Source organism: Pipistrellus kuhlii, unplaced genomic scaffold (genome assembly GCF_014108245.1).
Source record: "Pipistrellus kuhlii isolate mPipKuh1 unplaced genomic scaffold, mPipKuh1.p scaffold_m20_p_6, whole genome shotgun sequence".
NCBI lineage: Eukaryota > Metazoa > Chordata > Mammalia > Chiroptera > Vespertilionidae > Pipistrellus > Pipistrellus kuhlii.
The window spans coordinates 73704366-73759101 of record NW_023425562.1 but is presented as its reverse complement, the minus strand read 5'-3'; the positions used below and the strand labels follow the sequence as shown (position 1 = coordinate 73759101).

At 47.3% G+C, this 54736-nt stretch overlaps 1 protein-coding gene across 3 annotated transcripts; it reads right to left on the bottom strand.

The window, feature by feature from the left end:
* Positions 1–12404: 12404 nt before the first annotated feature.
* On the bottom strand, positions 12405–44613 carry ENTPD6 (ectonucleoside triphosphate diphosphohydrolase 6). Of its 3 annotated transcripts, XM_036418804.2 has the most exons (15): positions 44471–44613; positions 43740–43741; positions 31076–31389; positions 29369–29445; positions 26443–26586; positions 25271–25346; positions 24658–24693; positions 23475–23563; positions 22841–22920; positions 22184–22248; positions 19645–19746; positions 16804–16944; positions 15023–15079; positions 13645–13757; positions 12405–13512 (listed from the first exon to the last, which is right to left on the bottom strand). In XM_036418804.2, the coding sequence occupies exons 3-15, from the start codon at positions 31365–31367 to the stop codon at positions 13414–13416; spliced, it is 1371 nt and encodes a 456-aa protein (XP_036274697.1). In that variant the 5' UTR covers positions 31368–31389; positions 43740–43741; positions 44471–44613; the 3' UTR covers positions 12405–13413. The 3 variants fall into 3 exon arrangements, with proteins under 3 accessions (XP_036274697.1, XP_036274699.1, XP_045430361.1); XM_036418806.2 differs by lacking the exons at positions 43740–43741; positions 44471–44613 and having other exon boundaries at positions 16804–16941; XM_045574405.1 differs by lacking the exons at positions 16804–16944; positions 43740–43741; positions 44471–44613.
* Between the last annotated feature and the right edge of the window lie 10123 nt (positions 44614–54736).

Sequence of the window (54736 nt, the reverse complement as noted above, 5' to 3'; positions counted from 1 at the left end):
ATGCCGGGGTGCCAGGTCCTCCCTGCTGTCCCATGGAGCCTTGGGGGCCTGGCTCTCCATGCAGTCCTCTCTCACCCTTTACCCTTGGGTAGCCAGAGATTCCTTTGGGCCGAAGCCGGTCTGCGGACTGAAAGGTCCCAGGTTTGATTCCGACCAAGGGCATGTACCTTGATTGTGGGCACATCCCCAGTAGGGGGTGTGCAGAAGGCAGCTGATCAATTTTTTCTAACTCTCTTATATATGGTGTCAGATGGGTAATCATTTCAGAAGGTGTATAAATGTCTAATCACTATGTTGAACACCTGAAACATAATACGTATGTCAACTGTAATTTTGTTGTTGTTGCTAATCTTCACCCGAGGATATTTTTCCATGGATTTTCAGGGAGAGGGGAAGAGAGAGGGAAAGACAGAGAGAAGCATCCGTGTGAGAGAGACACATTGATCGATTGCCTCCTGCATGAGCTCTAACCAGGGCCTGGGCAGGGGAGGAGCCTGCAACCAAGATACATGCCCTTGACCAGAATTGAACCTGGGGCCCTTGGTCTGCAGTCTGACGCTCTACCTATTGAGCCAAACCAGCTGGGGCTCATTTAAAATAAAATTAAAAAATTAAAATAAACTTATTAAACAACCTTTGTTTACCATACTTTTCCTGGTCACTTTCCCGTAACTTACCTCCTCTGCCCAGAAGACCCCAATCACTTTCCCTTTGTTTCAGCCTCACATGATCTATGGACCCGAATTCTCACCACCCCTTTGAGTTCTAATCTCTGGGTGCTCCGGTGTGCATGTGCGATGACATGCTAATAAGCCTGTGTTTGTTTCCCTCTTGTTAATCTCTTTGCTCAGTCACATTTACAAGGCCCCAAATGGAGACTTTGAGATGGGTAGAAGAAAAAGGTTATTCCTCCCCTGCACAACTGTGGGCTTCAGAACTGGAAAGACGGAAAACATGGGCTCCGATTTAATTCTCCAAGAAAAAGAACTGCTCTTCTTCTTCTTCTTTTTTTAAAAAAAATATATTTTATTGATTTTTTACAGAGAGGAAGGGAGAGAGATAGAGAGCCAGAAACGTCGATGAGAGAGAAACATAGACCAGCCGCCTCCTGCACACCCCCCACCGGGGATGTGCCCGAAACCAACGTACATGCCCTTGACCGGAATCAAACCCAGGACCCTTCAGTCCGCAGACCGACGCTCTACCACTGAGCCAAACCGGTTTCGGCAAGAACTGCTTTTCTGACAGGCTGGCCAGCTGTGACCAAGTCAGGGGTACCTGCTTGCCTGTCGGGAATAGGGTGTGAGTCCACCAAGCTGCCTTGTTACAGACTGACTGGTTCTCTATAATCTCTTCTTTCTGGAGGAGCCCGTTTTAAAAACTCTATTTAGTACTAAAAAGTGGCAGATATTGGCTCGGTTTCTGTCACTGTTGTAGTGGGCTTTTCTGTGCTGTTAGAGATAAATTACCCTTAAAGTTCTTTTAAATGGGTCTTAAGGCCGCCTCAGAAATAGAGAAGAAAGATGTCTTTATGAAATGCTATGGAAATTTAAAGAAACTGAGTGTGGGAAACAGGACATTTTTCTGGTGGGCTAGGCTTAAGCTTGAGGGCTTGATGAGAATCTCATTGAACGTATAGATATTGGCCATACGTGACTCAGAAGTCACTCAGTAAGTGACTCGGAAGCACCACCAGTTCTCGATGAGACGGCACGGGCCAAGCATAAAGACTCTCTGGGATCCCAGCAACACTGCTGGCTGATCTGTGCGGGTCAATGAAGTGTTTACAAATGAACTCAGAGCTGGCCTTTTAGGAACTGGATGGCAAATAACAAAAGGGTTACGTTTGAGTGGTTGGTAATTATAAAGCTCAATAGAATGAAGATCATGAGCTAACATGACATTGTGGAATTGGGGCTCTCCCATCACTGGGGAAGGTAAACAGATATCCTTAGTGACACTAATGTATTTTAACATGTTGATGTTAAGGGGGGAAAAAAATCCATGAGACCAGAGTCATATTAAAAGGAAAAATAGCCGAAAGCGGTTTGGCTCAGTGGATAGAGCGTCGGCCTGCTGACTGAAGGGTCCCAGGTTTGATTCCGGTCAAGGGCATGTACCTTGATTGTGGGCACATCCCCTGTGCGGGGTGTGTGTGTGTGTGTGTGTGTGTGTGTGTGTGTGTGTATGTGCAGGAGGCAGCTGGTTGATGTTTCTCTCTCATTGATATTTCTAGCTCTCTATCCCTCTCCCTTCCTGTCTGTGAAAAATCAAAAAAGTATATTTAAAAATAAAATTAAAAAAAAAGAAAGGGAAAGACAAAAGCAGGGTGGAAAGGAAGAATGAAAGCCCTTCTCTATGGAAGGATGCCAAGCAAATGTAGGAGTGGGTACTAGAACTATTGGGCAAAGGCTTTGGGGAACACGGGATAGTCAGTCATATTCTCAAGTACCACCCTTACTAGCTATAATGATAAAAGCCTAATATGCTACTTGTCCCTTTGGGAGTTCGACTGGAGTTTGACAGCTTGCTATGATGTGCGCTGACTAGCAGTGGGCAGCGTGGAACATGGCAGGCATCGGCCACGGGGTGCTGGCAGCAGGCAGCAGTGGTGGTGCTGCTGGACCTGATGGGAACGAGGTAGGATGGTGGAGCAGGTGAGTGTGTGGTGCCAGGCCAAGGCGGGTGCGAGCAGGGACCCTATCGCCCCAGCAATCACCCTGTAGACTGTGACCAGTGGCAGTGGTGGGGGGCAGGGCCACTGCCTGGCTCCCAGGCACTGAGAGGACAGGGCAGGGCTGCCCCGGTCTATCGCCCCACAGGCGGGATGGTGGAGCAAGTGAGGGGGCGGTGCCAGGTCAAGGCTGGGTGCTAGGCAGGGCTGTGAGGCTGGGGGCACAAGCTGGGGCCTGATCCTTGCAGGTCATTCTGAGGAACTCCACCTGTGCACGAATTCATGCATCAGGCCTCTAGTGAGTTATAAAGGGGAAAAGGCATTTTACAATGGAGAGATAATCCAGCCTCATGAAGTGATCCAACCTAGTAACACCAATAAGGGGACAAACATACTTTGTGCCGCCTGATTCAATGCACTAAGAAGGACTCAGCATCAATTAAAGAAATATAATGTAGTATACTATATGCATATTAAATAGTAACATAGGAAAGATCCCTAGGACTCAGCATACAGAGGTGCAGGTAACAGCTAAAGCAGTTCCCAAATCCCAAAGCCCCAAATCCAGAATTCCAATTGCCTGACTTCCAGGGCATTCTTTTCATTATGCAAATGTGGGATCGTCAGCCCAGGCAGCCCTTCTACCCCAGCACCAGGTTCCTGTTCTAGGAGGAATGATGCCAAAAGCAACAAGGACTTCCCCAATGTGGCTGGGCTTTTTTTTTTTTTTTTTTTTTTTTTTTTTTTTTTTTGTCTGGGGCTTTGAGTGTGTTCAACTAGGACACTGTCTCATGCTTAGGTAGGCCTGATGTCCCCAAGATGGGTTCTAAAGCCAAGTGCCAAGAGTCAGCTAAAGGTGTCCACCGCATGACCACCTTACGCAGGCCCTCTGCCCTTCCAGAAGGGAGGGAGGCACAAATAGGAGCTGGTGAGGGACAGGGCAGTAGACATGCTAGAGTAGGGGTGTCGAACTCAATCAGAGAAGGGGCCAAAATATAAAATCCAGCCTAAATCGCGGGCTGAATGGTTTACTGAACAGTCATAAACTGTCATTGTGATGGAAACGCAGCGGAGTGCAGTGATGACAGCGCGGTGCGGGCCACATTGCAAGGCCTGGTGGGACGGATTTGGCCCGCGGGCCTTGTGTTTGACACATGTGTGCTAGAGAGAGAGGAAGCTGGTTACACTCCATGACCACCATGCAGACATCCTCCAAACCAAAACCCGTCCCCCGTTTTGGCAGGGATTGACTGTTTTTGTGGCAGGATAGTAAGAAGCTAGGAAAATTCCTGGACAAGTGGAATAAGGGAAACAAGAAAATTAAGCAGTCTGGGCAGTTTGCAGCCAGCTTGTGAAATGCAAGATCTTATCTTCCTCAACCAAAGACACTTGAGAGTAAATAGTTAATACCTCTCTTCCCTAACCAGATAATACATAACTTAAATCACTCTAGCCTGGGGAAATAGAGAACAAAGATCCTGGCTAAACTCAAGGACAAATATCACTTGCAGGATGCTAAGGCAGGAGGAGGGGGAAGAGAAAAGAAGGGAAAGTTTTATCTCACCCACTAAACAAAGAAGCCCTTGTTAGAACTCACCAAACAAGATGACCAGATATATGTACAAACACTCCAAGATAAGCCACAACAATGTAGGAGGCAATTTTGAAACATAGTCTGCTACTCAAACTATCTGGCAGGGAAGCTTTGAGATCTATAGGGAGAAGGGTATAAAACCCCCTGAGCCCCTACTGGGCACATGCCTAGACTAGCTGAGTTGCCTGCTTGTGCTATCTGCCAAGTGTGTTCTTAATAAATTTGCTTGCTTTGCTTCAATGCTGCTTTCTGTCACTCATCTGAATTTCTTCTCATGAGATTGACAAGAGCCAAGGAGGGGACAGCCCCCCACTCCCTCTGGCTCAGGGTGCTCAGTCTGGTAACATTTTGATAATTACCTTGAGGTTGGTTATTAGACTGGACTTGATGCTGCACAAAAGTGACCTGGGGGACCATGGTTTCATCCATGGGGGAAGGTGAACTGTTATCCTGTAGGCCCAGAGGGCCAGGAGTGAAGGGAGCAAATCTGACATGCACCCCTGCACCCACCAACTCCTGCTCAGTCAAGGTCAGGCACCCTGAGGAAGGCAGCACTCAGAGAACCAGGGGTCTTCAGTACCACTCCTGTCACTCAGGATACTTCCTTGCATTCCATGCAGCTGAAGGTTCTAGGCAAGCCTATTTAGTGTGCTATGTAGGGGTGTCGAACTCAATCAGAGAAGGGGCCAAAATCTAAAATCCAGCCTAAATCGCGGGCCGAATGGTTTACTGAACAGTCATAAACTGTCATTGTGATGGAAACGCAGCGGAGTGCAGTGATGACAGCTCGGTGCGGGCCACATTGCAAGGCCTGGTGGGACGGATTTGGCCCGCGGGCCTTGTGTTTGACACATGTGCTCCAGGGGATACGTGAAACTCACAGTGAGACAGTTTCAGTTTCTATGGCCTGAATTAATGTAAAATGAAGAATAATGGCCACCTGAAAGACAAGTGTCTCCATGAGTCCAATGCTGCACCATCCAAGTGCCCACACCTCTTCTGGGAGGCTCGAAGCAGTAGGGACAGCAGCCCATGAGAAGGGGCTGGTGATACTGAGATAACCCTCAGGCTGCAAGAGGAGGCTTTTGGTCCTGGTATCTGCTCCCTGAGACAGAGCACCCAGAAGCCTCCGGCATTCATCAGACACCTGCTATGCACAACTCTGGGCCAGTTCCTGTTCTCCACATCCACAGATAATCAGAGACAGTGGGTGGGGAAGGTAGATGGGTTGTAAGGGGATGAAGAGACAGCCAAAGAGAAATTTTGGGAAGATTTCTGTGCTATGAGCTGTGTAAAAATCCCATAAGAAAACTGTAGAGGGCCGCCTGAGAAGGCACATGGACATCCTTTAAAATTTAAAGTTTAAATTGTCAGCTGAGCCTGAGGCACTGGCAGAGTCCATGTCCTGGTTACACCCCCCAAGAGGGCGGGGAGAATGGTGTTATTCAGTTTCTGACTTACCTTTGACCAGGTGTCAGCAGGGGCGGGTCTTGATATGTAAATCCAGTAATGCTAGGGCCTAGTTAAGAATGCAAATAAGGGGGGCAATGGTAAGATATGTACACAGATAATAATAATAAAAAAAAGAATACAAATAAGCTCCTTTGACCCTATAAAATAAACCTGCTGCGTGGCTTGGCGGCTCGCTGCCTCTCCATCAGAGAGGATGGCGCTCACCTAGCGCCCAGCTTGATGAGTCAGGTGGCCCTCTACAGAAAACCAGGGTAAAGAGTTCCATTATTCTTTATTATTATTATTATTATTATTATTATTATTATTATTTTAAATATATTTTATTGATTTTTTACAGAGACGAAGGGAGAGAGATAGAGAGTTAGAAACATCGATGAGAGAGAGTCATCGATCAGCTGCCTCTTGCACACCCCCTACTGGGGATGTGCCCACAACAAGGTACATGCCCTTGACCGGAATTGAACCTGGGACCTTTCAGTTCCCAAGCTGGCGCTCTATCCACTGAACCAAACTGGTTTTGGCTCCATTATTCTTTTTTAAAGATTTGTCTTTATTGTTGAAAGTATCACATATACCTCCAATCCCCCATTGACAGCCTGCACCCATTTCCCCCGATTGACAGCCTGCACCCATTTCCCCCTAACCCTAACCCTAACCCTAACCCTCTAACCCTAACCCTAACCCTAACCCTAACCCTCACCACACTATTATCTGTGTCCATGGGTTATGTATATGTGCATACAAGTTCTCTGATCAATCTCTTCCCGCCCACCCACCGTCTTCCCTCTGAGATTAATCAGTTTGTTCCATGCTTCTGTGTCTCTGGATCTATTGTATTTTGTTTATCAGTTTATTTTGTTCATTAGATTCCACATATGAGTGAGATCATGTGATGCTTGTCTTTCTCTGACTGGCTTATTTCTCTTAGGATAATACTCTCCATGTCCCTGCATGCTTTTTTTTTTTTTTTTTTTTTTTAAATATATTTTATTGATTTTTTACAGAGAGGAAGGGAGAGGGCTAGAAAATCAGAAACATATACGAGAGAGAAACATCGACCAGCCGCCTCTTGCACATCCCCTACTGGGGATGTGCCCGCAACCAGAGTACATGCCCTTGACCGGAATCGAACCCGGATCCCTTGAGTCCACAGGCCGATGCTCTATCCACTGAGCCGGTTTTGGCCCTGCATGCTGTCTTAAAGAGTAAGAGATCCTTCTTCTTCTTCTTTTTTTAACAGCTGCATGGTACTCCATTGTGTAGATGGACACTGTAGATGGACCACAGTATTTTTATCCATTCATCTACTGATGGGCACTTGGGCTGTTTCCCAATCTGAGCTACTATAAATTGAACAGAGGGGTGCATACATTCTTTCTGATTGGTGTTTTGCGTTCCTTAGAATATATTCCTAGAAGTGGGGTCATTGGGTCAAATGGCAGTTACATATTTAATTTTTTGAGGAAACTCCATACTGTTTTCCATAGTGGCTGCACCGATCTGCATCCCCACCAGCAATTTACTAAGGTTCCCTTTTCTCAACATTTAAAAACCTCACATACAGGAAAATGCTAAAATGATACGAAGTATATAAAAATACTGGACAATATTACTCAACATAAAAACGAATGAACTACTGATATGCACTTTGACCTGGGTGAATCTCAAATATTATGCTGAGCTGAAAGCCAGACACAAAAGAGCACATACTGTACGATTCCATTTATTTGAAATCCCAAAACTGGCAAAGCAATGTGTTGTGATGGAAATCAGAGCAGTGGTTGCCAGGGCCAAGGGAGGGGGGACTGTCCAGGGACTTTCTGGGGTGACAGAATAGGGTGTGGGCTGCATGGTGTATTTGTTTAAATTATTTGAACTATATACTTGAGTTGTGCATTGTATCCTATAAAAATCCATCAGTAAAAATATTCTTTAAAAAGTCACTATGTCAGAAGTAGAAGTCCATAGGTCAGACGGAAAACCATAAAGATGTAAAGTGGTCTGCATCACGCAGGCAGCTGTTGTTAACTTAGGCTTCTAGGAAGTAGCACCGAGGCCCTTCGGGGGCTCCTTTTGTGCGGAGGCATTCCAGCCCAAGTTCAGAGCCAAGTGTGAGCGTCCGTCCCAAAGGGACGTTCATGCGGGCTTCTTGCACAAAGCCTATTTGCTTTGCCCAACCCTTAACCTCCCTGTTTGTTTTGGGCAAAGTCTTGGCCTTGCGCTCTCACCAAGAAAATACGTGGAAATGCAGGGGGTGGGGAGGGGAGATCAGTGTCCCCGTCTCAGGGTTTTCAGTTCCCCTGCTTTCTTTAGACAATCTTCCCTATTCAATAGGCAGCTGAGGGCCCCTCCCCATGAGCCCAGCACCTGCAGGACCCAGGGGTTCACGTGGAAGGAGCAGAGGTGACTCCTCCCTCAGGAAGCAATCTTCTCTCAGCCCACAGGTCTATGGAGAGACAATGAAAAGAAGGAAAAAGTCTAAGGGTTGAGAAAAAGAAAAGGAGATCATATGCTTTCAGATTGGAACACAATGATAAGATGGAAACCCACTGTTTTAGGTTGTTGCTTCCCTGGAATTCCAGTCTTCAGTTTTCAGGTGCTTTTTTTTGTTTTCCTCCCATCACCCAATGATATGTTTTTATTGATTTTAGAGAGAGAGAAACATCAATGTGAGAAACATCTATCGGTTGCCTCCCGTTTGCTTATGTACAGTGACCAGGGATTGAACCCACAACCTAGGAACGTACCCTAACTGGGAATCGAACTGGCAACCGTTTTGGTGTATGGGGATGATGCTCCAACCAATCAAGCCACCCAGTCAGGGTTCGTCTTCATGTTAAAAACTGTCTTATTGAGATATATTTATATATCATACATTTACCTATTCAAAGTACATGGTTCAATGATTTTTCCATATATTTATAAAGTTACATAACCATTACTATAATTTGTTTAGACCCTTCTCATCACCCCCTAAAAACCCTGTATCCAGACTATTAGCACTCACTCTCCATTTTCTCTCTCACCCAGCTGCTGGCAACCACCGATATGCTTGCTGTCTCTAGGTCTGCCTCTTCTGGACACTGCATAAAGATGGAACCATGTAATATGAGATCTTGTGTGTCTGGGTTCTTTCATTTATGTTTTCAAGTTCCATCCATGTGTGAGTCTGTAACTCCTTTTTAATCCAAAATAACATTCCAACGTATGGAGAGTAATTTTTTAAAAATATATATTTTATTGATTTTTTACAGAGAGGAAGGGAGAGAGCTAGAAACATTGATGAGAGAGAAACATCAACCAGCTGCCTCTTGCACACCCCATACAGGGGATGTGCTGGCAACCAAGGCACATGCCCCTGACCGGAATTGAACCCGGGACCCTTCAGTCCGCAGACCGACGCTCTACCACTGAGCCAAACCGGTTTCGGCTGGAGAGTTATTTTTTAAAAAAAATTATATTTTATTGATTTTTCACAGAGAGGAAGAGAGAGGGATAGAGAATCAGAAACATCGATGAGAGAGAAACATTGATCAGTTGCCTCCTGCACATCCCCTCATTGGGGATGTGCCAGCAATCAAGGTACATGCCCTTGACCAGAATCAACCTGGGACCTTTCGGTCCGCAGGCCGACACTCTATCCACTGAGCCAAACCGGTTTCAGCTGGAGAGTCACTTTGAAAAATCCTTTGAAACCTCTTCATCCCCAGAAAGCTGAAAACCCTGGGTGATATTCCCATTTCTTCTTGTTGCATTAGAACAAGTCCTTGCAGGCTTCTGCGAGTGGCATATTCACTTTCAAAACCATGTGACCCTAAGCGACCTGCTGGGCGGCTCTGGAGGAACACGCAGCCGTGTCTGCTGAGCACCGCCGGCCTCTGAAGTTGTGTCCTCTGCTACAGAAATTCAGCTCAGGCCTCTCCTGACCTTTCAAGGGGCTTCTCGAGACAGGATGCCTTGTTGGGGAATGTCTGCTTCGGAACTACGTGAATCCTGAGGCAAACACGAAGACTGACAGGGCTGGACTCAACCTCTTACACCAAAACCTCTGTCCTCCAATCAGTTAACACTGAAAAGTGAGAATCAGAGGCTGTCCAAATGATAAAAGGACAATTAGGCCTGGAGCTAGTTTTTATTTCTCTTGACTGTATAACTATTTTGCTAAATATTACAACGTTCCTTATTACTGTGATGACTGAATCTTTAATGGAGAGACCTGCTTTTGATAAACAGCTGCATGTAAGGCCGGCTTTGACAAGGAAAAATATGTCTAGAGAGAATTTTAACTTTGGATGCAACTTTGGTAGCACGCAGTTTGGGGTTTGAAAACCTCCAAACCTGGGCCAAAGGGGGCCCTCTTCCTCACTCTCTGATGGTTAGCTCCTTTAGGCCCAGCTTCTTGGCTGTACAATGGCAAAGACTAATACCTGCCCCCTGGGCTGCTGTGATAATTAGATCATTGGCTACAAAAAGAGCAGTCAGTTCCAAGCCTGACATACAGTAAGCATGCTACAAACACGAGCCATTGTCTTATTTAAGCTCAAAAGTGAGAGATGATGCTACAGGTTAGGTATGTTTACCTGGCCATGGTGTTCAAGGTCATTTCCAAGGCAGATCCAAGGATGTGGAGCATGAAGAGGATGTGGTGGTGCCTGGCTCTGACCTCTCGTCTTGACAGAGCAGGACACACCCCACTGAAGAGCCCGTCTTCTTTCAGGACGCCTTTCTGGTTAGACAGAAAGCTGAAAACGGGGTTCCTATCACTTTTACCTGTGTCTGAACTTCTCTCTGGAGCAGCACAGGTAAGGCCACGGTCTGACGATCCTTAGAATATTGAAGACAGCTGTTGGACTCCCACCCACCGCAAAGCCTCTTTCCAGTTCAGCGATACTGACTTACAAGGATGAGCAGCCCCAGTTGCTTCAAACATTCTATAAATGGATCAAATCAATTTTCACTTTCACCTTCATGCATCTTTAATTCCTTGCCTCTGGCTCTTCAATTCAAATTGTCAGATTATTGTGGAAGGAAGGGGCTAGGGAGAGTCTACCAAGGCAGGCGTGGTGAGGTGCAGGGGGAGAGGCCATTTCCGTGTCCAAAGCTTTAGTCCTAATGTGGCTTTTCAGTAATGGAAGCGTCTCTCCTGCTTTGTCCTCTCCTCCACACCTTTGCCCCAGAGGTTACACCTTGGGAAACCACTGGGCAGAGAGCTGGCTCGTTTTGTCAAAGGTCTGTGTCCAGGAGGTCCCCTGGAGCTGGGGTAGTAATGATCACCCCACTGAGACCAGAGAGGATGCTCAGGAAAGATGGGCACCTCCCCGTCTGAGCATCCTGCAGGCCCAGTGCTCCTGACAGCCAAGGCTCGCCTCTGGACCCTCTCCTGTCTCTGCCCACTGGGAATTTAAGGTTCTGGGAGGCGAGGAGCAAAATTACCCAGTTTCCCGCAGAGGCCTCTGCCCCGTGGGACTACGCAGCGGGCGCACCTGCTCTGGCCCTGCTGCAGCCCTGGGAAGGCCAGGGGCCAGACCCCGTGCTTCCTGCTGTCAGGTCGGAGAGGTGAGAGGGCTCTGAGTGTGATGTCCCAGATCGCCTGGAAACCCGATGGGCTGAGCCCCTAAATGGCGCCAGCACCCAGAGATGGGGAGTCGGAGATTTTAAAAAACTCTAGGTGGGCTTTTTTGGCAGGGAATTCTCTGGGTGGGTCCAGACCCTGGGCAAGTCCAGAGGGAAAAGTTACTGGTCTTAGCAAGTGGAAAGTGGTCTAAGCGAAAGGGAATGTAGGTTGCGAAATGACCCCAGGGGAGGGGGTATCGATTCGATTATTTGATCAGAGCTAACAGTGAGCACCTACAATCAGGGTGGAGCCCACCCAGTCTTTGCCTGACATTGGCCTCCTTTCCAAATGACCCCCATTAAAGCCAGAGCCTCTCTCGACACACCGCCACCCGGAGTGCGTGGGCGGTGTGTGTGAGGACTGACCGTATTTTTCGGACCATAAGACGCACTTTTTTCCCCCGAGAAGTGGGGGAAAAAGTCCCTGCGTCTTATGGTCCAAATATAGCCTACACATATACTTTAAAAAAAATGTTTTTTTAATTGCCCGGCTCTGTGTGGTCTCTGTGTGCTTGCCCGGCTCTAAAATGGTTCTAAATGCTGCTGTTTACTTTACAGGGTTGATTACATGTGTTTATGACAGTGATGTTGGGTTTTAATGCACATAAAATATTTTAGGACACTATTTGTTTCAGAATCTTTTTTTCTTCATTTCCCTTCTCTAAAAACTGGTGTGTCTTATGGTTCGAAAAATACGGGGTACCTGGCACATGCTGCGGTGACAGTCCCAGGGTGGCACTCTGTTCTGACCGACCCCGGGGAGGAGAGGGGCTCCCCGGCCAGACCCTAGAACAGCCTGGGCCTCCCCCGGGCTGGTCACCAGCAGGGGATGGCAGAGGGCCCGGGGGGCGGGCTCTGCGTGTCCTTCTGCTGTGGTCTCCTCACAAGATAAACTGACAGCACTCGATTGTGCCCCCACCCACCACCCAACCTGGGCAGTGTTTTGTTTAAACTGGAGTAAACAGAGACTTCGGGTCCTTCCTGCCGGTGCTGGGTGGACGGACGTGGCTGATCCTCACTGCGAGGAAGCACAGAGGAGCAGGAACTTCCGGTAACTGGTAAACCTTTATTCTGAGTGGAACACATGAGGTCAGCTTCTGCTGTGTACTATACATTCACGAGGACGACTGTAAACCTGGGGCCGCACTGTGCCTCACGCTGCCCCTGTCTCCCCAGACCCTGGGGGGCGGAGCCAGTGGAGCCGGAGGGGGAGGAGCCACAAGAGGGCAGATTCCAGAGGGAGCTCCCGGGGCCTGACCCTGCTGGGCTCAGCGGTGTGTTCACTGGGGCTCAGAACACAGGGGCCACACAAGCACTCGGCACTGCTTGGCAGAGGCGTCACTCACTCAGCACAACCACACGTATTTCACAGCAGTTCACGCTCACATTCCGCCTTTCTTGAAGAGCCCGGGCACAGGGGGCCCACGAAGAGGTATTTCCCTCCCGGCCTCTCCTCTGATTCACAGTGTCAACTCCACCGGTTAACCCTGAGCCATCCAGAGAGTGAGGGACAGGCCTCTCTATGGCTTCACGCATCCACACCCAAGGAGGAACAAATACATTCAAGTCCAGAGTTCACAACGCCCTGCCCGGCCCACTGTCCCAGAGGGCACGGGGGTTCCCACCTGGCTCACCCCAAGCAGCAGGGCAGCCTGCAAAACCTCTCCCTGGTTCTGGGGAGAAGGTGGAGGTCTGCCTTGGGGAAGGGGGGGTAGACGGGGGCAGGGGCACAAAACAAGACTCCGGGCACAGGAATGGATGTCACAGCTGCCCCACCCTCCAGATGGGGAGCGTGGGGACGGACAGTGGGACTACATCACCGGGCCCGGCAGGTGCTCCTTCCCCATCTGGTTTGCTGTCCGCCTGGAGCTGAGGCAGGGAGGAGGAGTGCTGGGCCTGGGCTGAGCGCCAGTCCTCGGCCCGTCCAGGGGCAGGGCTGCGGGAGGAGGGTCTCGGCCCCGAGCTATGGCCTCCTCCCAACACGTCCAGAGTTTCCAAAGGGCTTCCTGTGCTTGCAGAGACGGAGCCACCACCTTGAGGACACCAGGCAGCTCAGCCACTACGAGGCCCTACTCTTCTGTCCATTCAGGGAGTCGATGTAATGAAAAATGGCCCCCAGGGCCCAGCTGGTCTCAACGTTGTTGATTTTCCGAGTCAGCTGGAGAAGACAAAAGGAGGGCAGAGGGGCCCATGCACACGGTTGGAGGGATGGCTTGAGTGAGAGGCAGGAGCCAGCGTCCCGGTCCCTCGGGCTGTGAGGGGCACAGGGCACCAGGAGGCAAGTCCTTACCTTCAGCACTTTGTTTCCCGGGAAGCCGAATTCTCGGAGCAGCAAGCTGATGTAGGTGAGATCCATGCAGAGGAACGGGTTGCTCTGTGGGCGGGTCTCCGCCGTCCGGCACACTGGGGACGAGAGAGAGAGAGCCGTTCCCGGTTAGGTTCCCGTGGGGGTGGGGGTAGGTGTATGCAAACCCCACTCCGCTCACGCCAGGTGCCCACTCTGCGCCAGGCTCTGTGTGGACCCCCGGTCCTCCTGCTGGTTTAAACAAGCCTGCAGCTCCGAGCAGGACAGCGACCCGCCAAGAGCGCCAAGAGGCTGGGCTGAGGCCAGCCCCTCGCCAGGGCTGGGCCGCCCGTCCCCGTGTCATGGGTGGGAGGCCACATCTCTGCCCCCACGACACGGACACCTCTCCCAGACGCAGACCTGGGCTGAGGAATGAAAACACCAGCAAAACTCGCTCCGAACAACCTACTCTTATTCTCCAGGGCGATGGACAAACCCACCCACAGCCTTCCCAGCATTCTGCTGGGCACCTTTTCCTCCTGAAGAGTCACGGACACTCCGTGTCCACAAGACAAACCCGGAAATGACAAGAAAGCGTAGGAGCCATTTTGGGGAGTGAGGAAGGACTCTCTATGGAGAAACAGACAAAGGTGAACGCTTCCGACATGCAATCGGGGATGGTGACCCTTCGAAGAGCAGAACGTTTACAAGCCTTCGCTTCACATCCTTTTCGGCGGGGGCGTGAGATGGCGGGGAAAGGGACGGCTCAGGACTGCAGGGCCAACACCTGTGACACCCCAAGGACACAGGACCAAGCGTCCACTTTGTGCCGGCACCACAGGAGCCTCAAGGCCACTGAGGCCCGAGGCTGGCACCTGGGTCCGGGGGAGGCAGGTGCAGTGCGTGCCAAAGGGCTGGGCCTGCTCTTCATCACTCACGTGCCAGGCTCTGCTGTGCTGGGGGCCCTGGCTTCTTTTTCAAGATTTGGGGACAATTCTGAATTTACTGGGACACTTTCAGGGGAAATCACTCTTAGGGTTAACCTGAGTCACAGCGAGAGGCGTGAGGAAAAGTAAAACCAAGAGAGTCCATTCCTCACAAGGACTTTTTACGGCTGGGGACACGGGTGGCCCCCTCCCCCACCGCCTGGGGCCACACGGGATGTGGTGAACCGCTGGTCTGGGCCCAGCACGGTGACCCAGGCATACTCTCAGCTCCGTACTCTCCCCTCTGAACACTCCTCTGGTTGCCAGCATCAGGAGCCCACCCCAGGAGTGCTGGTGCCACTGCCTGTCGCAAGCACCGCAGCCCGCGTCTCAGACGGGACCGTGTCCCTGCCTCCAGCTCCAGCCCTTCCCACCCGGGGAAGTGCAGCGCCACTCACCGTACTTGGCCGCAATCTCAAAGTCTCCGACCACGAGGCTGCCTCCCTTCTCCGCATCTGGGGGACAAGACCAAGCGTCCAGTTGGTGCCGGCACCACAGGAGTCCCGAGGCCACTGAGGCCTGAGGCTGGCGCCTGAGGGTCCTGGGGAGGCAGGCGCAGGGCGTGCCGAAGGGCTGGCTGCCAGCCTGGCTGTAAGCAGGGCAGTGGCCCCACGACACTGGCCATGGCTTCTGAGGTGCGTGCGGACAGGCCTGGGGTGGGCAGATGTTCCATGCAGGACCACATGGGGGCGGTCAGCACATCAGGGGTCTTTCAGGGGCCGCCCGAGGAAGCCCACTAGACCCCACTTTTGAACTTCAAGAAAAGTAAACTGGAAATGTTTCCCAAAGCTATGGCCCTGAGCTTGGCAATGGCACTCTGGCATCTGTTTCCTAGGTGTGAGAAAATTCCGTATAAAGCAAGTGAGGGGCGGGTTGTCAGGCCTTAGAACAAACGGGCAGCCCCAGGCCTCTGGCCACTGCCGGGGACAGAGGCACCTCACTCGTGTCTGGCATGAGGCAGCTACTCAGTGTGTGGAAAGGAAGTCTCCTGACTTCGTGGGCGTTGGCTAAGTCAGCCAACGTCAACATTGAGGGTGCGTCCCAAGGGTTCTTTCAGAGCCTCGTGTGAGCACAGGAGGAAGTCAGAGGAGCTTTTCCGAACACCCAGCAGCTCCTGGGTTACCGGGGCAGATGTCGGAACGCCAGGGAAAGGGCAGCCTTCGGTCACAGTGAGGATTCCCAGACTGACATGGGGATGCTGGTGTGTGTGTGGAATGCCCAGCAGGCTGCCAGGGTGGACCCCAGGCACTGCAATGCCCGCAGCTGGCAGCACAGTTAGGAAGTGGGCACCACGTGCCCTTGCTCCAGCTACACGGAGCCCACAGGGTCCCTAAGGCCCTGGCTGGCTATAGGGGGCAGCCCAGGGAGCCTTATTCTGTGCCAGAGAGAGGGACCCGGGTCTGAGAGAAGGGTGAGAGAGAAGACCCCTACCCCCTGGCTGCCTTCCACAGGGGCCTGACAGTGGGTGGCTGAGTGAGCGTGAAGACTCGGCTGGAGGCCTCAGGATCCCGGGAACCAGACCCTGACATCATTGGTGTCTTCGAAGCTTTTCATTTGCATTAATGCTCTTCTCTTTATCACAGGCCATGCATTCTGAATTTCTCAATTATTTCACTAACAAAATTTCTGGTCACCACTCCATGAAGTGACTTTAAACCCTCCCGAGTTTCCACCCTCAATCTAAGCACCACCCCTTGGCAAACTCCACATGTCATGGCTGTCCTGACTGCACTCTGGGGTGTGGAGTAGTCGGAGAGACCCTAACAGCTCCTTAGGGTCACCAGTGGCGAAGGCTGACCTCTCCCCAGCGCAGCCTGGGGGCTGGCCAGGGAAAGGCGGCTGCTTGGCTGAGTCACAAAGGGCTCCATCAGCCAGAGACGCAGGAACCAGGCAGGAGGGTGGGTCTGAGTTAGGTGAACCAGTCCTGCCTCAGAGCAGAAGTGACTGCTCCTGCCCGACAACATACCTACTAAGTGGCTCAAAGAACTGAGTGATTTATTTAAAGGGGGCTTATTACCTCTTATTCGATGACAAGACCCATGCCCTCCCCAGTCAGTCCACTTTTTGTGCCCCAAGTTGATTGACAGCACAGCTGCTCCCCAACAGACTCTCTCTGCTCAGGGTCTAACCTTACCAATGAGCTCTTGGTCCAGCCCGCACGCCCCGCCCCCCCCCTTACCTATGAGGCCAACACTTGCTGCGAGGTCATAATAGTAGGAAAAAGCATAAAAATCCGCATCCTTCGCTTCTTCTGTCCTGTGCACTTTATTCTGAAGGACTTCGGACACTCTGCGGGCACACAGCTGGTAGAGGTTCACTGCTGGGCAAAGCAAAAAGCAGGGCCAGCAGTTAGTGGGCTCCCAGTACCCAAGCACAGTCCCTGAGCCTCTTTCCCAGCGACCTGAGTCTGACTGGGAGGGGGAGGTGGGACCAGAAGCCTGCAGACACCACCCCGAGTCGGCATGCACTAGCACCATACCGTCAATAGATAGCACCTCTCGGGGCCAAGGCTCTGAGTGAGGGAGGGGAACCCGACTGCAGGACACCAGCCTCCACTGGGCCCCATGCAGCCACCCTCACTGCCCAAAGGGCCCAAGGGTGCAGTTTACCCTCCACTCGCCCTCTGCCAGCCCGTGCTGAGTTCTGAACACGCACCGTCTTCCTCCGTCTCACCAGCCACCGTGGAGGTGAGGCCTGCACTCTCCATGTGTCACAGATGAGGAAACTGAGGCCTAACAGGCAGCTTGCCAAGCTCACAGGCCGGCCGTTAACTCCTTGCCTGGAGTTAAGGGATTCAATGCCTACAGCCCATGCCTGGACCTGTTTCCCATCTTCCTTTTCCAAAAGCTGTCCCACCACCCAAGGGCAGCCCATTCAGTCCTCTCCGAGGCCCACAGGCCACCCCTTGCCCTTCAGACCGGACCAGTCACACTGCCTCCTCCTTGTTCTGTAAACACAGCAGCTGCCCAGGGCCCCTGCTTTAGATCTGATGGCTCACTCTGAATCTCTTCCTCTTCCGATCTGCAATCTCTCCTCCTATTTTATTTTTCTTCAAAGCGCTTTCCTATGTTTTACTGCCTGACCCCTCCCACTCCTCCCACTCCTCCAGCCTTGACTGCTCTGTGCACTAACTGTGTGCCAGTAGCTGCAGCAGGGCCAACAACTGACATGTGCACAGTGGCCGAGTCACAGTGACCAGCACACTTAAGTACGGTAACAACCATACTTTGGTAAAAACTGCTGTTTGAATTTTAATCCTGCTATACTGGCTTTGGCACTCCCTTAATTGCTTAAACAATAGAGGGGTTGCCTCAGCTTCCAGATTGAGACCTGAAGGCTAAGGCAGTTTTCCTGTGCCTATGGACCAGGACCACAGGAGATTGACTCCCACTGACTCAGTAGCTTCCAGAGTAGAAACTGTAGATAACCTTTAGAGCTGAGCTCTGCTTCTGTACTATCTGCTTTCGCAAGATAGGGCCACATTCCAATGTTGGCGGGCTGTTCCCAGTATTTAGAATTTAGAATTCAGAACAAAGGAAAATTTTTGTGGTTTAGACCTTTAAAAGGACTGCCTACACTGTGTGTGGTGCTCTCGCAGCCGTCCTGGCCAGTTCAATAAATCCTTGCCTGCTTTTCTTAATCAATTAGCACCCTCCGCTGGTCTTATTCTGAATCCAGGGTTCAACCCCACAACAATACCCACTGGACATTAAGAAGTGTATCTGGTCTTGTTCCTGGTTTCGGATACAAAGCTCCGAAACGCCTTGTAAGACTCTGAGTGATGGGGGTGGGGGTGCGGAGGGATATCTGCTATTCATAATAAGCTCCTTTCCCCAGGCTACAGGGTGGGGGATGATTGTCAGAGGATCCTGCCCGTGATAGGAGGTTTGGAACTTCCCAACCCCAACATCCGGGGAGGGGGGAGGGTCTAGGGACTGACTTATCGCCAAAGGCCAATGATATAATCAATTGTTTGGAGGATTGATTGGTGTAGAAAACCCACACATTTGGTGTCAGAAGAGTAGCCACAACTCTGTCACCAAAGGCAGACAAGCCTCAGGGCCATAGTCCAGCCTGGGAACAACATTTCACTGCTTCTTTCAGATGACAATGCAGTGCACAGAGCGACAGAGACCATGTGGGGGGAGTGGCCAGACTGGCAAGACCCTGTGGCAGGCCTTCGGGGACACTGCAGCCTGAGCAAACCTCCGTCCTGGAGGAAGAAGGGAAGGAGAAGTCATCGTTCCCTTAGTTCAGAAATGGGCTTGCTGACTGCCCTGGGGATTCACAGGCCTTTCTCCCTGGAGCTTGTTGGGAAACCTGGCCCTTTGGAAGAAAGCATCTGGCAACAGACAAGGAAGCCTTGGGCAGAGACCTTGCATGTAGAGGGACCCCTGGGAAGGCACATGGACATTTTTTTAAATTGTCAGCTGAGCCCGAGACACTGACAGAGTTGTGTGCCCCCCACCCCCACCCCAAGAAGGCAGGGGTGAGGGGGGTGTCATTCAGTTCTGACTTCTTATCTTTGTCCAGGTGTCAGCAGGGGCAGGTCTAGATATATAAATCCAGTAATGCTAGGGCCTACTTAAGAATGCAAATAAGCTCCTTTGATCCTAAGTTTTGGTGTTACTTCCTGGGTTTTTGGGATATAAAATAAACCTGCTGTGTGGCTCAGGGTGCTCGCTGCCTCTCCATCAGAAAGAATGGCACCCACCTAGCTCCCGGCTTTATAAATCTATTTCTGCGTCTTCTTTCTTTATTTCTATTATTTCTCAATCTCTGGCCGCCTCCACTTAGAACAGGTTTGTTCATCTCTCTTTCGGTGCCGGACGTGGAAAAGGGAGATCCCCGTCGCATCAGGCCCCCGCACTTGCGGAGTTGGTGGATCCCAGTGGGCTGGCAAGGGCCTCCCAGAGTCCTGATGAGGCTCAAAGGGTGTGGAGAGTCTCAGAAGTCCTTGGAAGGGGCGGGCTGCATCGTTAACCCTTATCCCCCACGATGAAGGGCAAGTCCACAGTACCTGCCTTCTGTCCTGAAAGTCTGTACGTGACTTCAGCATGTTCCCACTCTCCTTTGAAAGAGGGAGCCAGACAGGGACTGACCAACTCCTTTCCATCCTCCACTGAAATAAAGAGAGAGAAGAAAAGCACATTGTCACTGCAAGACCAGGGCACTGCATGGAGCTGAGACATGACTCCACTGAGGGGAGGCCCACAGGACAGAATATTTTAGGCCAGGACCGCAGGCACTGAGGCAGGGGGTGGGGGGGGGCGGCGGCGGCGGGTGTGTGTGGGGGGGAAACAAGAGAGACCTGACTCACAGGAGTCCAGAGCCTTTATCAGAGAGGCCGGAGCAGAGCCTCCTCTGCTCTGGAGACTTGGCCACTTCCAGCTCAGATTCCCCGAGGGGCTTCGGGGTTCCAGGCAACAGGACTAGTGCTGCCCAGTGGATTGGCACAGGCCCCTAAGAGACGGGGAGCAGTTGTTACCCAATTTATGGGTGACCGAAGCAGGGCCAGGATGCTGCTACCCTGCCACAGGTCTGTGCTGCTCCCACAAAGCTGGGCCCCATAATTAGCCAAGGAAATGTGGTGGCTGGCCTCCAAGGCTGGCCCCGCAATACCACCCCTCGAGGATGTGCGTGCTGGTTTCCCACTGAGAAGTGGGTCCCTGTCCCTGCTGCTTTCACCAATAGCAGGTACCGGACACAGCAGGACACAATGTCCTGTGACTCAGGCAGTCTTCTTTCCTCTGAGCCACCAGGCAGACACACAGGCTGCTCTGCTGGGACAGAGGCCTCATGGAGGAGTGCCGGGGGGCAGACATGCAACCCAACCATCCTAAATGCCACCACATGGGACCCAGGGACCCCAGGTGTCACCCAGTCGAAGCCTATGGATTCATGAGATATAATAAAATGTATTGAGTGCAACCACTCAGTTTGATGGGTAACCTCCTGTGCAGCAATGGATAACACAACAGGGAGACTCATCCACTGAAGTACACCCTACTTGGTGGGTGTCACGCCCCCACTTGTGTGGCCTGTCAAGACCAGTGGCCTCCCAGCTGCTCTACATCAGACATGGATGGCAAACTGGTGCTTGCCTTCTTCTTGGTGGCCAGTGTTTTCTGGCCCCAGAGTGAAGGTCACAGGTGTGTCTGAGACGTGGGTATACTTTTGGTTTGCAACAAAGGGGATTATCATCACAAGGTTTTCACCAGAATTCGAAAGAAATTAATGGAAACGGGATGTTCCAAAAGAAAAATTTTCAGTTGAACATTCCCATCATGTCAGACAACCAGGTCCTTAAAGAGGGTAGGAGAGCTGGCCTGGGGTTGGGGCTGGGCAAGACGTGGGACCCAGACAGGCAGGGCCAAGGGAGGGGGTGTGGCTGAGAGCACGGGTGGGCTCACACGTACACGTGGGGACCCGAGGCCTGGTCGAGGCCTTTGGGACTCCAGGGTGGACAGGGAGATGCTGGTCCCGGAGCTGTGTCCTGTTCCCAAATCGGGACACAGTGATCCCTAAGATCTCAGAGAATTCACGTGTACAGCCGGCCAATGACAGGCTTCTCCTCCGCCAGACCCATCAGGCAGGAAAGCTGGGCGTAAATGTGACTTTAATAACCTGACCAGACAGACTTCGTCTCTAGTCCACCACGATATCGGGAAGAAGAGCCAAGACCATGCTTTATGATAAAGCAAGAGGAGACAGAGGGACGTTCTCACAAGGCAAGAATCACTGTGGATGAGGACAAGTCCCCTAGCCCCATTGCAACAGCCTGGATCACTCCTCCTCAGGGCCCCTCCCATACGGTCCTGAAGAATAAGGTTCTCTTCAAATCCTTGAAACAAGCAGACCCAAATTTAAGTGACGACTGTTATTTGGATCCTAAAATCCCCCAGTTCAGCATTTCGGAGATGACTTTACTAGCACTTCTTTCTTTGGAAAAATAACTTGGAACGTAAAACACACTAGCCTGCATCTCACCTGAGTGCCACTGACAAGATCTGAGGCACATCTTTCTACACATGTCTCTTCTGGGCTCCGAGTCCTACTGTCAGGGAGGACAGATGGGAAACTAATCATTGTCTCACTATTAAAAAGTTGTGGAAGGCTGGTCAATCTTTAAGCCAAGGTCAGAGCCAACCACTCCCTATCTAATTGAGACAATGGTAACTGAGGCAACTTCCTCACCAAATAATCATGTAAATCTTTACTGATAAGATAATCTGTTACTGGAATTACCTAAGGGCAATGAGTGTATCCCAAACCTGAATAACAGGGACAGCAAGGCCAAGCAAGGCGGTAGTCCTCCCACTAGAGGTGGGCTCCCGCCTGGCCCCCAGTATTCCCAAATTAATACTTTTCTAGTCTTCTTTCATTTGTGTGCGGCCTGCTCCAAAACCTGAACCCTGAACCCGAACCCTGAACCACGCGGGACATGAAAGGGGTTCCCACATCAGGGGTCCGTGGAGGCACGGGGAAGAGAGGGGGCTCCACTCCCAAAGGACTCCCCGTGCCTGCTGAGCCAGGAGGGCTCTCAAGATTCCCCTTACCAGGCTTCCCCTCGGTGCCGCCCAGAATCGCCAGCCGAGCCGACATCAATCCCAGCCCCAGGTAGCTGTGGAAAGAAAATCCTGGGTGAGGACTGGCCTGCCATCTTCTACTGGGATCCTAAAACATTCACCTGGCCTGGATTGGAAACAAGTGGGAAAGGGAGGAAACTGGCTTTTCTGCTTCTTCTAGAAGAGTTCAGAGCGTCCGGCTAATTAGTTCAACAAATGAAGGCCAATTACTTGACAGGAGCTTGTCTGGATCAGTGAACGCAACAGCCCCGGTCTTTATCGTGCATATGTGTGTTACAGAAAGAACCTACTGAGGGCGCCAAATGCATGAGAGGGTCCAGAAAATTCCTGCACAATCCATGGGCCCGTCCCCACCTCTTCAAAGCCTCCTCCAAAGCAGAACCGAATAAGAATGAAAGAAGAAATGCCATTTTACTGCAGGAAAACTGAAAAACGGAGGGAGAAAGCAGGAAGAGGGAGAAGGTCCAGGTGGGTCCATGCAGGGGGTCCCCGGGACCTGGCGTGTCTGTGACTGAACACTCCAGTCACCCTATGGGCGGGGGTGGGAGGCACGGGGGGAGGCCACGCACTGCTGGCTGAGCTCTGTGCCTGGATGGTCACCCTCTCCACCCTCACTCCCAGACACACCTGTAGGAATAGAGCTTGTAGGTCCTATTAAAAATCTGCAGTGACGTCAGGTAGCCGGGAGGGGAGGTCCGAAGGGTGTCCTGGGGAAGAACATGAGGGTTACTCCCCTTCCTGCTGGCCTTTCTAGAAAACTGTCCCCAACTGCCTCAAATCGTGTCAAAGCACAAGGATATTCACAGATGTATTCAATTAAAATAGCTGTTTATTAAGGCAAGTTAAGCTTTTCATTTGGAGCAAGAATAAACACTGCACATTCAAAAAGTAGGTTTTTCTTTCTTAGGAGTAACATTTACTGATTCTAACAAATAGGGCCCAACCAAGACAATGAGTAAATTTCATAAGTGTTCTGCTGAAAACTAAAGCTAATAATACTAAAAAATGGTGGATGAGGAGGGGACTGTTAGGGAGGGAAGGAGAAGGCCCACTTCACAGTCTCTGGCCCAAGTACATACTTTATTACCCCATACATTTCCATTTTTTCCCCCCAAGAGAGTTAAATCAAACTTAGCAGCGTTAACTGAATGGATCTGGCCCTCAGGAGAGGACATGACGGCCTGGGCCCAGAGCCACCACACATCTGGGCCTCCCTGGGGAGGGAGACTGGGAGGGTGGGACCCCCACAGGGGCTGGTTACCTCAACTCTCGGAAGGAAGGTGATCTGAGTGGACCCTCCGCCCAAATCCAGCATGCCCACACTGTTGCTTCCTGGGGATTTCAAACTGCCTAGAGCACAGGAGGAAAAACCAACCCAGCACCGTCACGTTAGTAAACAGATGAGGACAGCGGGAAAGGAAGGGGAGGTTAGCAGCCAGGCCCTTCAGTGGGAACAAAAACAGAAGCAGCCGTAGCTATCTGACACTCTCCACATAAAGACGCACCCCCTGTGTAAGAGACATGAACAATGGCTCCCCTGGCTGTGGCTCTAATGTGGAAAGGGGAGGACAGCACTGACTGTGGCAGGCATGCTCGACCGGCCACACCTGCTGCTCCTGCTCAAAGACCTGTCTTCCCCGATACCCTACAGGCCCTAGTCATGCCTCCCCCCCAGCTCGGAGGCTAGGCTCCTGATCTGTCACTTAACAGGTTCTCCTTTCCCCAAGGGGCCAGGAAACGGCTTTCTTTCCTATATATGTGTCAGCCACACTGGTCTTTCCCATCATTTTACAAAGGGGCAAAACTCCACAGGAACTGAGGTGATCTAAGAAAAGGAACTCCTTGCTGCCTGGTTCCAAAAACAGAGGTTTCTGTTCCCTGATCTACCTGCTGTCGAGGAATTCGATTGTAAGGCAATCAGCATGTATATCATGTTTAACACTCAAAGTGACCAGCTTTATTCCTGGCTTCCCAGAAGTGAGAGGACAGGGCTCCGAGGCTGCTGCTGCTGCTGCTGGAGGAGGGTAGTGTGCGCTGGGGAAACCACCGGGACTGCGGAGAGCACCCCCTCCTGGGCACGTACGTCTGTGAACTTAACACCTGCCCTGCCAGGCGGACACCCCCACCCATTCCGACTGCCTACGCTGAGCCAGAGGGGATATTTTATTTATTTATTATTTTTTCCCTAATTTTTATTTATTTATTTAAATTAAATTATTATTTTTGTACATATACCATTGCCCCCCCCCCCCCCCCCGTACATACCCTCCCTTCCCAGAGTTTTGTGTCCATTGGTTGAACTTATATGCATGTATACAAGTCCTTCAGTTGATCTCTTATCTCCCCCAGATCTCCCCAGAGGGGGTATTTTAAAGAGTAGAAAAGAGGCCCTGCTCTCAAGAACGGGGTCTGAACTGTTAGCCTCCATGATGAAGTGAACGTACCTGTGAGGAAGTTGACGGTGATCCAGGCTGAAATGCCTACGAGAAAGTCACAGAGAGCATTTGAGTCACACGACAGTTTCTGGCAGACAGTTTTAGGATATACCACCCTAAAAAACTAGAATATTCTGCCAAATGTCACATCTCTCTCTCACTCCTTTATCAACTTCCTTGTTTCGGAAGAGGCTGGAAGAGAGCTAAAGGAAAAGTCCCCTTTCCCTCCCCATACAAACAATCTCTTCTTCTTTTTTTTAAACAAACTCTTAAGGTCATATTTAAAGCCGGGGGCTGGTGAGGAACCTTACTAAGCATATCTTAGGATTAAAAATGCAACAGTAACATTAAAAACATGGTAGTAATTGGGCATTCTCTTTAAATGCTCTTAAGAAGGAAAGAATGATTGTTTTCAGAAACTCCATCTGTGCCAGTCAAGACGAGAATCTCCTACTGGCTCCAAGAAGACCCTCGGAGACAGTTAAACTGTGGTTTGGGGCGGATGGTCACTCTGTCCTGTCCATCGTGCGTCGGACCCGGAGCGAGCGGAGAGCCCCCGCGGCTCTGAGCGCGGCGCCTCGCCAGGAGGGCCTCCTCGCACAGGGCCCTCTGGGAACTCTACCTTCATCGGTGCCGTTCATGATGGACACACAGTCATCCCCGACGAGGAAAGGGGACGCCTTAAACACTTCTTTCACCTACATGTAGAGAGAGACACGTCTTTATCCTCTGCAATCTAAATTCACAGTCCCAGTCAAGCCATCTTCTGGCAGGGGGTCTCAAAACACCAGAGGTGTCAGCTGCTGCTGCAGAGCAGCAAAGCTCAGGTTTTGTTTTCAGCTTTACGATGCTCTGCGGGCGCTTTCCTTGTTAATCTGCTCCCTGGACTGGTGACGCAGATGCTGCCCTGGAGAGCCCGTGCTAAGGCACTCTGGCCTGGAAGGCTCTGGGGGGCACTGACTCTGCTGGGCCCCAAAATGCTGCCCTGCTTTAGCACGGGGGACGAAGGGGCAGAGCTCAGACCTGGGACCCCCGCTTGGCCTGGAGATGAGCTGGGAGAGGGGAGGCAAAGCAGTGAGCAGCTCCATTTGAGGATTTCCCTTATCCATGTTTTAGCAAGTACTGACACACAGGAACTTAAACACATCTGGCACACCCCAAATGCAGTGGTGCCCCATCATCCTACGTGAGAGTGTAATTCTGTAAATGACCTGGACAGATGTGCAGCCACCCGCCGCTCAGCAGCTGGTTTGGAAATGGTAGAGAGGACCAGGGGGACCATTCTGCTTAGAACAGTTCTCCTGATTTGGCTGATGAAAGCAACCTCCAGGCACCTGGTAAAGAGGGGCTCCAGGGCCCCCTGCATGGGGGTGCAGGGCCTAGGGACACTCCTGGCCACGTGAGAGCCAGGAAGAGGCGAAGGGTCGCTGCAGAAGTCACACCTGAGAATCGGCCTGGGAGCAGGGCTGGCTCCCATGAGAACAGCAGGCTGGAGCCGAGATGCCAGGAACTCGGTTCCCACAGCCTCTGCATCACCAAGCTCTTGGGTGACAGCCCTTCAAAAGCACGGTTAATGTTTAAAGCAAAGTTGTCCTTATGATAAAAACAGATTTATTCTAGAAAACACCTGCAGTGTTAAATGTCAGGAGGAAGCAAAAGCTATTCACTCTCTAACAAGAATGCAGCGTTTCTCCTTCCGGAAGCATCCACGGCCTGACCGCCTGCGCACTGGCTGCATGTTTCGTGTGTTCAGTCACCGTGAGCCACCCCCATGGAGGACACGGGCAAGATCACCTTTTGCAGTAAATTCCGAGCCTTTTCTCCCGGCAGCAGACGTAAGCCAGCGGTAGCCTTGAGCACCAACGGGGTGGCCTTCCAGAAATCAAAAGGAATTTCTTGTTTAGCAACATCCAGCAATTCCTGAATACCCGGAGTGCTCTGTGAACAGGTAAAACAGGGTCTGTCAATCTTAGCAACACTTAGTGCTCTGTGAACGGTTAAAACAGGGTCTGTCAACGCTTAGCATACACTCACAGATGCTCCCTCACCCTTTGGTTTTATTAACTTACTAGAGGCCCAGTGCACAAAATTCATGCATGGGTGGGGTCCCCACTGATCAGGGCCAATCAGGTCCTCCACCTCCACACCGCCCCACTTCCCTCACCACCTGCGTCTGCCACCCCCCAGCCCCGGTTTCCCATCCCAGCTCAGGGCCTGGCTTCAATCAGACAATTGGGACCTGCCAGGCAGGGGAAGGGGAGGGAGAAATGAGGGAGGGCCCAGAAGGTTGGCCACCAGCCCTGAGGAGGAACCCGGCCCTTGGCCCCTTTCCCAGGGGCATCTGCCGCCACCCACTCCCAGTTCCCTGTCCCAGCCCGAGGGCCTGGCCCTGATCTGGCAATCAGGGCTGCTGGCTGGGGGAAGGGACTGGGAGATTGACCAGCAGGCCCAGTTGGGGATGGGAGCCTGGGATCTGGGGGCAGCTCCTGCATTGAGCGTCTGACCCCTGGTGGTCAGTGCACATCATAGTGACCGGTCCTTCCATTGTAACAGTGGCTTAGGCTTTTATATATATAGATAAATACATAGTTTCTAATTTTCCAAATTGGCATAAAATAGCAACTGAAGTGGTGCTGGTGGGTGGGTGGGGCACAAGGACCAGGAAAACACAGAGAAATGTCCTTGGCAGAATGTCATGGGATGAGGCCCATGAAAGAGGCTCCTGTTCTACACACCTGGCCACCAAAACCCTCACCCGGTGACCTCCGACGAGTGTGACTCCCCTGGACATCATGAGCACATTCTGGGGTCGCTCAGAGTGCTAAAGCCCAGGAATAATTACATTGAGGGGTCATTTTCACCTGGGGGAATGCGTGATCCAAATATTGGATAAGGCCCTGTGACTGTGGGGATGGGTAAGGGAAAGACTTCGGTAAAACATTGCTGGCATGTCAACAGGCACAATGCCATGTGGGCAATTTGGCAAGGTGTGGGCAAGGGAAAAATACATCCCTTTTACTAAGAAGTCCCACTCTAAGAACTCATTTGAGAGAGCTCTTTGGTAATGCAGTATAGTCCAGAATGTGACAAACAGCAGCCCTTCTTATACTGTTAAGATAAAAAGACGGGCCATTATCGGAATGTCCTTCAGGAGGGACTGGTTCTGTAAATTCAATGTGCACACATAACTGCAATACCATTCAGCCAGAAAAACCAGAGAAGCTCTCCCCATACTGAGAGAGTAAACAATCTCCAAGTGATATTGTTAAAGACAAAAGCCAAGTGCACAGCAATGTGAATGCCACTCCATGGTGTACGTAAAAGAAAAAGGAGGGGAGAATACAGATGTTATTATCCACAAAAATGTGCTCTTGAAGGATATGCAGGAAACCAAGGATGCTGGGAAGTTTATCCCACTTGAATGTGTTGCCTACTGAAATAAGTAAGGTTTTAAAAACCCAGAGCTTATTCTAGATATCTAATTCAACCAGGTCTGACCTATGCTCATGTTAGAATCACTAATTCTTTTATTTATTTTTTAACCAAACTACAGGAAAGCAAGGCTATGACTTCACTGCCTAAGATCAGGAACCACCTGTGGATTAGAATGATCTATTAGCTTTTGATTTGAGACTTGCTTGAACCAAAAAAAGGAACTCACAGCTATATTGGTGACTAGTTTCACGAGAGCCTTTGTGAAAAGACAAGTGTCCCGTATTACTGTAGTTGTAAGTTTTAAGGACTTTAGAAGCATAAATGCTACAAGCTTACAAAAATCACTGACAGCTTAAATTTCTTTTATACTTATTTGTTTTGTGGATTTTGTGTAATACACCTTTAACTTTTTATTTTAGTCAATGTGTGTCATCTTCAATAAGAGAACTAAAACGATATGAATATTAAGTTTTCAGGGGATGCTTTTTGTAAGCTTGTAGCATTTGTATTTTTAAAAAAATATATATTTTATTGATTTTTTAACAGAAAGGAAGAGAGAGGGTTAGAGAGTTAGAAACATCAATGAAAGAGCATCATAGATCAGCTGCCTCTTGCACACCCCCTACTGGGGATGTGCCCGCAACCAAGGTACATGTCCTTGACCGGAATCGAATCTGAGACCTTTCAGTCCGCAGGCTGACACTCTATCCACTAAGCCAAACCGGTTTTGGCAGCATTTGTGCTTCTGGAATGCATCAAGACCTCTGGTGGCCTGTGTGCGGGTCGTAGGAAGTGCTTGGGATGGCCAAGGCATGTGTGGGAGAGGGGTAGCTGTGGGCCCTTATGCATTGTACCGACGCTCTACCACTGAGCCAAACCGGTTTCGGCAAGAATAGGGCTTTTTTTTTTGTTTTTGTTTTTTTTAAAATATAGTTTATTGATTGTTTTTACAGAGAGGAAGGAAGAGGGATAGAGAGAAACATCGATGAGAGAGAAACATTGGTAATCTGCCTCCTGCACACCCTCTACTAGGGATGTGCCTGCAACCAAGGTACATGCCCTTGGCTGGAATCGAACCCGGGACCCTCCAGTCTGAAGGCCGATACTCTATCACTGAGCCAAACCGGGTAGGCCTCCTCTATTTTTTGACCAGACGAAACATATGAAATGTTCCCGGTCAGCACCATCAGAGATGCTATTTTTGAAGATGGCCTACTGAGCTCAGGGAAGAAAGCTGGCTTTAACAAATCACAGTAAAAAGACAAAGACGAGAGAAAACGGCTACCTTTTCTACGTCGTCAGCGTAAGCAGAAAGACCCGGCTGGAGTGCTTTGAAGGTTTCATGGGTCAAGGTGGGAGTCTCTAAGGAAAAAACATTTTTTTAAAAAGGTACAGCTATGAACAATTACACAAATATACAAATCTATACAACTAGGATTAGCCACACTTTTAAAGGTCAATCTGAAAACAGATGGGTCCCAGAGGGACAGGAGGCCTGTCCGTGATTCTCATCTAAATTCTGACCCTAGTTTGGCTAAACAAGATGAATATTATACCTAACTTTTTGACCAGAACTTTACCTTTAAAATAAAAAATAACTTTATTTAGGTATAATGTGCATACAAAACACACACACACACACACACACACACACACACAAAACAAAACAAAACTCCTTTTAAGGTTAATTCTTGTTAATAAATAGAGGAGCAGGGCAGATGATTTTGCAATTTTTCAAACTGCAGAAATGAAAGTCATTTCCTTGATTCTGGGATGGATGCATTATAGGATTCTAAAAATATGTGCTTTCTTCTTTTTTAAATATTTAGGAGGCTGGACTCCTGTGCATACAGCATGGTGAGCATTTGGAGCATACAGTGGCCAAGGGATGCTGGTCTGAATTCAGACACGGAGAACCAGGAGGAAAAACAAGAAACAAAACGTTTTGTAAGGGTGTCTCTCCAACGATTAAACAACGGAATGTCGGCTATTAACGGATTCCATGTGGACATGTGTTGTCTTAAACTCAGCTCCAAAACCATTTTTGGAGGTAGATAGGTCCAGCGCATAAATATGTATTTAACTTGCAACAAGTTTAGAAACAAAGCATAGGAAAAGTAAATAAAATACGCCATGATGGCGTTGGAGGGCTACTCAAGGTGTCTGCATCACCTGCTCAGTTACATGCACAAGATGGCATCAACTCATAAGGCATTGAAAGTGAGCAAAGAAGCAGAGAGGAGAGGTCCCAGGCCTTGACCAGTGCACCTGATGAACAGTCAGCAGGAAACACTGGCTAGAGGCTAGAGAGGCAATCCTCAGAGCCAATGGGCACAGGGAGGGGCTGGAAAAGGATGTCAAAGGGAAGAGGAAGAGGGCGAGGAGCCGGGCAGTGGTGGGGGTCTCCCTATAGGAAAAGCCAGTGAGTGAAGGTGCCTACACCCCTCCTCGAGGAAGCAAAGCTCACACACAGGCTCTGGCTCCAGCTCCACTCTCACTGCCGAGGCCACGGCCCCCCTGGCAGCTCTACATTGGGCTGGCTGAGTCTCTCCAATTATCTGACTGACCTAGATTCCTAGCTCCACGGGCCTGAATCTGGGGTTACTTCCTGCCTTAAGTTCACTAACAGGATGTCTGGCCCAAGTCATGGTCCCAGCCACTTGACCTGCCATGCATGCTAGGAGGGGACAGGCCTCCAAACACCCTCTGGGATCTCCGTTGCCCTTAACTGGCAACCAGATGCTCGTACAAGTAAGAATATTCTGGGACTCCTGGGAGATAAAGATTCCTAGGTCCCAACCCATAGTCTGAGTCAGCATCCCTGGGATACTGCATTTCTGACAAGCTCCCAGGTGAGTCTAAGGCAGGGAGTCTAGCCTATACCCTGCAAACCACTGCCTTTAAGGGGGGTGGGTCCCGTGAGCTCTGCAGGGAGAGACTGGGAGAGGAGAGAAAGCAGCCCGCAGCAGGGCTTTCTGCCTGGGCAGGATACCTCCGGGCTGCCAGGTGAGCTGAAAGATATGCACTCGGGTGCCAGTGCTTCCCGCGTCAAACATGATGCCATAGAAGACCTTGTGACCTCGAGCCGTCGTCCCCGGGGCATCGCGAGTCTGCTGGCCCCGGTGGGCCCCCGAGGCTGCCTCCGTGATGCTGAAGAAGGCCTGGGTGGCGAAGACCCAGTGCCACTTGATGTAGGCGATGTAGATGAACAGGCACACAAACAGTCCCAGGGGGTACGCCACCTTCATCACCTTCAGGTTCCCATTGTTTGGTATTTTTCTCATTTCTTCGTCTGTGAGGACTGTGCTGGCACAACGGGAGAGGCAGGAAAAACACGTTAGGCTGCGAACTTCCGGGACAAGTCAGACATCCCTGTGCTCGGGGACAAAACATGGAACCAAAACCTGGGCTGCAGCAGGTGTGACCCACAGGTTGAGAGCCGCTGCTGTAGAGCTTAAGGCCATTGGGAAACACAGATATTTACATTACGATTCATAACAGTAGCAAAATTACAGTTAGGAAGTAGCAACGAAAATAATTTTATGGTTGGGGGTCACCACAACATGAGGAACTGTATTAAAAGGGTCATGGCATTAGAAAGGTTGAGGACCACTGTATAGTGCAAGGCACCACGTCTTAACCTGACTTCCAAGGACAGGAGGTGAGGTGCCTCCTCCTCAAGGCTCCCGCGCCCTCAGGCAAAACCCACCATTCTCTGACAGTTATGGAAAAAGGAATGGACATTCCGAGGGGGCAGGGACAGGGAAGTGCCGGGTTGAAGGCAGGACAGTGGGTTTAGGCTGCCCACAGTGGTGTGTGTCGGTGGGGAAGTTACCCTCTTGCATGGGGCTGGTCTCCTCATCTGTAAGGTGGAGCTGCTCACGGGAAAGCTGTCTCGTGCTGCTGTTTCAGGACAGAGATGTGTAATGTGCTCAGAACCGGATACAGAGAACATAGATAGGAATGCCGGCTCTGCAGAAGGGCAGCAGGAGGCAATGTGCCCTGGAACCAGGGACAGGGATGGGTGAGAGTGCTGCAGGCGGGGTGACTGCAGTGTCTGGGGATGGGAAAAGTGGGGGCCAGGGCCATCAGTGCAGGAAGCAAGCCTACAGTGGCCTTCAAGCCAACCTTGAGTCTGTCTTGGTGGAACCTTGGTTCTCAAACTTAATTCATTCCAAAAGGCTGTTTGAGAAGCGATTTGTTAGGAAACTGGAACATTTCCCACTATTAGAAATAATGTAAATTGAATGAATTCTTTCCAGACCCCCAAGTGATTCTGTTTTAACCTTTCTTATATATAATACACATCTAATACAGTACTGTTTAATCTATAAACAGTATTTTCTTTTTTACATATATATATATATATATATATATATATGTTTTAATATATTTTATTGATTTTTTTACAGAGAGGAAGAGGGATACAGAGTTAGAAACATCGATGAGAGAGAATCATCGATCAGCTGCTTTTTTCACGCCCCCCCCCCTCCCCCCGGGGGATGTGCCGCAACCAAGGTACATGCCCTTGACCGGAATCGAACCTGGGACCTTTCAGTCCGCAGGCTGATGCTCTATCCACTGAGCCAAACCGATTTCGGCAACAGTTATTTTCTTAAATTTATCCAACCACCCCCTATCAGCCTTAAACGAATCACTTTTAACATTAGGGGTGTCTGGCAGGAAGTCAGTATGCAGCATATTTCCTTTTTCATTTATCACGCCTCCGAAATGCTGTCACTGGCTAACTGCTTTTCTTTTATCCAAATCAACAAGTTTTTTGTTTTTTTTTTACTTCTTTAATTGCCCATGATCACTGTTTCTTTCACACCCTTAGCAACATTAGCACTCTTGATGGCCTCTTTTTGTTTTAAAATTGTGGTAACTGTCCATTTTGCCAGCAACAAAAGCAGCCATGTATATGGGGGAACTGAAAATAGTGCACACACAAACCCAGGGAAGACACATGCTCAGAAAAAATTCTAAGAACAGCTTAAACCTTTGCGGCCTCCTCCCCAAGCCAACAACCCCCCCCCCCCCCCCCCCCCCCGACTCTATGGCTCAGACACATCCTGCTAATTAGTGAAGGTCTTTCATGGCACAGAGCAAAGACTGGGAAAATTGGCTATTTTTCAAATGCTGAATTTTTTAAAAAGAAAAAAAAATCACAAGGCATACAAAGACATAGGAAAACATGGCCCACTTAAAGAAATTGGTATAAACCATCCCTAAGGAAAAACAGGCATAGAATGTACTAGATACAGACTTTAAAACAGCTCATTAAATATGATGAAAGAGGTAAAGAAAACCCAAAGGAAAAAAATATTAGGAAAACAATATATGACAACAAAATGAGAATATCAACATAGAAATACAAATTGTAAGAAGAAATCAAACTCCAGGTCCCTAAACTAAGGGTTCCAGTACCAGGAAGAGAAATCCCCATAACTTCTGGCTGTAAAAACCAGTGGGGACTGAGCTGAGGGAGACAGAGACCTTCTGGAGTCCCAGGAAGTTCCTCTTAAAAGGCCCATGCACAGACTTACGTGGACTCACTCCCTGTGAGCTCCAGTAGTGGGGCAGCAGCTTGAAAGGCACCAGAGACATATGAGGAGGAACAAAACTGTCAGGCATCAGGTGAGAGCTGGTGGGGTAGGGGGTGCTTTCTCCAGACAGAAGTGATGGCAGAGGCCACTATTCCTTAGACAAGCCACTCCCCCACAGAACAGGCAGGTGGGTGCCATATCTGAGACTCCATGAACCTGGCTTACACTCTTTGCCCTGCCCTGGTGATCCCTGATACCTCACTTTCAGGCCCACCCAAGCTATTTCCAGTGACTTCCATACAAGTGGCTTCTATCTTGGCGCATGTTTCAGGTTTTCCTAAAATCTCTGAAACAAGCAGCATCTGGTCTCAGTGTGCTCTGTACCACTTGCTAATTGGCCCCAAACCCAGCATTAGCAGCAACCAGCTTTGGTTCACAGTCTGGCCTTGACTGGGCAGTTCCAAGCCCAACACAAGTAGCAACCATCTGCAGATGGCTTTGTAGCTCATGCCTGGTGGCCCCAATCCAAACACAGGTTATGGCTGACCTGGGCCTGCACCTCCTGGGAGGACTGAGAGCCAGCACACCCAGTGGACAGCATCAGACCACTTCTAAGTATCACCACCCAACCACCTCCACAAGTGACACACTCAAGGGGTGGACTAGGCGGGCAGCAGAGACTTGCTTTGTGGAGGGGGCCCCTGCACAGCTGATTCTCCACAGGTTGGAGGTCAGTGTTGCAGCCACTCTTTTCAGAGGATCATCCTGGAGGTAGTCCCTCTTATTGACATGGCAACAGCAATTAAGGTTCAACTATAAGAGGAGGGTGTACATATTCCATGGTGTGTGTGTGTGTGTGTGTGTGTGTGTGTGTACCTCAAGTGCCCAGATTGGGTGATTGGGTGATTGGGGAGGCTGTGCCACCAGACTCCACAGGACACCTATTACATTATGCCACTCTTCCAAGCTTGGGAGACATAGCAGCTCTACCTCATACATAGAAACAAACCTAGGGAGGCTGCCAAAATGAGGAGACAAAGAAACACATCCCAAATAAAGAACAGAACAAAATTCTAAAAAAGAGCTAAAAAAATGGAGACAAGCAATCTACTAGATGCAGAGTTCAAAACACTGAACTTAGTGAGAACTTCAATAGCATAAGAAAAGACCAGTCATATTGAAGTGAGAACTTAAATAGCATAAGAAAAGACTGAAAAAATGATTTCTTTTTTTAAAACAACAACAACAACAACAAAAATACAAAAGTGAAATGGAAAAAGATTCCACGAAAATAGTAGTCAAAAGAGAGTAGTGATGGCTAATACCATATCAAACAAAATAGACTTCAAGTTAAAAACTGTCATAAAAGACAAATATTATGTAATAATTAAAGGGCCAGTTCAATAAGAAGTAAAAACAATTATAAACATATATACCAGAGCTTTTACATATATGAAGCAAACATAGAATTGAAAGTAGAAATAAACAGCTGTATAATAATAGTCTGAAACTTCAATGTCCCACGTTCAAAAAAGGACAGAATAAAATCAGCAATCAACAAGAAAATAGAGGAGTTAGCCGAAACCGGTTTGGCTCAGTGGATAGAGAGTCAGCCTGCGGACTGAAGGGTCCCGGGTTCGATTCCGGTCAAGGGCACATACATACCTTGGTTGCGGGTACATCCCCAGTAGGGGGTGTGCAAGAGGCAACTGATCGATGATTCTCTCTCATCGATGTTTCTCTCTTCCTCTTTGTAAAAAATCAATAAAATATATTTTAAAAAAAGAAAAGAAAAAAGAAAATAGAGGAGTTGAACAAAATTATAGTCCAATTGGATCTGACAGACATATACAGAGCACTTTACCCAACAAAAGACCACATTTTTTTAAATCTTAAGAACACACAGTACATTCTCCAGGATAAATAATATGTTAAGCTACAAAATACATTTTAAGTTAAAAAAAAGATCAAAATTAAACAAAGTATCTTTTCTGATCACAACTAGAAATCAAAAGCAGAAGAAAAACTAGAAAATTCCTAAATACATGGAAATTAAATAGCACATTCTTAAAGAACAAATGGGTCAAAGAAAAAATCAGAAGAGAATTTAGAAATCATCATGTGATAAGTGAAAATGAAAACACAATATACCAAATCTTATGAGATACAGTGCCAATAGGGAAATTTATAGCTGTAATTGCTTATATTAAGAGTGAAGAAAGATCTCAAACCAACAATCTAACTTTGCACCTTAGGGAACTAGATAAAGAACAAAGTAAACACAAAGCTAGAAGGAGGAAAACAAAAATCAGAGCAGGATAAATAAAATAGGGAGTGGGAAAAAACAGATAAATCCTTGGACCCAAGAGTTGGTTCCTTACAAAGACCAAAATAACACAAAATTTTAGTTAGATTGACTAAGAAATAAGGAAAGAAGATTCAAATAACTAAAATCAGGAGTAAAAAAAATCACTACTACTGATTTTATAGAATAAAAATGGTAATAAGAGAGTACTGTGAACAACTGGATGCCAATAAATTATTTTTTAAATTTTATTTTATTGTTTAAAGTAGGGGTGTCGAACTCAATCAGAGAAGGGGCCAAAATCTAAAATCCAGCCTAAATCGTGGGCCGAATGGTTTACTGAACAGTCATAAACTGTCATTGTGATGGAAACGCAGCGGAGTGCAGTGATGACAGCGCTGTGCGGGCCACATTGCAAGGCCTGGCGGGACGGATTTGGCCCGCGAGCCTTGTGTTTGACACATGTGGTTTAAAGTATTACATATAGTAGTACCTATATTTCATTCCCCCCCCATAGACCTTCCCCAGCCTCCTCTAACCCCTGTCACATGTCCCCTCCCTTCCCCCCAGTGTCTTGTGTCCATTGTGGATGCCAATAAATTAGATAACCTGGATGAACTGGACAAGTTCCTAGAAACACACAAGCTGCCAAGACAAATTATGAAGAAATGAAAGTCTAAAGAGACCTATAGCCAAAACCAGTTTGGCTCAGTGGATAGAGGGTTGGCCTGCGGACTGAAAGGTCCCGGGTTCGATTCAGGTCAAGGGCATGTACCTTGGTTGTGGGCACATCCCCAGTAGGGGGTGTGCAAGAGGCAGCTGATCAACGATTCCCTTTAACTTTCTCTTCTTCTATGTAAAAAATCAATAAAATATATTAAAAAAATAAAAATAAAAATAAAGAGACCTATAACTAGTAAAACCATTGACTCAACATCAAAAACTTCCTAACAAAGTAAAGCCCTGGACTAGATGGCTTCCCTTCTGATTCTAACAAATATTTAATAAGGAATTTATAACAACCTTCTCATAATCTTCCCAATAGACAGACAATCTGGCTTGGGTTTGGAGCTGGAGCCGGGTGGAGGAGGGCAAAGGGGGGGAAATGGGGAACATTTGTAATACTCTCAACAATTATAAAAACCCACAAAGTTTGAGGCCTCATACTTCCTGATTTCAAAACACACTAGGAAGCTATAGTAATTAACACCCAGTAGTAGTGGTATATATAAGGGCAGATATATACTGTAGACCAATTGGATAGAATAAGAGCCCAGAAATAAACCCTAATGTATATGGTCAAATTATCTCTGACAAGGGTACCAACACTATTCACTGGGCAGAAGACAGTCTCTTTAATAAATGATAATGGGAAAACTAGATATCCATACAGAAGAAAAAAAATGAAGTTGGCTCTTTACCTTACATCAAGCATGTCAACCTTGTGGCCTGTGAGGTTGACATGCTTGCATTACATCACAGAGAGAAATTAACTCAAAATGAATAAAAGACTTAAATGTAAAACCTAAAACTATAAAACTAGAAGAAATCAGAAAAAAGTTTCATGATATTAAATTTGACAATGATTTCGTAGATAAAAACCAAAACACAGACAACAAAAGCAAAAACAGACAAGTGTGACTACATCACAATGAAAAACCTTTATGCATCAAAAGACACTAAAAATGGAGAAAAAATGCAACCTATGGCCCGGAGCGGACAAGCCCAGAGCGGCCGGGTCGGAAGCAGCCAGGCCGGGAGCAGCAGCAGCCAGGCCTGGAGCAGCAGTGGCCAGACCCGGAGCAGCTGGTTGTGGAACGGACCAGAGCAACAGAGGCCAGGCTCGGAGCAGCCAGCCCAGGAACAGCTTGCTCCTTGCCTGCCCCCACCCCAAGGCTGCCTCTCAGACATGGCTGGAAACTTTTGGGGGAACTTGAGGGTCTGCTCAATCAAGTGATGAAGGCTTAGATCTGGATGTGTTGAGTTAGTATAGCGCTGGGGTGTTGATCGGTGAGTGCCTTGTGTGGGGTCTGGATGAGGTTGGTTGATCTATTTGGAAACGTCTTTTGTGTGAAGTGTATCCTTGGGCATGTGGAGGTATTAGTGATTTGAGAAAATGCTAAGTAACTGATTTACTATCTGAAAAATTTAAAGTTCTGAAAGTTTAAGGTCTCTTGTCAAAAAGAGGTTTTAAAGCTAACACCTTAATTTTAATGGAGAAAGGGAATGACAAGCCCTTCCCACACAGAACAGGTAATCCAATTCCAACCAGCAGCTATGTTTAAACAATGTGTCCATTTACACTTGAATGGCTACACCTTTTGATAGCCTAAGGGCAAGTTTATATGTAAACAAGTTTGCTCTCAATTCCCAGGGCAGAATAAAAACAAGGTTTAAAATTATTAGATTTTAAAATTTATTCTTAGAAGTGTAAAAGTTTATTAATTAAAACAACAACAACAAAGGAGATTGAAAAACCTGATGAACAATAATAGCTGTTCATTTTAGGGAGGGGAGTGGACTGACTGTTCTGGGGAAAGGGGGAGTGGTGGAGGGGGGAAGAGACTGAACATAAACTGTGCACCTATGGATGAGGACAATGGGGGGTGGGAAGGGGGCAGAGGGTGGGGTGGGAACCTGGTGGAGGGGGGAAGAAATGAGGAACCTTTGTAATAATATGAACAATAAATTGATTTAAAAAAATTGATTTAAAAAAAACTGAAAAAAATGCAACCTACAGAATGAGAGAAAATATCTGATAAAGGATTAAGATCTCTAATATATAGAGAACTCCTAAAATTTAACAACAAAAAACAAATCACCCCATTCCAAAGAGGGCCTAAATAAACATCTCTTCGAAGGAAATATACAAACAGCCAATAAGCATATGAAAAGATGCTCAACATCACTAATTATTAGAGATACACAAAACTACAATGACATATCACCTCACACAAATTAGGATAGCCATTATAACTCCTCCCCTACCCCCCCCCCCCCCACACACACACACAGCAGAAAATAACAAATGTTGGGAACAACTGGTAAAACTGGAAACCTTGGGAAATTTAAATGTTGCAACCACTAAGAAAAACAGTATGGAGGCTCCTAAAAAAAATTGAAAACAGAATTACTATATGATACAATAATCTTCTTTCTGGGACTATAACCAAAAGAACTGAAAACAGGGTCTTGAGATTATTGCACACCCATGTTCACTGCAGCATTGTTCACAGCAGCCAAGAGGTAGAAACAGCCCAATGGCCACCCATAGATGAATGGATAAAGAAAATGTGATATATTTATGCAATAGAGTATTATTCAGCCTTAAAAAGGGAGGAAACTCTGACATATGCTACAACATGGATGAACCCTTTAGACACTATGCTAAGTGAAACAAGCCAGTCACACAAACACAAATATTCCACTTATATGAGGTACCTAGAGTAGTCATATTCATACTGACAGAAAGAATGGTGCCAGGGGCTGGGGAAGGCAGGAGATGAATTATTGTTTAACTAGAGGCCTGATGCATGAAATTCGTGCAAGAGTAGGCCTTCCTTCCCCCAGCTGCTGGCACCCGCTTCCCTCCGGCACCCAGCACCTGGGCTTCCCTAGGAACCCTGGCTTCATTGGGAAGGATGTCAAGTCTAATTAGCATTTTACGCTTTTATTATACACTAAGGGTCCAGTGCATGAACTCGTGCACCTTGAAAGGAACTGTGGGCCACGAGGCTGTGTTGGGGCTGGTGCCAACAGTGGGTGCGAGCGGGGCTAGTGCCAGCAACAGGTGTGAGTGCTGGGCAGTACCGCAACACACGGGAGCAAATAATTTTCAGTAACCACCAGAGGCTCACCGAGATGACAGCGACTGAAGTCCTGCCTTGGTCGGGTGCCCCCTCTCACCTGCTCCAATATCCCACTGCAGCTGATGCCTGCCATGTTCCTTGCTCTACTGACTGCCGCCAATGCCTGCCATTTTCCACACGCACTCCCCTGGTGGTCAGCGCATGTCATAGCAACCAGTTGTTCTACCGTTCGGTCTATTTGCATATCAGCCTTTTATTATATAGGAAGATGGGTACAGACATTCAATTTGGGTACGAAAAAGCTCCGGAGATATATGGTGGTGATGAGCACACAATGTGTATATATTTAATGTCTGTAAGTTATATACTTAAAAATGGTAATGTTATTCACCATTAAAAATGTTATGTATATTATGTCACAATAAAAAAAAAAGTCCTCTAATGGCTGAGGCAAGACCGATAACCTAAATGAGTTCTGTGATGTAGGGCTAAAGGCAGTGGTAGGGGAGGAAAATGAAGAGGGCTGGGCCTGCCTATTGTGTCAAATTCACACCTTACTCTCTCAACAAAGGCAGCAGGTTATGTCTTGAGATTTTTCCTGCCTCGAATATTGTTTCTTTTAGCATCCTTTTCCTTGGGTCCTTTCTCCACAATGGCATCCTCTTCCTTTCGTTCTTTCTTCACACCTCTGCGGAACCTTCTCAAGATGCGTACTGCCACTGTGGACCCTGGCAGCTGGAGGCGCCTCCCTTGGGCTCCTTGGCGCCTGCACATTTCCCCTCCCCGAGCAAACTGTAGGTGGAGTGCCTCTCTTCCTTCTGGTTGAACAGCTCCTCTCTAGCACCAGGGACCAGGCTACTCATCCCGAATCTCCAACTCTGGCACAAGGCCAGAGTCCAGCAGCTGCTCAGCCAGCACTTGCTGGTAAAGGAGGCTAGCTGACAGCTTAGCAATTCACCGAGACAGAACAGGCAGTGAGGGGAAGATGGAGGGACAGAAGATGCTCTAGGACCTGGGGGACAGACACCAACAGTAGTAGGCCTTTTAGGAGGGGGCTGTTCCCGGGACACAGAAGTGACCAGGTTTTTTACGTGCTGAGTTTGAAATGACAGCAGGGCATCCGTCACTTATGGAACTGCTCTGGGAGAGATGACAGGATTGGGTCGGGCCTGGGGAGTTATCTGCATGAAGGGGATGTTTGCTGAGATCAGGAGTGAAGAGGTCAGCAACGGAGAAGACCCAGGCATGAGTAGAGGCTGAGACACAATCTGGGGAATGCCCTCTCATAGGCCTCCTTTTGTTATATAACCTGAAGTTCCCATTGCTAACTGATCATTAAGAAATATTTATATTAATAGCAAAAGTTCTAAAGCAGCTATTTCCAAGGATGAACAGTGAGGGCACAAAAGCAATCCCATACAAATGTGAAAGTGTTTTGTAAAATCCATTTACATCCTATCTAATAAAAGGGTAATATGCAGCCGAAGCCGGTTTGGCTCAATGGATAGAGCGTCGGCTTGGGGACTGAGGGGTCCCGGGTTCGATTCCGGTCAGCGGCATGTGCCTTGGTTGCGGGCATATCCCCGGTGGGAGGTGTGCAGGAGGCAGCTGGTCGATGACTCTCTCGTCAATGTTTCTAGCTCTCTGTCTCTCTCCCTTCCTCTCTGTACAAAAACAATAAATATATTTTAAAAAAAAAGGGTAATATGCAAATTAACCATCACTCCATCATAAAGATGGCAGCACCCATAGCCACAAGATGGCGGCTTCCAGTCCTCTCAGCCCTGCCGGTGTCCCCCAGTCCAGGGGGACGAGGGAGGGGCGGAGAGGAGAGAGGTAGTATCTGAGAGTGGGCAGTGTGAGCAGCCTGGCGGAATGCTTGCTTTGTTGCCATGGCAACAAGGCAGGCATTCCCCAACCAGCTGCAAATGGGCCTCTGAGCTGTGGAGAGCCTCTGGGTAGCGGGTGCAGAGTGGTCAGGCCCCGGAGAGAGCTACTGGTGCACAGATTCATGTGCAGGGCTCCTAGTATTCTATGTTAGCCTAAGAGCTAAGTGGTTCTCAACCTTCCTAATGCTTCGACCCTTTAATACAGTTCCTCATGTTGTGGTGACCCCTAACCGTAAAATTATTTTCGTTGCTACTTCATCACTGTAATTTTGCTACTGTTATGAATCATAATGTAAATATCTGTGTTTTCCGATGGTCTTAGGCTCCACCCACAGTTTGAGAACCACTAGCAGGGTCGCCTAAGACCATCGGAAAACACAAATATTTACATTAGGATTCATAACAGTAGCAAAATTACAGTTATGAAGTAGCAACGAAAATAATTTTACGGTTGGGGGTCACCACAACATGAGGAACTGTATTAAAGGGTTGCCGCATTAGAAAGGTTGAGAACCACTGTTCTACATGATCAGATTAACAAGTGATATATTTTGAGGAAAAAGTTGCCCTTTATTAAATTTGTCTACCTGTTAAAAAAAAACCTTTACATATATGCTATCTTATTATCAGAGGTCTACAAGGCTGGCACTTATATCACACAACATAAACTGGGATCACAGGTTAACACATGGTGAGGCACAGACAAAACTTCCTGACTTCCAATAAATGTGCTTCATCACTTCCCTTTCCCTATTAATACAAGACTACGTTAGACAACCAAAAAACACACATGAAATTACATACACATAATTATTTAAGTTACACACCGTAAGTCCAGGGTGACTCAAACACAGTCCAGATAGAATGTAGTAGGAACAAAGCACCAAGAACAGCCTGGCCCATAGGCACCTGCAAGCCCCTGAAGCCAAACCCAAAAGCCAATTTCATTCCCCTGGGCTAAGCTAAGGTATTTGTCCAGAGCCGAGACACCTGCAGGAGAGACAAATCGCATTTCCGTGGCTACCGCTAGTACTGCAGTGCAAACGTGATGATCAGGCCTCCCCAGAGGTGCATGGAGGAAAGTAATTCAACTTTAGCTTTGTTCTGTGAAGGACAGTTTAGAAAGTAAGGAACATGGAATAGGCTGGCCGATGAGGTAAGGTGCACAAAAGCAAACAGAAAGTGTTCACTGGGCGAACCTTGCACCCAGCTGGTTCCTGCCGGGGGGCACCCTGTCAGGGCAGGTTGGGTCAGAACCTGGATGTGGAGCAGAGGTGCCTGCCCCAGGCCTGGCTTGGTGTCTGGGGACAGCAGATGGGCTCTCAGAAATACAAGGTCTCAATGGCATAATCTCACGGATGGTGGCCACCTAATCTGTTGGCCTGCCCTTTCAAGGTTTTCAGTAAAAGTACACAAAACAGCCATGTGCACAAATGACTGCCACATATACTGAAAACGTATCCAAAATCAGAGTATGTTAGCCAACCATAACTTATTCTCCTGGTAGGTTTTAAGAGATCTATCTCCCCTTTTCTGCAAACACACACACACACACCAAAAAACCCCCAAAAAACCCTGTACATGAATCAGCCCTGTCAATACCACCTGTTGTTTCCTTTTCACAGGACACAGTGGGAGGGAGGCACTTCCAGATCTCTTTCCTGGACTGTCCACGCCTCTGGTTCTTCACGAAAGGCTCAAGGAGGGAGACGGGCACACACCATATTAGCCAAATGACACTTCTGAGGGCAGAAGTGGGGGAGAACAAAAACCAATTTCTGGACTTGTATCACTATGCTTGCGGGACTTTTCATGAACCTTGTTCGTGCCATGGTAACGCCAACAGGAGGCGTCCAGAGGGTGGAGGTGTGTGGGTGCCTGGAGGGCACTCTCCTGACTAGGTTACTTCCGGGTAGCTGGTTCCTCTGGGCGGACACCCGGAATGCAGGGCTGTGTCTACAATAATCTACAGAGCTATTCTGGCTTTTCTACAATCCTTAAAACCATTCTGTGGCTCCTAGCGGCACTTAATCTAAAAATCACCCGTCCTTCCAAGGTCCCCTGCCCATCTCTCTCCCTCCTCGTCCGCACTCTCCTGGCCGCTCACTGCTGTCCACTGAGCAGAGTCCAGCCCCGCGTCCACCTCTGGGCCTCTTCCTCCCACAGCCTGGAGCGCCAGCTCTAGGCTCACGGGTCAGCTCAAGCAGAACCACTCTTACCACCTCATAAGCTCATCTGGTCAGAGGCCATTGTCCTCACACCCTCAGTATTGTATGAATGGCATAATCTCACGGGTTCCCCAACTGGGCTGTGAGGCCCAGGAAGGTAGGGGCCTGCCTGTCCTTCCTCTAATTGAAATGTGTCTACCCATGAAACAAATAGCTTTCCATGTGCCATATCCATGACCAGAAGCCCACAAGGGTGCTGCACCTGCACAGGGCTGGGAGGAGCGACGGCAAACGCTGGCTGGCTGGCTGAATGAATGAATGAATGCATGCATGCAGCAGGGTTGCCAGAACTGACTGCGCCCCTCAGGGGTCCCCGAAGTTCAGAGTCCAGGGAGAACTGCGGGAGCTGGGGCGGGAGGGCGGCAGGAGGGACGACCAGTGCGCAAGGGACTCCCAGGCCACCTCCAGGCGCTGCCGCTGGAGGACCCGAGTGGCAGGCGGGCGGCTCTGCACCCCGGAGGCCCCGGGTCCGCCACCCCTCCGCTCCGGTCCTCCACCCCTCCGCCCCCGCTCCAGGGCGCAGCGCACCGGCGCGCCCGCCCGGAGGCCCATGTGCTGCCAGCTGCCCGCAGTCCCGCCGGCCCTCACCCGCCCCAGGTCCCCCGCTTACCCTGCAAGGGCCCCTCTGCCCACCCGCAGAGGGAGGTGACGTTCCCGGGGAGGGGGCGGAGGGGTGACAGAGGGTGCCTCAGCCTTCCCACCCCGGCGGCCGGCGTCACCTCGCCTTCCACACACCAGCGGCAGCGAACCCGCCGGGCACGGGCCCCGCCCACTTTCACGCCACGTTCCTGCTGGGCGGGGCGTAGCGGGACAGGTGCGCATGCGCGGAGCAGAGGCGGGGCATCGCGGTCCCCGCCGCGCAGGCGCAGTGGTCTTTCCCACGTGGGTTGATGTGAAGGTTCTTTGCAGCCCTGAGCCTGGATGGTGTCCCCACCGAACTGAGGTCTCAGACCCTTTGGGGCGCTACCCTTCCCCCCCCCCACCCCCATCACCCCAAGCCCAAGAGCTGCTCTTCCCGTCGGATTCAGCTTCTGATCCAGCTTCCTCGTTTGACACTATCACAGTAATATATATATAGGAGTGTGTGTTTCCTACATTGTTACTAGTAGAGTCTTTCCAAACCCTTGAATTATTGACAATCCAATTGTCACAAAAATTCTATCTCATATACAGTTTTAATTTATATTTATTCTAATATTTTGAAATGCCTGTTCAATGGCATTGTGACGGCCCTGCTTCTGTCTCCTGGACACATCTCAGGCCATATTTCACTGTTAGAGTTTCTAGAATCTTTCACTTTGGTTGATACAGGCTTTTACTTGTGCTGTTTATGTTTGGAAAGCTCTTCCCCCAGGTCTTTCCTTAGTGAATTGTTATGGTCGGAATGTTTGTGTCCCCCAAAATTCATACGTTGAAATCTTGCCAGGCAAGGTGGGTGAGGCCTCTGGAAGATGAATTGAGTTAATGTCCTGATCAAAGAAGATATAGAGCTATCCCCTGCCCTTTCTGCATATGAGGGTGCAGTGAGACGACATGGCTCTGAGGAAGATGGCTCTTACTGAATCTGCTGGCACCTTGATCTTAAACTTCCTAGACTCCAAGACTATAAGAAACAAATATTTGTTATTTATAAGCCACCCAGTCTATGGTATTTTTTATTATAGCAGCTCAAATGGACTGAGACATATATTCTTTCTCATTTAAAAAAAATATTTTTATTGATTTCAGAGAGGAAGGGAGAGAGAGAGAGAGAGAGAGAGAGAGAGAGAGAGAGAGAGAGAGAGAGAGAGAAACATCAATGATGACAGATAATCATTAATCGGCCACCTCATGCATGTCCACACTGGGGACTGAGCCTGCAACCTGGGCATGTGCTTTGGGAATCAGACTGTGATCTCCTGGTTCATAGGTTGACACTCAACCACTGAGCCATGCCAGCTGTGCTCTTTCTCATTTTTTAAGACTTAGCTCAAATAGCTCCTCTTCAAACCACTTTATCTAGAGTGGCCTCCCAGTCCTATGTAGTTTCACCCTATTTGTTATTTCCTTCATGCACTTATCACACCTTTTGCTACATTATTTGTTGATTTGTGTATTTTTATATGCTTTATTCCACTACGGAAAGATAAGCTCCGTGAAAACAAGGAAGTGATTTGTCCTGACAGTTGTTGCATGCCCAGTACCTAGCACTTGGTTGATGCATTGTAGGTGCCCATATGCCCTTGGCCCACTTCTGACTTCAGCTCCCAGGGGTGGTGAAGAATTCCCATAAATGCTGCCACCTCACATAACTCTTAGCTCTCCAGGTTAGGGTTTTCCTTAGAACTTTCTTGGGCAGCCCTGGCAGCAGGCACAGCCTAGAAGTTCAACCCTTAACTAACTGGGGATGAATGCCTCAGCCTTCCATACCTCATAGGAGCAGGACTGAGACTTGGTTGCCCTAAAGGAGCTCAAACATGCCCAACCCCTGTGATGGTTTTCCTTTCTTTCTGGGCCCCCTCTCCAAAACAAACTACTGGCATTGAAGCTCTTATCTTAGAATGTCTTTGGAAAAACCCAAACTAAGACAATGCTCAGTAAATATGTTGAAAGATGGATGGATTCATTATGGTGCTTCTCCAGGTTTTATTAGTCAGCTAGAAGCAGCAAGTCAGTCTTCCAAGAAGAAGGTGATGGAATCCAATTGGCACCCACCCTGGAAGTGCTCCAGAAAATGTAAGCAAGTGCTCTGACAGCAGGAAGGAGTCACTAGCCTGTTTTTGGGAGTGACAAAGTTGTGGAAGAGGTAGAGTTGCCCCAGTTTACCCAATGTAAGTAAGGATAGAGTGGAGGGAGCCCACTATTTTGTGCAGATACCTGATCAGATTTGTCATCAACTCTCACCAATCTAGGAGGAGGGCTACAAATCTCTCTGTTACATGAAGTAGTGTAAATATCAGAGGTTCCAAACTTCATTTGTATTTCAGATCCAGGCCAGGAAAGCAATAAAACCAGCTGCATTAGACAATAATTTCCTGCCCTGGCACAGACCAATCAATCAGTGGAAACCTAGAACCTGCTGAGTATTCCATTGAGATCTTCTCCTGAGACCTCACCTAAGATTTCCACCCTTAAAACCCTTAGGACAAAGGACCCAGTGCGCTCTCAAGAGAACCCTGAGCCTTTCCCTTCCCCTTCTCCTGCAAGCCCAGGCATGTTACCATTGCCTCTATAAACTTGTTTCCTCGGCCTATTTTTCAAAGGTTTGGAGCGGGCCAAGGTCACACACGTATGATATGAGGTCATAATGTATAAAAAAAAGATTTTATTCTGACCACCTGGGCACAGGTGGTTTGAGAATGAGAAAGGCATCAACGAAGAGAGCAGGGAGAGATAGGTTTTTATTAATTTTTGCTGGCTGCAAGCCGCTCTGCTGACGTAAGGGTCTGGTTTATCCTTGGTTCTTCCCAGGCCAGGTGTCTTCTGCTTATCTGAGCTATGCTGTGCTCAAGGCTGCAAGCTTTCTGCAAGATATCCGCTAAGCACAATAAGTTTTTCTTTGCCCCATTTCATTCTCTTGAACCCTTTCAACTTCTTCTACAAATTACTTCTGTCTCTGTGATTTTATAAATAGATATTCTCTTATAGTTTGAGCCTTGGCTCTGAATTACTTCCTAGCCAGAACTCAAGTACCAAGAACCAAGGTTGCTGAATCAGGCCCGGTCAGACCCCACAGGTCTAACATCTGGTGTCATTTCAGCTGCTGACACGTTTTCTTTATTTTTTTACTATATATTTTTAATTTTTGTTGAATTCACTGAGATGACATAAGTTAATAAAGTTATATAGGTTTTAGGTTTACAGTTCTATAACGCATCGTCTGTATATTATATTGTTTTCACCACCCCAAGTCAAGTCTCCTTCCATCATCATTTATCCCCCTATACTGTCTTCTACTCTCCTCCCCCATCACTTCCCTTTCCCTCTCATAATTACCATACTGTTGTTGGTGTTTATTAGTTATTTTTTTTCTTTTGCTTAATCTCTTCATCTTTCTCACCCAGCCCTTTCTTTGTGTCTATGAATCTGTTTCCATTTTGTTTATTAGTTAACTTTTTTAATATATATTTTATTGATTTTGTACAGAGAGGAAGGGAGAGAGATAGAGAGTTAGAAACATCGACGAGAGAGAGTCATCGATCAGCTGCCTCTTGCACGCCCCCCCCTGGGGATATGCCCGCAACCAAGGTACATGCCCTTGACCGGAATCGAACCAGGGACCCTTCAGTCCCCAAACCAACGCTCTATCCATTGAGCCAAACCGGTCTCGGCTATTAGTTAATTTTGTTCATTATATTTCATATATAAGTGAGATCATATGGTACTTGTCTTTCTCTGACTGGATTGCTTCCATTTACACAATGGAATACAACTCAGCTATTAAAAAAACAAAAAGAAAAATTTACCTTTTGAGACAGATGGGGATCTGGAGAGTATTGTGCTAAGTGAAATAATCTATGTCAATGGAGTGTTAAAATCCTCTACTGTGACTGTATTACTTTCAATCACTCCACTTTTGTCCATCAAGATTTGCTTTATATGTTTTGGTGCTCTTAAGTTGGGTGCATAAATGTTTACAAGGGTTATATACTCTTATTGTTCCCTTTATCATTATGTAGTGTCCTTTTTTGTCTCTTACTATAGCCAATGTTTAAAAATATATACATATATATTTATTTATTGTTAACAGAATTAAAAATGTTCCCCATTTTCCTCCACTTTGCCCCCATCCACTCAGCCCCTACCCCAACCCAGGCCTTCATCACACTATTGTCTGTGTTTATAGGCTATGCATATCTATATATACTATAAAAGCTAAGTGACCAACTGTATGACCATACGACTGACTGAACCACCTACCAGTACATATAACATGCACTGGCTATAATATCTATCTATCTATCTATCTATCTATCTATCTATCTATGCAAAGTGTCCCCTTGGGAGTTTGACCGGGAGACTGGGAGTTTGATTGCTTGTTATGACATGCACTGACCACCAGGAATGCCCCAGCTGGCAGCTGACAGCCAGGGAAGGGAGGTCCCGGCCAGCAGCCGTAAGGCTCCGATTAGATCTGATTGCTGGCCAAGCCTAGGGACCTACCCATGCACAGATTTCATGCACTGGGCCTCTAGTTTAAAAATAAATGTTGACTTGTACCTGTACGATACATACCGTATTTTTCGGACCATAAGACGCACCGGACCATAAGACGCACCAGTTTTTAGAGAAGGGAAATGAAGAAAAAAGATTCTGAAACAAATAGTGTCCTAAAATATTTTATGTGCATTAAAACCCAACATCACAGTCATAAACACATGTAATCAACCCTGTAAAGTAAACAGCAGCATTTAGAACCATTTTAGAGCTGGGCAAGCACACAGAGACCACACAGAGCCGGGCAAGTAAAAAAATTTTTTTTTTAAAGTATATGTGTAGGCTATATTTGGACCATAAGACGCAGGGACTTTTCCCCCCCACTTCTGGGGGAAAAAAGTGCGTCTTATGGTCCGAAAAATACGGTATAAAGCTCTCGATGATGCCAATTGCATGTGTGTTTTAATTTTATAATACTATATTATATGTACTATTTTGACATTTAATTATTTGTAGTAGCATAATTACCACATGAATCTTCTAATTAATTTCCTTTCAATGTGCACGAATTGGCCACTAGTAAATATATCAATATAAGTTCTTTGGTTAATCTCTTCTTGCATACCCCTTGCCCCCTTGTCTCTGAGATCTGTCAGTCTGTTCCATGTATCCATGCCTCTGGACCTATTCTGTTAATCAGTTTATTTTAGATAAATAATTAGGTTTTATATATTACTGAGATCATTTGGCATTTGCCTTTCTCTGGCTTATTTCACTTAGCATATTAATCTCCAGATTCATCCGTGTTGTCTTAAAGAGTAAAAGATGCTTATTTTTTATAGTCACATAGTATTCTGAAAATGTACCACAGCTTTTTTACCCCTTCATCTTCTGATGGGCACTCGGGGATCCATGACTCTGGACCCAATTTGTTTATCAGTTTATTTTGATCATTAGATTCCACATATAATTGAGATAATGTGATATTTGTCTTTCTCTGACTGGCTTATTTTGCTTAGCATAGTAATCTCCAGGTCCATCATGCTGTTGCAAAGGATAAAAGAAAGATCCTTCTTTTTATGGCCACATGGTATTCCACTGTGTAAATGTACCACATTTTTTAAAATCCTCTATTTTCTGATGGGCACTTGGGATGTTTTCAGATGTTAGCTATTGTAAACAATGCTGCTATAAACATAGTGGTGCATGTATTTTTTTTTCTGATTTCAGGACTCATATAATATATTTCCAGACATTAGGTCACTGGGTCAAATGGTAGCTCCATTTTTTATTTTTGAGGAAACTGCATACTGTTTTCTACTGTGACTGTATGTGGGGATGCTAACCAGAGTACACTAGATGTTAAAGGGTTAAAGGCCCATTTGCCACACACTGCCTTACTTCCACAGCTCCTCTGAGTTTAGTGTGCTTTTCTCTTGTAGTTGTAGAATTTTCACTCAGCCAGCCTACTTGTGGTTCTGGATGATGTCTGTTTTGTCTTTTAGTTGTAGTTTTGAAGTTGTTGTGCAAGGCAGCAGTTCAGTGTTTACCTATACTGCCATCTTGGTTTCTCATTGTCATTTTAATTTCCATCTCTCTGATGATTAGTAATGTTGAACATTTTTTCATGTCTCTTGGCCATCTGTATGTCCTCTTTGGAGAAGTGTCTATTTGCCCATTTTTTAAATTGGATTTTTCTCTCTTGTTGAGTTATATGAGTTCTTTATAACTTCTTGAAATTAACCCCTTATCAGGTGTATTATTGGCAAATGTGTTCTCCTATAAAGTTCCCTTTTCATTTAAAAAATATATTTTTATTCATTTCAGAGAGGAAGGGGAAAGGAGAGGTAAATAGAAACATCAATGATAAGAGATAAGATTCCATTGGGATTGAACCTGCAACCCAGGCTTGTTCCCTGACTAGGAATCCTGCTTCATAGGTTGACTCTCAACCACTGAGCCATGCCAGCAGGGATTTATGAATTGTTTATTTTTTTGAATTTTCGATTAATATTTTCATACCTTAATTAACTGGATAATTGAAATTGGGAAGTGGAGGACTACTAAATCTAGATAGTCTTTCAGCCTCCCAGTTTCCCTTCCTAGGTATCTATTACCAGCTTGTTTGTATTCGCCAGAGGTATTTTTATATACATAAGCATATATGCATATTTATAGATTTGTTCCTAATATTTTTCAATCACAATGGAATGGCTCAACTTCAACCACATTTTTTTTCAATAATTTTTGAATTTACATTTCTGGGAATATGTTTGGTGTCAGTCTGTAGAAAGGACATCGGGTGGCAGTATACTACCAGATGATGGGGGCTAGGAGAGCCTTTGCAAAAACTAAATAGCAACTGCACTTGGTTTTCCTGTACTGGGTAGCAATACTCATATCTGATAAAATAGACTTCAAAACAAAAGCATAACAAGAGGCAAAAAAGGTCACTACATAATAATAAAGGGATCGATCCAGCAAGAGGATATAACCCTGCTAAACATATATGCACCTAATGTAGGAGCACCTAGATATATGAAAAAAATTCTGGTGGACTTTAAGGGAGAGATCAATAGCAATAGTCATAGTAGGGAACTTTAACACCCCACAGTCAACAATGGACAGAACTTTCAGACAAAATATCCACAAGGAAACAACGACTTAAATGACACACTAGACCAGTTGATATCTACAAAACATTTCATTTCAAAGCAGCAAAATATACATTCTTCTTTACAAAAATATATATATTTTATTGATTTTTTACAGAGAGGAAGAGAGAGGGATAGAGAGTTAGAAGCATCGATGAGAGAGAAACATCGATTAGCTGCCTCCTGCACACCCCTACTGGGTATGTGCCCACAACCAAGGTACATGCCCTTGACCGGAATCGAACCTGGGACCCTTCAGTCCCCAGGCCGATGCTCTATCCACTGAGCCAAACCAGTTTCGGCTATACATTCTTCTTAAGTGCACATGGAACATTCTAAAAAAAAAAAAAAAAAAAAAAAAGACATGTTAGGACACAAAAGAAGTCTTAATAAATTAAGAAGATTGAAATCATATCAAGCATCTTCTCGCCGAAACCGGTTTTGCTCAGAGGATAGAGCATTGGCCTGTGGACTGAAAGGTCCCAGGTTCGATTTCGGTCAAGGGCACGTACCTTGGTTGTAGGCACAGCCCCAGTGGGGATTGTGCAGGAGGCAGCTGATCAATGTTTCTCTCTTATTGATATTTCTAACTCTCTATCCCTCTCCTGTCCTCTCTGTAAAAAAAGAATCAATAAAATATTTTTATTTTTTTCTTCCTTATTTTTTAAAATTAATTTATTATCTGTGTACATATCTTACCATTGTCTCCCCCCCCCCAATACATACCCTCCTTCCCCAGAGTTTTGTGTCCATTGGTTGTACTTATATGCATGTATACAAGTCCTTCGGTTGATCTTTTATCTCCCCCAGATCTCCCTACCTTCCCCACTGTAATTTGACAGTCTGCTTGTTGCTTTACTGTCTCTGTATCTATCTTTTGGTTCATCAGTTTATAATGTTCTTTATTATCCATAAATGAGTGAGGTCATGTGGTGTTTCTCTTTCATTGACTGACTTATTTCACTCAGCATGATGTTCTCCAATTCCATCTAGGTTGCTGCAAATGATGAGAATTCTTTATGGCAGCATAGTATTCCATTGTATAGATGTACCATAGTTTTTTGATCTAATCCTCTGCTGATGGGCACCTAGGCTGTTTCCAAATCCTAGCTATTGTAGATTGTGCTGCTCTGAACATAGGGGTGCATATATCCTTTCTGATTGGTGCTTCTAGTTTCTTGGGATATAATCTTAGGAGTGGGATTACTGGGTCAAATGAGAGTTCCATTTTTAATTTTTTTGGGGAAACACCACACTTCTGCACAGTAGTTGCACCAGTTTGCATTCCCACCAGCAGTGCACGAAGGTTCCTTTTTCTCCGCAACCTCGCCAACACTTGTCGTTTGTTGATTTGTTGATGTTGGCCATTCTGACAGGTGTCAATAAAATATTTTTTAAAAAGCATCTTCTCTGACCAGAACAGCATGAAACTAGAAATAAACCATGACGAATAAATAATTAAATAAATAAAATAAAAAAATTCAAACATGTGGAGGCTAAATAGCGTGTTATTAAACAATGAATTAAACAACAATGACATCAAGGAAGAAATCCAAAATTACCAGGAAACAAGTGAAAATGAACACACAACCACCCAAAATCTCTAGGACACAGCAAAAGCAGTCCTGAGAGGGAAGATCATAACTTATCAGGCCTACCTCAAGAAGCAAGAATAATCTCTACACCTAAAAGAACTGGGAAGAGAACACCAGGAAAAGCCCAGAGTAAGTAGAAGGATGGAAATAATAAAGATCAGAGCAGAAATAAATGACATAGAAACAACAAAAAATACGAAAGATCAATGAAACCAGAAACGGATTCTTTGAAACGGTTAACAAGATTGATGAACCTTTAACTTGGCACATCAAGACACTATGAAAGTAGATCCCAATAAATGTAATCAGAGGTGAAAGAGGAGAAGTAACAACAGACATCCCAGAAATACAAATGATTGTAAGAAAATATTGAACAACAATATGCCAACAAAACAGAACAACCAAGGCCCTAGCCAGTTTGGTTCAGTGGTAGAGCGTCAGGCCTCAGACTGAAGGTTTCCAGGTTCCATCTGGCCAACAGCACGTACCTTGGTTGCAGGCTAGATCCCAGGCCCTGGTTGTGGTACCTGCAGGAGGCAACCAATTGATATGTCTCTCTTACATTGATGTTCCTCTCTTTCTTTCCCTGTCTTGCCCCTGCTTCTGCTGTCTCTGAAAATCAATGGAAAAATATCCTCGGGTGAGAATTAACAACAACAACGAAAATAAACAACTTGAGCAAAATGGAAAAATTCCTTGAAACATACAGTCTTCCAAAACTGAATTGGGAAGAAGCAGAACACCTGAATAGACCAATAACTACTGATATAGAAGCAGTAATAAAAAAAAATTCCTACTAACAAAAGTTCTGGATCAGGTGGCCTCACAGGCCAATTTTTCCAAACATTCAAAGAAGAACTAACACCTATCATCCTCATACTATTCCAAAAAAATGCAAGAGAAGGGAAGACTTCCAAGCTTTTTTTATGAGGCCAACATTATTTTAATACCTAATCCAGATAAAGACACAGCAAAGAAAGAAGATTATAGACCAATATCCCTAATGAATATAAATGCTAAAATTCTCAACAAAATATTAGCAAATCATATACTGGCAATGCATTTAAAAAATCATACACCTTGCCGGGACCGGTTTGGCTCAATGGATAGAGCGTCGGCTTGGGGACTGAAGGGCCCCGGGTTCGATTCTGGTCAAGGGCATGTACCTTGGTTGCAGGCATATCCCCAGAAGGGGGTGTGCAAGAGGCAGCTGATCGATAACTCTCTCTCATTGATGTTTCTAACTTTCTATCTCTCTCCCTTCCTCTCTGTACAAAAATCAATAAAATATATATTTAAAAAAAAATCATACACCTTAATCAAGTGGGATTTATTCTGGGGATGCAAGGTTTGTACAATATCCACAAATTTCAGATATCTCTTATAGCAATATTTTTGCCGATAATCTCCTAAGAACAAGGGAAACAAAGAAAAAGATAAACAAGTGGGACTCCATCAAGCTAACAAACTTCTGCACAGCAAAAGAAACCT

Coding starts and splice junctions, on each gene's coding strand:
- ENTPD6 (XM_036418804.2), bottom strand. CDS start 31,367: ATGAGAAAAATACCAAACAATGGGAACCTGAAGGTGATGAAGGTGGCG. Junction 15,080..16,803: donor AGCAAGTGTTGGCCTCATAG/GTAAGGGGGGGG, acceptor CTTGTCCCCCAG/ATGCGGAGAAGGGAGGCAGC. Junction 13,513..13,644: donor CGGGAAACAAAGTGCTGAAG/GTAAGGACTTGC, acceptor TGTCTTCTCCAG/CTGACTCGGAAAATCAACAA.